Source organism: Peromyscus californicus, unplaced genomic scaffold, assembly GCF_007827085.1.
Source record: "Peromyscus californicus insignis strain IS unplaced genomic scaffold, ASM782708v3 Scaffold_20__1_contigs__length_68692818, whole genome shotgun sequence".
NCBI classification, from domain to species: domain Eukaryota; kingdom Metazoa; phylum Chordata; class Mammalia; order Rodentia; family Cricetidae; genus Peromyscus; species Peromyscus californicus.
Genome location: NW_026294503.1, coordinates 33,165,082 through 33,237,170, shown reverse-complemented (window position 1 = coordinate 33,237,170; position 72,089 = coordinate 33,165,082). Strand labels below are relative to the sequence as shown.

The following is a 72,089-nucleotide window of genomic DNA, read 5'->3' as shown; positions in this document are numbered from 1 at the left end:
AAAGCTCCTTCTATAAAACAGAACTCATATTTGGCATCATCAACTGGGCCCAGAACCCATGACTGCAAGGTCATGTACTCTAGGGAAAAACCCAATACTATCATCCTGCTAAATTGATATAGTAATGAACTACCTCCTAAGTTTTAACCTTTATACCCATAGATCAGCGCATCTCTCAATCCTCGTCAGGGAAGCTTCTTTTTGTCATAGATGTCAATTAACAGAGACCCACACCTGATCAAATTGCAGAGGATAAGGGACTGTGAAGCGCTCAGCTTTAAATGAGACATCTAATTCATCCACTTCTCTCCAAGGATCAGGGATCATGGGGAAGGGAGCAGAAAAATCCTAAGACCCAGATGTAGTAGACATCTGCAGTGTTTGTACAGTGTTTGTCGGACGTGACAGGGCTAGGGCACCCATGAACTCAAAGTGGCTGTGACTGCATGCACAAGACCTGAATAAGATCAAGCCAACAAAAAGTCCACATAGGTGGATAAGAACCTCAGGAATCCCCTTGTTCCTGTCTGGGGAGCTATGTAATTGATGACGGCTAGGGAAAGAAGAGCCAGTGTTATTCAGGAATGAAACCCTCGAGAGACTACCCAAGCTTCAGTAAAAGGTCTTATACTCAGACACATACAGAAAGCATTAAGTGGACTCAGTTGTTTGTTGTTGCTGTTTGTTTTGTTTTTTTGTTTTGTTTAAAAAGAGCATATGAAGTTGGGAGGGGAGATGGGGAAGATAGGGGAGGAATATGAGGAAAATAAATGGAAGTAGATTTAATAAAAATACAATATGTACATGTCTGAGTTTTTAAACAAAAAGATTATTTAAAATTAATATTTGGATATCCTTTTATTAATTTATTCAGTAAATACTTATAATAACCAATCACCACTCAGTGACCATAATCTCTTTTCTTTTTTGAGGGAAACAAGTCCATTTTTTTTCTCACTTGTATTATAGCTAAAAATTAGCAGGGATACAACAAAAAGCTTACTGGGTCATTGTTCACTGCTGCAGAACATATTATAATGAACAGCAGGACACCATCCAGATAGTAGGGAATGGGAAACTAAATAAAGGCTATTATATGTCTGATTATACAGTGTTCAGACATAATAGTGAGGTCTATTCAGAGACATGGTGAGTGAGAGTAGATTCCCTGCTTCGAACTCGGGCACACAAAAGCAGTAAGTCAAAAGTGTTTCGCGTCTCATTTCACCTGCATAAGTTTCATGCAGACATTTCTGAATGTCCTAGAACACCCCCAGTTTGTTCACCAGAAAGTCAGAATCTGAAGCTCACACACGGCATTCTCTTTCTGTTTGCCTGTCCCTTCTTTGGGCTCTTGAGACAGCCACTGCCTTTACTCACTCTACCGTGGGCCATTCCATGCCTATCTCAAAGTCTGGCCCAAGACAGCTGTCTCTGATATCTCAGATACAACATACTTCTGATACCAGAGATGAGCAAGGCCCAGAGTTCTAACTCCCCAATGCCTTTGGTACTTCCTTAACAAGAGGGGGAACAATTCCTCCCATCAACCCCCAATTCCTCTCATGAACCCCCTCACTGATAATCTAAAACATCTAGTTGCAATGTCCTATCTCTCTTACACTCAGAGTTAAGGGGGTGTAGCTGTCCTGAAAACTTGAAATAGCTTCTGCTATAGCCCCTCTGCTCTCACTAGCTTCTTCCTCTTCAATTGGCTCCCTTTTTGAATAGGAAAAAAAAAAGGAAAAAAATTAAAAGGAAAAGAAAAGATATGACCTTTCCTAGGTATGGTGGAAGAGAAACTTAATTACACATATGTGAGAGAGCATAGCCAGAAGCAAGGCAGGGACATCTGGGAGAGTCCAGAGTGGACATGGTCACACTGAGCTGGGCCATGTGGGAGAGGGGGAGGGGAAAGGAAAGGGAGAAGGGGAAAAGGGGAACCAGGTGCAGCAGCCAGGAAGCCAAAGGTCCTAAAAAGGGGCATGTAACCAAAATGTCTGGATTACATAGGGAAGAGCCTCTGGAGGAAGGGAAGCCCAACCCCTGGGCTGGAGAATTTAAGGTTAGAGGTCAGGTATGCAAGCCATAATCTATAACAGGTAGAGACTGAGGGATGCTGGGAGAACCTGGATGCCAGGTCCACTTTAATATGTTAAATAGGCACCTCAGCCCTTTGTCCAGGGTTTGAAACTTAACACTTTTACCAGGAAATGACACTTGTCAATAATTATCTGGAGCTTCCCCCTACTCATCTCTCAGTAACACCCTTAGCCTTGCCAGGTATTGCTGATCAAGTCTCTCCTAAAACACATAAAAAAAATATCCTATTAATTATACTCTGAAATTCTTTTAGAAAAGGCTGAAATGCCTTTAGGTATTTTGTGCAATTATCTTTAAGACATTACATAGATTAAATATGGATGATACGTTTTAGTAAATTTTCCAGTTTCTTATTTTTTTCTAATAATGGTCATAAATTAGGTTAGTAATAGGAGAAGGGCAACAAAAACGTCTGGAAGATAAAAGCCGTGTCAACTATGAATCATAAACTGTGCTATGTATGTCATTAGTCTTAGACATAAATCTATTTAATCTAATCCCTGTAATAAACCTGAAAAGCCACTTACAACCATTATAATTTTATGTGAGTAAACTGAGATTCAGTAGAATTCCCCAAGGCATATAGCAAATGATTTGAGCATCTATTGGTTCTCTGATCCCACTCTCTTTAACTGGAAACTTTATAATCTTTGAGTGAAATCTTCCTCCCTCCATGCCAACCATATGCTACCACAGCATTTGCTATTTGGCCCATAAAGCCACAGGTCCAATGTGATCATGTGGCTTGCATAGAACCCATCAGACACTTATTCTGAGTCACTTGAATTGCTAGGGAAAAAACTAAATTTTCATTAATAGCTAATGTGTTTCTAGAGCCAAAGTCCACAGTCCTTGAAAAGACCAGAGCCAGAAGACCATTTGAAATCCACTTCATGGGAAGAGGATATCGAATAGAGAGGCCTGGTAATATGTAGGTTGATTTCCTCTGGGAGTCAGTTCTCCAGTGGAATGGCCTCAATGAGGTCAGGCTGCTTTTTTAATGTTTCTAACACTTGGAACTCAAACAGCTGTATGGACTAATAGGTAGACAAAGAACTGGACCACAGAGAGACAGGGGGCATTGTGGTTGACACCATAGCCCCATCAGTGCTACCAGAGCTGCTCCTTAGGGTCTGGGCTTTTATGTTTGGACCTCCCATGTTTTATAAACATTGACTTTGGGACTATGTCCCTCACCTCACAGTTACCTTAGTTCTCCTATGCAGTATTCTGTTCTTTAGGTGTCCCACTCTTGGCTCCAGGTGGTGTTTGACTGGAAAGAGGTCTGAGCCTTGTGGGATGCTCTGCCATGCCTTAAACTCACAGATTCTTCCCACTAAAAGAACACAAACATCCCTGCTGGGGCCTGAAGACTGACCTTCAAAATTAAGAGGAACATCCCCTGCCTCTTTCTTTGTCCCTCGCTCCTCACCCTCATTTGCTCAGCCCTTGGAAGTTTCCAGATCAGTTGTCAGACATTCAGAACCTTCCCTTGGAGCATCACAGTGGTACAATAAAAGCATGTGAGCCAAGTGAGCAAACACAGGTTCAAGGGCAGGCTTTTCAGGTAGCCACTACTCTACTCCAAACAAATGGCTCACTTTAGAGCTGTTTTCCTCTTGCTGCTAAGAAAACATCGCCGGGCGGTGGTGGCGCACGCCTTTAATCCCAACACTCGGGAGGCAGAGCCAGGCGGATCTCTGTGAGTTCGAGGCCAGCCTGGTCTCCAAAGCGAGTTCCAGGAAAGGCGCAAAGCTACACAGAGAAACCCTGTCTCGAAAAACCAAAAAAAAAAAAAAAAAAAAAAAAAAAGAAAACATCAAGGACTCTGCCCTAGAAGACTCCTCTTCCTGCTGCTCTCTTGTTTCTGCCTGGACTATCAACAAATATTTGTTGAATGAATGAATATCTCTCTTTGACACCATATTTTATTACATAACAATTAACAGTGTGCAGCTCTGACAATCCCACCAAACATTATGTCTTTTAGGATGGTACTTATCAAGCTAAAGACCTACATTATGTGCATTCTTTCATTTCTGACTCTCCTATGGCATCTCATATAATAATGATAATAGCTAACATATTATAGGAGAAAACTAGGGTATTAAGGAGGAAAAAGAAAAAAACAACATTTCACAGTTGGAAATAACTCATTTAAATAAGCCTGCATCCCATAGCTGGCACATGGAAATTTGCAGAATCAATACTTGTGGACAGTGTTCTACAAGATAGATTCCTGCTCTGAACTACTTTTCCCTCATTTTCAGGGTTGCTTTGAGGTTTATCACACGAGAAAATACTCACATGATAGCCACACACACTAAGTGCCGAAGTAGTACTCCACTGCAAAATAAAAACATCATAGCAACTGATCAATAACTAAATTAAGTGCATTTTAAAAAATCTTGTTTCCATTTCCTTTTTGATTATTCATCTTATTTTCTCTCCACTCATTTCTGGCTATTGGAGGCTGAATGAAGATGGTTTTAGATGCATAAAATAGTCATTTTTTTTTGTTTATTGTCAATGTCAACATAGAAGGTATGAGGCAGCACTAGACACTTCTATGGTGAGAAGAGACATCAGAAGAGGACTGTGTTCATAGAAGTAGTGCAGTAGTTCCTCGGGGAAGCTCTGGAGGGCTGTGTGGCCATGTGGCAGCCTCTTGGAAATCAGAGCTACTAGTCAGGAGCAAGTGGTCAATACCCATGTTTCTGCAGAGTAGAACATATATACTCTGGGACTGGAGAGATGGCTCAGTGGATGAAGCACTTGGTGTGCAAATGTGGGGACTGGAGTTCAGATCCCCAGAAGTTACATAAATGCTGGGTGGGCATGGCAGTCTGCTTGTTGTTCCAGTGCTGAGAAGACAGAAATGATGACCACTAGAGCAAACTAGGTAGCTAGACCAGCTGCATGGGTAAGCTCAGAGACCCTGCATCAATGAATAAGGTGGAGCTTTTATGGGGAACCCACCAGATACAACCACTCAGACACAGTATAGAGCCAACTGAAAGTCTTTATTCCAGCTGGCTGGGACTACAGTCGGATATTTGAACCCAAGTGTGTAGCAGGAATCTTAAAGAGTCTTATTAATAAGATCAAACCTGAGGCCAGTTATTGGGGTGAATGCTGGAAGATCAGAGAAGCAGAATAAGCCACAGCTTCCTCACCTTGCTAGTTTCTCAGCTGATCCTGTTTCCTCAGACTGGAAACCTCTGTGTACTCATCCGGAATGAATCTCAGCTGAACTGCTGCTCGAAAGCCTGAAAGCTTAACCAGCCAAATGTTTCTAGTTCCTGGTCTTCACACCTTATATACCTTTCTGCTATCTGCCATCACTCCCTGGGATTAAAGACTCACTTCTTGGGATTAAAGGAGTGAGTTACCATGCCTGGCTGTTTCCAATGTGGCCTTGAACTCACAGAGATCCATGCCTCCAGAAGACTAGGATTAAAGGTGTGAGTGCCACGATTTTCTAGCCTCAGTATCTAGTGGCTGTTCCATTCTCTGACCCCAGATAAGTTTATTAGGGTACACAATATTTTGGGGAACACAATACCACCACACAAGTGTAGTGCTGAGTGTTTATGGTAAATTTTTTTAAGGCACATATCCCATCCTGATATCTCATTTAGCAGCTGCAGGGGAGCTTTTGAGCAAGCAAGCAGTTTAACAGAAGCTAAGATAAGTTAGTTGAGACCTCTTGATCTTAGGTTTCTAGAGTTGGGTAATTTTCCACAGGTTTCTACATCAAGGAGACCAAATTCTAGTTTAACCTAAAACAGCCTCAGCAAGACTACAAGATGGAGGAACTTCTACCCTGTATTTCCCTGTCACAAAGTTACATGTACATCCATACATGTGTGTAAAACGTTCCCAAATTCATGAGAACATACATACATACACATGCAAAAACAAAATTAAGGACATTTGTTCTGGAGCTGTATGCTCAGATGATGGTGAAATTTGAATAGTAAAACAGAATCAAAGCTGATCTGTCTTTTCGCCAAGGGAAGGCATTTACATACAGATGTGGACACCATCCTAGGGCAGATAGTAAAAGGGAACATTATTAGAGGGAGAGTGCTATGGGATGTCTTTCTGTATGCTGTGAATATGTGTGGCTCCCATTGGATAATAAAAAAAGCTGTTTTTGTCCTATGGCAGAAAAGCTAACAACGAGAAGGGAAATCCAAGCAGAGATACAGAGAGAAGAAGGGTGGAGTCAAAAGAATCACCAGCCACCACCAAAGGAGCAACAAGATGCCAGCAGACTAGTAACACCACTGCCAGGTAGCAACATGTAGATTAATAGGAATAGGTTAATTTAAGATGAAAGAGCTAGCTAACAAGAAGCTGAAGCCATGGGCCATACAGTTTGTAATTAATATAAGCCTCTGAGTAATTATTTTATAAGGGACTGCAGGACCAAGGGTGGGAGAGATTCTTCTGGACCTCGGGACCAGGCAGGACCAGAGAAACTCCTGTCTATAAGAGAGAAGCAGTAAAATGAGACAATGTATTGACTACAACATGCCTAGAATTCCACCTTCAATTCTGAGCACCTATGGAAGAGCCCAATGGGTGAGGAGTTAGTGGAATGTTAAAGCATTCCAAAACATGTAATAGGACAAACACTGAAAATCCAGCCAGTTAACATAAAGGAAATGGCCCAGGCATTTCTCTGTGTTTAAGTTATCTTAATAGCTGCTATAGTAAGAACACTGTATTTGTTCAACCTGTACCCAAGTGCAGGTTTAGAGTGAGTAGATAGAATAATGGGGGAAGAAAACTTCTTCAGTTAAAGGAGGACTTTTTTTTAATCTCATAGTTACCTAAGAATGAGTTGTGCTGATTCAAAAAGTCTGAGCTGGGGTGATGTTTCAATGGACATTCCATGAGCATAAGAGCTGGATCCCACACCCATGTAAAAAGCCAGGCATGCCAGCAGTTTGCATCTGTAATTCTAGTACTGGGTGGCAAAGATGAGAGGATCACTGGGGCTCACTGGTAAGCTAGCCCAGCCAATCAGCAAGCACTGAATTGGGGTTCCTGAAAGCTATCTCAAAAAATGGTGAAGAGTGATAGAGGAAGAAACTAGACCTCTGGCTTACACACACACACACACACACACACACACACACACACACACACACACACAAATGCACCCGCAATGATACAACACACATTCATGCATACACACACACATACACACACCACATATACACAAACACATACCGTGCAGAAAAAGACACAAGTATACCTGCACATACACACACACACACACACACACACACACACACACACACACACACACGAGTGCACCTGTACTGCCACACACACTCATATACCACATGAATTCACTTATGATGAGTTCTGTCAGGGGCATTCAAACATAACTCACACAGATATGCTGAAGGAATGAAGAACATTCAGACACTGCTTGATGATAAGATCCATAAGTTTCTTTTGTTAGTTAGTGTCTGTGACTATACAAAACTTACACAGTGGCAAATGCCCCCACATCCTGCATCCAGTGCAGAGATGACATTTTGTTGTTCAATGCCATGGGTATATTTGCTGCACTAACTTTTTGAACTCAGCTTTCTTAGCTATAGAAAAAAAGGAAGGATGTATTAGTCAATATGTAAATGAAGAAATGTAGTTGACAAAGACAACAGCCGAGGACCCGTGGACCTTAGAGAATAATGTTGTCAGCTCAGAACCCATCCTGACTGCAGGACTCACCAGCATTCTGTGTCATTTCCTCCATGTGATGGGACTTTTTCTTCCAAAAATTCTGTCTGGCCAGAATCTGATAGCTCCTAGCCAGCTGTCTGTCTCTGCATTGGACCTCTCAAATCCTGGATAGCAAATCTTGAAGATTTCCCTTTCCTCTAAGAATCCGTTATTCCAAATAAATTAGTAGACTAGGGAGTATGGGAAGGAGATGGGCTAAGGACACAGCCTTCCCTTTGCTATAGAGCGCTTTCCTCGGCTAGTCCTCCCTTGGGAGCTGCAATCACTGCCCTTTGAGATTCCTAAGGTTCCTTTCTCTTTCTTGTGGATTTTCCTCCAGAAATGGAGACCTTTCTTTACTTGTTATGCAAAGCCACTTTGCTCTTGCCAAGTTGCTAGCAGCCAGCAGTTATTCCTGGTCAGTGTGGAATATGAGGCTGGCAGAAACTAGACTCAATTTCTTTTTGATTTATCAATATTTCTGAAATCCTTCCTTCATCATAAAGACACTTCTCTACTTATCACGGTCTCACAAATAAATGCCTTGGCCTCCTCCAGCATGGTTATGTGAGGGTATTTGTTCGTGTGTGTGTGTGTGTGTGTGTGTGTGTGTGTGTGTGTGTGTGTGTGTTGCAAAGGTTTACTAACTAAGACTCTTCATGGAATGAGAAACTGCTTGCCAAAGACCAAAGGATTATTGCTAACTGAACTTGAACTGATAGCTGCTACTGAGATGCAAGGAGATTTATTTTGCAGGTAAGAAATAATCAAATGAGAAACATCTGGTGTCCACCTTTTGGGACATGAGTTTACAAAGAAGCCACTTTGCAGCTACCAGCACAGGCCTGAGCTACACATGGCCAGAGTCTCCACCCCACCTGGGCTGGAGCCCCTAACCTGCCAGCTGAGTTTTCATTGCAGCCTCTCGGCAGAAAACTCCCTAGGTTTTGGACTCCAAAGTCCCCAGGAGTCAGCCACTTTTGCACATTTTCTCTATGCAAGACAGCTGACTCCACAAGCACAAGCTCAGGCTCAGGCTCAGGCTCAGGTGTAAGTGCAAGACCAGGTCCAGGCTCAGGTTCCAAACACGCTGCAATTAGCCACTTTTGCATGTTCCCTTGTGCAGACAGCTGGGTCTTTTGCTGCTTTCCTCTCCCAGTGGGTTTTGGCTTTCTCTGGAACCCCTCTTCAGGCTGCTGCCACACTGTCATCTGAATGGTCAATGTCAGAAGATTTGATGAGTCAATTGGGATTTCTTAAAGGGAGAAATCAGTTAAAAGAGAGTTCTTTCCCCACATTAAAAAAATGGGGAACACTATTACAATGGAAGGAGTTTGGTTTCTTTTTGATAATATACTCAACAGCCTGAAAATGGAACAATTAAATGAGAGGATAATTAACTTACATGGGATTGATGTAATGTCAATTATAGACATCATCAGTTTGATCATTCTTATGTTATCTCTAAAAAAAGTTGATTTATATAAGTGCCAAGTTGGTTGATATGAATGCCAAGATACAAGCCTTAGAAAAACTTATTAAAACAGATCATAGGGACATTCAGACCCAGACAGAGGAATTTAAGAGAGGACCAATTTCAGCATTGCATTTTAAGGTTACAGAGAAACAATCCAAGGCTTTCAAACAGCCAACCTTAATTTATCTAGTAACCTTACCAGAACTGCCAAATGCTAGATATCCCCAAGACTGTGTAAGAGCTGAATGGATTCCTGTGCAAATGTTAGATTTTAAGAGATTCAAAGAAGTGATAGTCTCATATGGCATACGTTTAGCTATTGTGAAGCAGATGTTAAACTTGTGGTCAACTGGTAATAGAATTATCCCTCAAGACTGGAGAGATTTGGTTACAGCAGTCTTAGAGGCTAGTCTCCAATTATAATGAGGGACCTGGTGGAAGGATAAGGCTAAAACCATTGAACAACAAAGTAGGGCTACAGGTATGGAAATTTCCCAAAATCAGCTTCTTGGAGAGGACAATTATGCTGATATACAAAGATAATCTTTATATGATGACCACACCCTGACTTTATGCCACATGGCAGCCTTGAATGCTTAAAACAGAATTGAAGAAGAAAGAAAATTGAGTCATTTGCAAAAGTTATACAGGGTCCAAAAGAAACCTTCACTGAATTCTTACAAAGATTGACTTCAGCAATAAATAGAATGTTACCAAATTCAGAAGCTAGACAAATAATAATTGAATCTCTGGCTTTTGAAAATGCTAATGCACAATGCAAAAGGATAGTTAGGTTGTTAAAGGAGGAATGAATCTGATATACAATCAAGATTGAATCTCCTGATCATGATGATGCTTGGACAGGAGAGGTGATTTCCAGAGGTGTGAAGAAAAATTATAATTTTTTTATAATAAAATACCAAGTGTTTCAATTATGGCAAGAAAGGTCACTCAAGAAGGAACTGTAAACAAGGTGTTCCTAGAAACAATGTTTTTTCAAGGAATAATCCAAACAGAATGCCCCTCCCTTCTGAATTATGCAGAAGGTGTGGCAAAGGCAGACACTGGGCTAACAAATGTAGATCAACAAGGGACAGACAAGGTAATCCCCTGCCTTTGCCACCAGAAAACGCTCTGCAGGGTCTCTTGCAGGTCCCCATGTCAAATTCGGTTCAGTCCTTTCCTGTAATCATGGAAGAAACTTCTTCCCAAAGCAATTAAAGAATCTCATGCCTATTGTAAAATTATATATATCAATGATAGAACAGCTTTAGAAACTAAAACAAAAATTTCAAGAGAAATCATAAATCAAAATTGATAAAGATTAGATATGGAACCTCCTCAAAGTTAGGGTTGGGGCAGAGTTTTGTTATTGTCTTTTCAGGAAAATAAAAATAACCATCTTGAGGAATTTAAAGACCTTTGGAAAAATAAGCATCCAAAGAAGAAGGGAGAACTACCTGGAAAAAAATTACCAGGAAAAGAAATAATTTGACCTAATGCAATCTCTGAAGTCTCCAAAAAGATGATGGGATCCCACAATGATAATTCCTCATGGGCTACCATAATGCCATTAAGTTGACAAACACCACCTGAAGATCACCTTTGGACTATAAACTGCTCAGGACAATTTTGAGATGGTTAGTTGAGATGATCCAGCCTCACAGACTCCTCTAGCCATGACTTGAGACCAGCCCTGCACTTTCTCATTACCCTGAGACTGTACAACAAATGGTATAGCTGTCTCTTCCAGTACTGGACAATTAACCCAAATTTTTCTTTTCAGGATCCCCCTAAGGATGCCTTCATCCCCAGAGAGCAGGAAGCAAATTTAAGAATAAGATGCCCACATTCCCAAGAGGTGGAGTGTGGGTTTTGGTCTTTCAATAAGTTATGGATATTTGTCACTGTTTTGGTGGTTGATTACAAGTTAGTATTGGTAATGGTCAGGAAAAAGCTAAACAAAGGAGATTAGATTCAGGGTTCTTGTTTGAAAAAAAAGAAAAAAAGAGATATAGAAATGATAGGATAAAGGGAGAGATTATTAAATCTACTCTGAAAAGAAAAAAAGAAGAATATGGATATGATAAGATAAAAAGGTAGATTATTGAATCTACTTTCAAAAGCTAACTACTAGTTTTAACTATTTTACATTGGATTGGATTTTTACATATTGTATAAAATTGTGTATATTGATACAAAGTTGAAATTATTTTTGTTAGAACATACTGTACATACACTTCTAATCTTGTTCAAGGTATTGTACCTACACAGTTTATTCAACAATGTAATGCAAATTGCTAGTCCTTGAAAGTTATTATTACTAACTATTTAAGATAATAAGAAATGAAGGTTAGTAGTTAGTCACCTATTACAATGGAACTTGAAGTCATGTTAGGTATGTTTTCAAGTTCAAACAGAGATATATTTTATAGATAGTCTTCAAACACTTCAGAGGTCTGCAGAATATGGCATTTAAGATGTTTTGACAGCTTAGGTTCTTTTTTTTTTAGTGACAATAAGACATGACTGCTCCTGGCAGCATCAATCTACTTCAGAGAAGATGTTGGGCATTGAAGAAACTCCTTATGGAGTTTACTTTCCTTGTGGCAAAAGTTAGCCACTGCACAAGAAAGTGCCCTTGCCTCAACTGCTGACAGTATGCTGTCCAAATGGACAAGCAGGACACAAAAGAAAGGACTGCCAAACCTTGCCAAGACAAGGTAGGAAGGTAGAAAATCCTGCTTCACAGATGAGTCAGACATGCTAGGCCTTTAGGCTGAAGATGGATGCCCCAATGTCACAGAGGAACTTTGGGTGACTGTCCAGGCAGTCAGCTGTTTCTGTCATTTCTCTCATTTTTTGGAAGTCACTAGTTTGTTCTTCCTACTTACTTAGGTAATATTATTTCCTTCTTGGGTCTCTGAGGGAATTGAAGACTAGATAGTTATAGTTGTTTTCCTTGTTAACAAATTCAGAAAAGAAACTCACTAAAGAGGTGTAAAGGGTATAAGTTTGAAAGATATGGAAGAATAGTTTTGGGTTGGTAATACAAGTTAGGATAGAAAGTGAATTAGGTACAACACTTTGGACTCATCAAAATAAGATAAATAATGGAATATTTTCTCTGAATTTGTCAAATGTTAATGGACTTCACATTGTTAGTGTAATTCTTGAATGTATATATTGTATATAGATATTATACTTATTGTATATAGCTTTTCTTATATTAGTTATAACCTCCTTTTATTAATTTAGACAAAAAAGGGGGAATGTAGTAATAATTTATTGTACTCTAAAAAGCTTGCCTGAAGATCAGAAGACAGTACTAGCCACAGAATTAGCCAAAGAGGCCAGGCAGTGATGACACATGCCTTTAATCCTTGCACTCAGGAGGCAGAGATCCATTTGGATCTCTGTGAGTTCAAGGCCACCCTAGACTACACAAGATTATTCTAGTCTATAAAAAAAAAAAAACAGAACCAGGCAGTGGTGACATACATCCTTAATCCAAGCACTTGAGATTGCATGCCTTTGCTTCCAGTATTTGGGAAGCATACATGCCATTAATCCCAGCACTAGGAAGGTTGAGGCAGGAAGTGATATGGCTGGGTGGAGAAAGGAATATAAGGCAGGAGGAGACAGGAACTCGGAGCTTTTCAGCTGAGGCATTCAGTATGAGGATTCATGGAGACATGATCGGCTGAGGAGTTGGTGGGATGAAAAGTAGCTGTGGCTTGTTTCCTCTAATCTTCAGGTAAGCTTTATTACAGTACAACAAATTACCACCACAGTGAATGGCTCATGGAAGAATTGGGCAGACAGCAGGTAAATGGAAAGATACGCTTAAACTAGTAGAAACATCCAGAGGAGGAACCAAGAGGTTGAAGTGTTTGGGAACAGGCTCCTGCTGTAGAGCTGAGCACACTGAGGTTTGAAGAAGCTCAGGAGTATGAAAGGCAGAGAGGAGCTGATGGTCACATGAATAAGGATGGAGAACCTTCTGGCCTTCACAGAGACAGAGACGGCAAAGAGAGGTCCCAAACCTGGCACCTGGAGGGGCTTCTCATATAATAAGAAGAATTAGGTGGAGAAGTTGGGACTAACATGCAGTTGTACAATGGTCAAAGTGTTCACTCACATTCCAAAGAAACCAGATTCCTGTTTCCTCTGCCCTTGGAGAAGTTCTCAAAGAAGCTGCATCTGTATCAAACATCCTACACATTACTTAATCCTGGCTCAGTAGAACATCTGGACTAAAGGGATGGAATGTTGTAGGTCAGGTACCAAAATTACCCTTGGCTATCTTTAGCCTCTTTTAAGAGCCATTTGTAATCAACCTTTGTATCTGACCTTACATCCTCCAGGCTTTCCCTAAAACTCTTAAACCTGACATACCTGCCTGCCCACTTTCCACCAGCCCTCTAGCTCTAAGAATGTGATAAAGATAATATTTAAATAGCATAAGCTTCTCTGCCTTGCTGGATCCCACCTCTTTGTGACCCCACTTATGCATTCTGTAAACACATTGATTCCTGACTTTCCTTACTGAAGCTTCTCTTGTCATAAGACTTGTCTTTTAGGATAACTTGAATCTCTCTAATCCTGAGTCACAGTCACTGGTGTCCAGATCAGAAGAAGCTATGTTCACATAGCAGAGTTGGTCGATAAAAGCCAGGCTTCTCTCCATGTCTCTTGCCAGTGAATAGTTTTAAACATTAAAGCCATGTGCAACAGATGTCATGATGGTTCAGGCCCACAATCCCTGCATTTAGGAGGCTTGAGTGGGAGAATCACAAGTTCAAGGCACCCTGATCTTGAAGGTAAGTCCCAGGGAATCCTATGCTTCACAGTAAATGACTGCCTCAAATTTTGAACACAAAACAGAACTACTTCGATAGCAAAACATGAAATGCTTAAACATTTACCATCCAGCTTCCATAGCAAATGTAGAATGTCATGCAGATTTCTAAAGTAAAGGATTCCTAAGCACCTGAGCTGAAGTAATGGGAACTACCTTTTATTCGAGACAAAAATGTGTAAGGGCTGCAGAACAATGCAGGTGTGTTAGGAGGCGCTGTCAAGGGAGTGACTTGTTATCAGACCCACCCTTTAAAGTTAAGATTTCTGGACCTATGCTCTTGCAGAGGACCTAGATTTAGCTCCCAGCACTTATGTCAAGACTTGATGATCTCTTCTGACCTCCAGGGGCATCTTCACTCACCTGCAATATCCACACATAAGCATATATACATAATTTTTAAAATACAATAAATATTTTTTTAAAAAATATCTCTGTGCCTGTTATTAGGTCTTTGACTCCACAAGAATGTGGCAGGCTCAGATATCAATGTTTTATTGATGTACGCCAAAAGACTCCAATGGACAGATGAATGGAATGATGTTGTGTTTGGTAATCACTTAGGTTCTTCTTTGAGACTTTCTAGACATGGAGCAGAGGCAGCATGAAAGACCCTGGAGATGCAGAAATCGATTCATCAGACCCCAGACAAGTGACATGCTCTTAATTTGTAGTGCACTTTCCTAAGAGGCGTCACTCCACGCATTATCTGTGAAGGGAGTGACAGTGGCAGGTACTGTTCGTGATTTATTTGTGTCTAGTTCTCTGCTTGAACACACACATGAAAACATTGGGAGCTTTTTTGGTCCTGGGTAAGAGTAGATCCCTCTGTCACTCCAGCTGGCATCCTCCTCCTTCCCCAAGTACATCTGTGCCTTGCTACCTCTCCTCATCCAGGTCTCAGTCCTTTCTTCAGTCCTGCCTTTTTAATTCTTTTTTTTATAAGCACTGATGTTCATTGTTCCTTACTTGTTTCTTGGGCATTAAATCTCTTTAGAGTATCTGCCACTAGCATTGTGTCATATACTGATTATCTGTCAATACCTGGGTAGATTGGTCCAGGGATCCACAGCAGATGCTGAAATCCTCGGATAATGAAGTATCTCATACAAATTGGTGTAGTGCTCATATGTCACTGCTATGCACACTTTCTTGAAGACCTTAAATCATCTCTTGATTACTTATGCTGTCTACTACAATGCAATGCTATGCAATTGGTTATTACACTGTATGGTTTAAGGAATAATGATAAGGGGAAAGTGTATGCATTTCCAGCACAGACAAAGTTTTTCCCAGATATTTTGAGCATGCAATTGGTTGAGTCTAGGGATGTGGAACATCTAGACATGGAGGGATAACATTGATTTGCTGGTTAGCTTAATGTTTCTTTCCTTTTTAGAGTGTAGGTTGCATAAAATAAGAATCTTAACTATTTCCAAGCCTAGGACAATATGGGACACTTGAGACCCCATGAAGTAAGTATTAAAAGACAGTCATGAATAGATCTGACCAGTCCATGAAATATAGTGGGCTCTTGGGGACTACAGCCTTGTGCAGATTAGTACAAAAGTTCTGTGGAGAGATTTTGCTGCAGTGGTCTCTAGGTCAGACTTTGATTAGGCTCCTAGGTGTCAGTAAGATGATGGGACATCACTCTGGAGAAACCAGGGTGCCAGGGAACAGCTTGATCAGGCTTGACTCCCGTGCTGTAGAAAACAGACAAAATCCTTAGCACATCTCTTTAGAGAGGGTGTCTCATGAACTGGAGCAGAGATCCTGGATACTGAAAAGTGGGACTTGCACCCTTTTCCTTTGAGGAGGACATTAATATTTTCTAGCATGGAGGGTCATTGTATTGGCCTGCTCATTCTTTTATTAAAAACACCTGAGGCTGGATACCATAGGTGGCATACATCGCAGAAATCTACCTTTTGACTTTGTGGAGACTGGGAAGTCAAATAGAAGCTTCTGATGGGTTCTAGATCTGCCGATGGCCCAAATTCTGCTTCTAAAACCTGGGCACTTCCTACATTCTCTAGTACATTCTCCAGTGGGAATGAATGTGTCCTCATATGACAAAAGAAACAAAGAGTCTTTTTATGAAGGTGCTAAATTCATCTACAAGGGTGGGTCCTCATGGCCTAATCTCTGCCTAAAGCCCCACCTCCCAATACTGATGTACTGGGGATCCAGTTGCAACATAACCACCACAGAGGGCACAAACATTCAGACCACAGCACAGTGCTTCCGCCTTAGTCATCCTGAAAGTGGAGTGAGTGTTTTTCTGAGGAACTTGGAAGCAGCTCCCAGATTACACCCTACATGTTACTTGGCCTAAAATGCAGATGCAATGAAACTGCATGGAAGTTCCTCAGGAGAACGCAAAGTGAGTCACACAGACAGGCCAAATCCAATGTAGTAAGCATGGATGGAACAGTAAAATAGCTTGTGATAGCCTTCCTTAGCACCATCTATTTTAACACTGTAGGGAAAAGGACATGGAGATTTCCAGGCAACCCAGCTAGTAGCCATGCTTATGTACCTTAGCTTTATCTTCTAATTCTATGCCTTCTGAAAGCTTACTTTCACTGAACTCAGAGAACTACCCCCAGACAAATAGGACACGCAAGGTCTTGAGTCATCTGAATGCCTCAGTGTAGTAAGGAGAATTCCTAAGACAAGTACACATTCCCCATCTAGCCTGAAACTTCACCCAGACAGCATCTAATCTTTAGCTTACACTCCTTGCCACAATCCTCCACCCACTTTCCTCCACCCGAATATCCGTACCACACAGGACTGAGCACCATGATTAAATTTCCCAGGGAAATCCAGGGACTTTTGAATGCTGTTTTCTCCCTCTTATTATATTCTTCTCTGCTCAAGACCTAGTGTAAAATGATACCAGGCTGAGGTGTAGGGGCTGTGACAGAAAAGTTAAAGTCAAACTCAAGTTAATATTAAAAGGGGTGTCAGCCTGTCAGAACGGCTCAGATTTAAAAAAAAAAAAAAAAAGCTAATGACAGCCTATTTTGCATGTGGAGCCAGGGGAACACTCCTTCATTGCTGGGTGGAGTACAGACTTGTACAGCCACTTTGGAAGTTAGTGTGACGGTTTCTCAGAAAACTGGGAATCAATCTACCACAAGACCCAGCTATACTGCTCTTGGGCATAAGCCCAAAGGATGCTCAATCATACCACATGGACACTTGCTTAACTGTGTTCATAGTAGCTTTATTTGTAATAGCCAGAACCTGGAAACAACCTAGATGTCCTTCAGCTGAGGAATGGATAAAGAAAATGTGGTTCATTGACACAATGGAGTACTACTCAGTTGTTAAAAACAAGGGCAACAAAAAATTAAAGGTAATTGGATGGAACTAGAAAAAATCATCCTGAGTGAAATAACCCAGACCTAGAAAAACAAACATGACATTTACTAATTCATAAGTGGATATTAGCTGTAAAACAAAGGATAACTGTGCTACAGTCCACAGCCCCAGAGAGGATAGGTAACAAGGAGGTTTCGTAGGAGGATACCCAGATCTCCCTGGGAGGGTGAAATAGAAGAGATTTCCTGAGTGGACTGAGGGCAGGTGGGGGAAGGGAACAAGAGTGATCAGGCTGTGGGGAGTGGAGGAGGCATGGAGAGTCAGAAGGGGAGAGTACTGAAAGAGACTACTGGAAAGGGTGGAATTTGGGAGCTTGGTAAAAACCTGATACAAGAGAACCTCCCAGGAATCTACAAGGAAGACCCCAGCTTAGACTCCTATCAATAGCAGATATGTAACCTGAACTGGCCGTCTCCTGTGACCAGAATGGTACCCAGCCCAATTGTCATCGGAGAGGTATACTCCAGCAACTGATGGAAACAGACTCAGACCCACAGCCAAACATTAGGTGGAGTTCAGGGAATCCTGCAGAAAAGGAAGAGAAAGGATTGTAGGAGCCAGAGGAATCAAGGACACCACAAGAAAACTCACAGACTCAACTAACCTTGGCTCATAGGAGCTCACAGAGGCTGAACCGTCAACCAGAGAGCCTGCATGGGACTGACCTAGGCACCCTGCATATAGGTTAAAATTGTGTAGCTTGGTTCTCTTGTGGGACTCCTAACAGTGGGAACAGGAGCTGTCTCCAATTCTTTTACTGGCTTTTGGGACCCTACTCCTTATACTGGGTTGCCTTGCCCAGCCTTAATACATGGGAAGGTGCTCAGTTTTGCTGGAACTTGATATGCATGTGTTTTGTTGATAAGCATGGAAGACCTGATCTTTCCTAAACAGAAACAGAGGAGGAGTAGATTGGGAGGCGGAGAACAGAGGGAGAATGGGGAGGAAGGACTGAGAGGAGAGGAGGGAGGGGAAACTGCAGCCCAGATGTAAAAATCAATCAGTCAATCAATCAATCAATCAATCAATCAATTATAAATAAATAAATATTTTTTTTAAAAGAAAAGGACAAAATGGGGGCATATCAGAAACAAGAATTGTGATGCCATCACTTTCTCTGTCTACACAAAAACATCCATTTCCTCAAGGGTACTGACAGCAGGAAATTGTGTATTAAATGCAAACTGACATGTGTGGCCCCCATCTCATCAAGTAAACTAGAAATTATTCTTCCTCACAAGTTTGACTGCAGAGACCCTGGAGTCTCTTTGAAAGGCTGGAAATGCTTTCCTTTCCTGTTTATGTGTTTTAGTACTGAAACCCCAACTTTAAAACCTAGCTTTGTGACTTATAACCTGAGAAAATCATTTTCCCTGACTTAGCCTACTTCTCACATGTAAAATGAGAATGAATAATAATTACTTTATAAGACTGTAGAGCTTTAAAACAGTTCTGTAGATCATAAATCTTTGTGAATACAGTGCATTAAATGTGGAGGGTATGAATCACTGAATCAAGGTTCCTCCAATCCTACCTTTTGCCATTACCATATATATGCCAACCAGTCAGATAGATGGGGCAACAGAGCATCATGGAGCTGGAAAGGCATCTTAACCACATTCAGAGAACTGAGTGTCAATTTGCATGACAGAATTTGTTACTGAGTTAGTAGAATTTCCTTCCAGTGAAGCAAAAAGCAGAGAAAAGGAGACCAAACAAGACACAGAATGAACAAAGACAGATTGAGACAGGAAGACATGTAGACAGAGCTCAAATTACCCAAGGTTACAATCAGTCCCTAGGGAATAAATGATGTTTGTGGGATCAGCTGTAGGGGAACTTGAAGTAAGAAATTCAAAGCTAACTATGATGATTTGTGTCAATCAACTTGATTGATTTCAGAATCACCTAGGAGATTTGTAAAGCATACTTCCTAGTGTGTTTGTGAGGGAATCCCAGAGAGGACTAAAAAAGACAAGACCTGTGCCAAATGTAGATGACACCACCCTGATAGACTAGCATACCCGAGAGAGGTCTTTCTCTGCTACCTCATCTCTCTCCAACATGATGCTACCACTCTGTTCCACCATACCATTCATATATTGATAAGACAAAAAGAAAAACAAACTCTTGCTTTATTAAACATTTCCACAATTATTTTGTCTCATAGATGAGGAACGTACTGACACAGTGGCTGCACAGCCTCCCTCTAGGCTGAGAAAGTATTACAAGTCCCTAGTCAAGGACAATCAGAGATTAGTTTTTGTCAATGGTAAGGCATGTGCCTAATCTTCCTCCCTATGTATGCTTCACCTTTAAAAGCTGCGTTAAGTAATAGGGTTCATGGTCTTAGACATATGTCAGATAGGCCTCCCCCCTCCCACTTCTACAAGGCACACTGAGCAGAGTGGGCATCCTAATGTAGGGGTGGGTGTGGGGGTGGTCAAAAACTGATACCAAGTAGAGAACATTCACACCTGCTGGGCTTCTGGGCTTCTGGCTCCAAAGCAGAATTTTCCTTGTTGCTGTCACTCTGACCAGTGGACTCTGACACTCTTCCTTAACAGGCAAGTGTGTGTGGCCCTGGAGGAGAAGATGGGGGCAGAAGCATTGTTCTAGAGTTCCACTGAGGAAGGAGATGCATGGTCAGAAATTCTCTTCTTTTTTGCTCTTGGTGAAGACTTAAAAAAGGATAACAATGGCTCTCAGCTTAACTGCTTTCCATGTGTGAAATGGGCATAAGACTGGGACCTAACATTGTTGTGAGAGTCTAACATGATACAGCACACACCGTAAGCACTCAGAGAGCACCCACTACTAGCTCGCTGATGCAAGCATGGCTTGCTTCCTGAACTAGTATGGAGTGACTCTCAGTAGTTAGAGCAACATTCCAAAGCTTAGTGGAGCTCAGTGAGACAGGCGACCTGAAAGCATTCTCAGTGCATGTTATGTGTGGATTGGGGTAGAGATGGCTAGAACTTATGAACTACTTTCCAACAGTCTCTCTTTCTCCAAGAGATAGAAGAAGTAAGGTTTGAAATAGGTAGGGATTTCCAAAGTCAAGCCCAAAATGATAGATGTAGAAATAGACTACATATTTCTAGCCCAGACACCTAAATGTGCCACTGTTCCCCAAGCTTCCCACTTGACAGAGGAACCGCATAGAATGGAAGCTTTGTCCATAAAAAGAACCTTTCATTCTAGTACAGGACACTACTGGAAATGGATGCAAACTGACTCTTCAGGAACTGCCTGAGCCTTGTGCTTCTGTGGAGGTTACCTTGGGAATCAGTCACACTTTCTTATTTTATGGACTTCCTGACAAAACACTTATTTGCTCTGTGCTTTCAGAAAATCTTATTTTATTTCATTTTATACTGCAGGGATTCCAGTTTCTCTCGGAAGCCCTCAGCAACTCTGATGTTCCAGATAACACCCCAATTCTGCCGTGTTCGCTGAGTACCTACTGCTGCTGGGAAGGTCACCGGGCACTTCGAGCTCTCAGCACATCTAAGCCTAGGAAACACTCTGGTGGAGAGGTTTCTCTCTTTAAGGCGACTGAGAAATAACGATGTCTGTTCAAGGTTGTGAAACCAGTTGGAGAGCATCAAGAGTCCAATCCAGGTTAGACCAGCTCCAAAGACAGTTCTTCGTATTGCACAGAACTTCACCGTGGCATGTAGTTTCTGTTTTGTTCTGTTTTGCTTCGTTTCAAAGAGAAGAATAAAGCCCAGGTGTCAGAGGGAAATCAATGATTGAAGATCCTACTTCATAGAAGAAATCACACAACCATCTTTGATGGTCTGAAAGAAAATGGCCCCAAAGGGAGGGGCACTAATAGGAGGTATGGCTTTGTTGGAGTAGGAGTGCCCTTTATGGAGGAAGTATGTCACTGTGGAGGCAGGCTTTGATGTCTTATATATACTCAAGACACCGCCCAGTGTCTCAGTCTACTTACTGTTGCCTGCATATCAATATGTAGCAACTGCTTTTCCAGCACCATGTCTGTCTGCACACCACCATGCTCCCCACCATGATGATAATGGACTAGACCTCTGAAACTGTAAGCTGCCATCTCTATTAAATGTTTTCTTTTACAAGAGTTGCTGTGGTCATGGTGTGTCTTCACAGCAATAGAAACCCTAAGACACCATCTAACTGACAACTCAGTATCCTGAATGTGCTCTGAGGCTGGGGTGTTTTCTGAAGCCTGGATCTTCAATAGCCCCTTATATTACATAAAGTGCACCAATCTCTTGAAAATAACTTACTTGCATGCTTTAAGTTAATAAATATATTGCCTTGACCTCAGTAATTACAAAAATTTGAACTGTGTTCCTTTAAATTACTTATCACATGATTTGAAGACATCCTTCACAATCAGCCTTGTAGAATTTTACCCTCCATTGGTGATATGCTTTTATTCCCAAGAACATCAATGGTTACTTGAAGGACTTATGGACAAATATATAACAGCATGGACAGAGGTTGGTAGAAAAGCATGTTCCTTCACCTAGGTTGACTTAGTTATCCCAGTGCTCAGTGTTTACCACTGGGGAGAAGACACCTTAACGTTTTTATGGTTCTAATGTATGAATGGACTAGACAGGTTTTTTTCTATTTTATGAGAAGCAGACTAATTAAAATAAATTCCATTCATTTATGTTTTTATCCTAATTGAATCCTAATAAATCCCTATCAGAGATTTGTCTTCTCTGCAATTGACACCTTTTTGAGATTTGAATTTGTTTGCCAATGTGGTGGTTAGTTTTAATTGTCCACTTGACATACTCTAGAATCACCTGAGAAGAGAGTCTAAGGGAAGAACTGTTGAGATTAGATTGGTCTTTGAATAAATCTGTACAGCATGTTCTTAACTAAGTTCATGGCAGTGGGAAGATGTACCTCAAATGGAAGTGGTATCATTTCACAGACTGGATGCAAAGGACACACCTAGCATGTCAAGTGTGCATGCATCCATCTTCTCTCTTCTCTTGACTATAGGGATGTGACTTCAAGTCCCTCCCACCTTGACTTCCCAGCAGTAATGGACTATAATCTGGAATTGTGAAATAAAGTAAAGCCATTCTCACCTAAGCTGCTTTTGTTAGGATATTTTATCACAGCAACAGAAAGGAAAGCTGAACAGCAAAATCCTGCTAATTCTCAGCTTAGTCACTGAATGAATGAATGTCTAATATCATAACCCAAGAAGCAGTGCCATCAAAGTAAGGGAGGCTGTAGAAGCTTGCCCATGTGATAGCTTGCTCCAAAGTAAGAACATGGCCTTATACAGGGGAGAGGCCTGTGATGGCTAGAACTTATGAACTACTTTCCAACAGTCTCTCTTTCTCCTGGAGATAGAAGAAGTAAGGTTTGAAGTAGGTAGGGATTTCTATTGCTGTGAAGAGACACCATGACCACAGCAACTCTTGTAAAAGAAAACATTTAATAGAGATGGCAGCTTACAGTTTCAGAGGTCTAGTCCATTATCATCATGGTGGGGAGCATGGTGGTGTGCAGACAGACATGGTGCTGGAAAAGCAGTTGCTACATATTGATATGCAGGCAACAGTAAGTAGACTGAGACACTGGGCGGTGTCTTGAGTATATATAAGACATCAAAGCCTGCCTCCACAGGGCTCAACTTTTGGAGCAACATGCAGACAATGTCTTGTAAGGACCATCTTGCAGAGATCACACAAACTCATTTGTTGCCATTTCTCCCATGGCCAATATAGAGAGAGATGGGAACCCCAATACAAAAACAGTGAAAATATGATTCTGATTTTCCCTAGAACCTGTTTTTTAAGGTTCTTGTTTTCTCTCCCTAGCCCTATGGGCTCCCTTGTAGAAGGTTCAGCATCTCTTTCAATCAAGATCTCACCAAGAACAGAGAACTGTATGGATTGGTAATATTTGAGTAGAGTTTATTTACTACAAAAGGCTATTAGGAACTAGTGGCAGAATGAAGAAGAACCATGGGGACAACAAAGGACTCCAGTTTCTACAGTGCTGGAGTTTTCATTAATTCTAAGTCCAAGAAAATAAAAAGTTTTAGAAAGTAATCCCTGTAGAATAACGTTTTGAGAAAAACTAGTGTTCTCTGTTCAGAGACTTGGCCAGGCAGAAGACAGAATCAAATAACAATATACTCTAGCAAGAACAATCTACTCCCCAAGCCCTTCCTAGGGTCCTCCTATTGGTCAAACACCTTATGAAGCTGAAGTCTACTGGAACCTTTGAGTGGAATCTACTAGGGCAGTGAAGAATGGAGACTAGCCATGTGATGTCTAGAGGTCAGATGGAGGTACCCAGCCCAGGACCCAAAGAAAGACTGTAGAAAACATTTGTGAGTAATCTCTGTGTGCTAATCAATATTCTTTAAACTATTGTTTTTTTATTCTAGACAAGAATAATCAAAAATTAAATTTATACACCAACACATGCAATACAAAAGAATTCCAAATAACTAAAAGCAGATCTAATCAAAGATATTCAATTCTCCTGCAAGCAAAACTATAAAACATTGTTAAGATGAATTAATGAAAGTCTCAATATATGGAAAGTTGTTCACATTTATAACTTGAGTCATTATTACATTACTCATAATTAACCTAGTGCTACTAATTAACTTTAATGCTCTCCTCATAATTTGGCATGTTTTACATTTATTTGTCTGTGTGTATCTGTGTGGATGGGTGTGTTCCATAGCATCCATGTTGAAGTGAGAAGAAAACTTAAAGGAGCCTGTCCTCTCCTTTCATCGCGTGGATTCCAGCACTTAAACTCAGGTCTCCGGGCTTAGCATTGCATGACCCTTTCCCTGAGTCATCAAACCAGCCCTTCAAATTTCATTTCTTTATGGAAAAGGTAGTTCTTGAGTTCACATAGGAATCAAAAGTGTAAGAAGTCAAAGAAATTATCACACAGTTTCTTCTCCTCCTTCTCTCTGTCTCTTTCCCTTTTAGACAAAATCTCACTATATAATCAGGACTTGCCTCAAACTCAGGATCATCCTGCCTCAGTCATCTGAGTGCTAGAACTATAAGCATGTTCCACCAGCCCCAGCTTTAAAAGCTTCTTATGAAGCAAAACCAATTAAGACACTGTGGTGGCAGGTCAATGAAGGATAGACACACAGAGAGACCAGCGTGGACTCCAAAGATAAAACAAGTCATATGAGGACACTTCGTTAGGGTAGAGGTGACACTGAAGAGTAGTGAATAACAGACAGTCTTCTCAGGAAACAGTGCTGAGTCAGATGAAATTCATATGGGAAAAATGAGTTTGGACCCCTACTTTGTCCCTTACATAAAATCAATTTCATGAGGTTTTTAGATATAAATAGAATATCTTTTTGGAAAAAAAGATTCCAATTAACTCCAATGGATCATAGACCTTAATGTAAAATGAAGTTATAAAGTTTCTATGAGCCATAGAAAGAACCTGCCTGACCTTGGCTTTGGGGATGACATTTTAGGTAAACATCAAAGCTGTTTTTAAAAGGAAAATTTAACTTTCCAGTTACTATGAAAAGAAGGATGAGTTTGAATTCATTAAAATAAAAAGCTTCTACTCATTGAAAGACTCGAGTAAGAAATAAGAAATCACACATTTTCAATTTGCTCTCTAAATAGGTACCTCCTTACTCACTGTTACTGCAACTCTCGGGTCTCATCAGAGAGATCTCTTTGTACAAAGCATGACAGTTAATACAAAGAGACTACTCACTTGTCTCAGGAGACTGGCTAGATTTCCAGTACCAGGCATAATTTCCCTCCTGTTGCGTGGATCTGAAGTCCCATTAGACAGTGGTTGGTTAGCACCGACGTGTGAGTGCCCTTTACACCGCTATGTATCTTGCCATGCTGGTAATTGTCGTGGTTCACAGGTGTTGCGGCCAGCTGGGTAGGTCTGTTTAATTGCTTCCCTTCCTTGGCAGCTTGCAATGTATTTTCTTGAACCATGGAAGCTAGACTACAGGAAAGAGTCTTTTGGGTCAGATCCAGCTCAGTCATCCCAGGTCTGTGTCCTAAGTGTGTAATATCTTCAGTAACAAGAACCCATCTACAACCCTTGAGGAAACCCAGGGCTACCTTGAGAATCTCTATTGTTTGGAGAGCCATTTGGCCTACCCTGACCAACCCTTCAAAGGGAGGTTTATCATGCCTGATACTGGGGTTCTCGTTAATCTGTGGTTCTTGTGATTAGCATTGCCAGCCCAAGAGCTTAACTTCCTTTAGTGTGTGTGTGTATGTGTGTGTGTGTGTGTGTAAATATAAAATAATATGATTCCTTGAGGCTTGAGTCGTGGTGTCATTTGTATCCTTGTCTCTTATTCTTCTGTATTATCGACCTCCTTCCTTCTTTCCGCCTCATTCCATTTCTCATTTCATGTCACCTGCACCCTGCTATTCCCCTCCTAAGCACTGCTATATTCCCTTTATAATGTTCTGGTTCCTGCAGTTTCTCCATGTTATATGCTCACTCACATCTGTGGATTTGGAGCTGGGAACAGCAGATGAGAGAACATGCAGCGTTTGTCTTTCTAGGTCTGGGTTACATCACTCAAAAATAACCCTTTAGGAGGCAGAAAGATTATAAAAAGCCAGAATGCCAGGAAGTCTGCTGTGAAACAGTCTCCCTCAAAATAGCTGCACAAACAAGGCCAGAACAATGGTAATATCAGTGGACATGTTAACAAGGCACAGGGAAAATTTCCCAGGGTCCCACCCCTAGACAAAGAACTATAGGCAATTATCATTCCTGGGAGTTGAATTAGCCTCTTCTAGGAATGAGAACCCTTGTTGGTTATCCAATTCAGAGTGGTCATTTCTGAACCATATACACACAAACAGCAAAAATTATATATATTTGTGCATACAAGTGTGTGCACATGTGTGTACATTTGTGAGTGTGTGTAGGTATTAATGTAAATAATATAATCAACAAAAAAGAATCCATCATCTTCAGGGTAGCTCATGGGAGAGGTTTAAGGTTAGGAGGCTGGGAGAGACTGAAGAAAGGAGGGGAAAGAAGTTTATTCTACTTCAAGTAAGAACATAATTTTCAATTGAGATTCCTCTTCACAGATGACTTTAGCTTGATGTAAAACTATGCAGCACACTCTGGGAAAGCAAAATATTGTGGGCACTTTGGCCAGCAGTTTGTCAGTTTATTACAAAGCTTAAGCAGAATATTTCCATGTGCCATAGAAGTTGGAGTCCTAGTATTTACTCAGCAGATTTGAAAACACATTATGTCCACACAAAAGGCCACAATAAAGGTTTGCAGAAGTTTGATTCATGATCCACAAAACAAACAAACAAGCAAAAAACTGGAAACAAATCAGAAGTTCTCTATCAGGTAAATGAATGAACAAACTATGTCATACAGTCTCCCTGTTTATCTTCCTGAGTAAGGTCTCTGTTAAAAAGTCTTTAATAGGGCCAGTGAAATGGCTCAGTCATTGGAGTGCTTGCTGCTGAGGCTGATGACCTAAGTTCAGTTCTTGGGACCCACAAGGAGAGAACTGATTTCTACAGGTTGATGACGTACACACTGTGACACACACCCACATGTGCACACACAAAGAGACATGTACATATATAAATAAGACACACATAAATGATGAATGTAATTTTGAAACTCCTCACTAAATCTAACTCTAGTTCAAAGAAAAAAGTTATTTAGCAGGTGAAGTGCATGATGGTTAATTTTGATTGCCAACTTCCTGTGATTGAGATTAATACAGTATACCTCCGAATATGTCTGTGATGCTATTTCTTCATAATGTTAGATCATAGATTCCCCAGGAGATGCACCTCCAGCTCCTGGGGAATCCACACCCATGTGTGCATACACACACAAATAAAATTTAAAATAATTGAATAAAAAGAGAGAAGTGGTTAATAAATTGAATTGGGGGAGACATAGAAAATCCTTACAATGATCTTATGATCATGATCTTACTGACTGTTCATGTTTGAAGCTGATATTGAGGTCAAGGTACTAGTGGTTATTTGTTTTATCTGTTCTGAATTGTTCTAACAAACAAACAGACAAACAAACAAAACAAGAATAACCAGATTCATAGGACCTCTTATACCTGACATGAATGCATTTACCAGACCCGGAAAATGATGATAGATACAATGGCACAGGAGGAGCAAACAAATGACCAGAGAGAAGTAGTTAAGAAGCTGAAAAATGTCTCAATGGCTAAGAGCCCTTGCTACCATTGTAGAGAACTAGAGTTCAGTCCCCAGCATCCACATCAGATGGTTCCAGCTGCCTGCACCTCCAGCTCCTGGGGGTTCAACGCCCTCTTCTGGCCTCTGAGGGAATCCACACCCATGTGTGCATACACACACAAATAAAATTTAAAATAATTGAATAAAAAGAGAGAAGTGGTTAATAAATTGAATTGGGGGAGACATAGAAAATCCTTATCATCTGTGTAACCTCTTCATGTAGTCTTTGTTATAAAAAGAAGCATGCTGGAGAAGCCCAAGCTTGAGCTGGGAAACCCGGTCATAGAGCTTCTCTGTGAAGATCATAGCTCAGGAAACGCTACTGTGGCCAAGACAAATGTTCAAGTGTAATGAGTGTGGGGTATGAACCACTAGTTCAATAGTCTACTTAAAACTTAGATTTTGATAATGACAAATAAAAGTACTATTTGTGTCAAGGGGAATAGAAGGTAAGAGTTGGGACTATAGCAAAATTTCTAACTTCTCTTCATCATATGACCACCTTAGGTGAATAAAAATGGACATAGGCTGAAGAAAGATATTTCCAATAACTGTTGTTCACGAAGTAGTACAGAGTAACACAAACACACACATACACACACACACACACACACACACACACACACACACACACACACACTATAAATCAGTGGACAATTCAATTGGGAAAATAAGAGCAGCAAGGAAAACATGATCCGTGGTCAATGAACACGAGAATGCGTTCAATATTATCAGTCACCAGGGAAATGCAAATTAAACTCATTGACCAGAATGGCTGAATTTTAAATGGCTGAAAATATCAATAATAGGTAATGTTGAAATCCACAATTCTACTAGAAGGTTTATAAATTGATGAAAATTTTAAATGTTTTTAGTTTTTGTAATTATAATATAATTACATCATTTCCCCCTTCCCTTTCCTCCTTCCAAACCATCCCATTTTCTTTAAAATCTGTGGCCTCTTCTCTTCAATTGTTGTATAACACACACACACACACACACACACACACACACACACACACACACACACACACAATGTATATACACATAAATACAGCCTGCTCAGTCTGTAAAATGGTACTTGCAGGTATGTCTTCAGGGATCACCATTCGGTATTAGATAACCAATTGGTGTGCTCTTCCCTAGGGAAGGCTGTCTCCTGCTCTCAGCTTTCCATAGTTGTCTGTAGGAATGTTTTTTGAAAACCTATAGGCAGCACCTGCTGGAGCTCCACATGTATCTACTCACATGCCCAATAGTTAAGAGAGTTTTGACTAAGTCTGTACTCAGCTGTGCTCATGTATATAAGCGTCGAAGACATAGACAAAGGCTCAGAGCAGCAGACCTGGGAGCAGACTGAGGCATGTGACAAGTCCAGAGTGCAAGGAAGTTCTCACTCTCAGTGTCATGATGTAAGTGCTGACCTTAAATTCTGCCCAGCATTCAAAGTTAGTTCCTCAAATTTTGCAGACTGTCTTTACAAAAAGTATCTGAGATTTAATCCCACATGCATGAATTGGGGTTGCTTTGAGCCAGGACTAACAACTGCAGAATTTCAAAGCCCCACTCCCCTGCCTCCAGACAGGACATAGTCTTAGGTGACATTTATGCTCAGCCTGAGCTGGGTTTCCCCTGAATTCACAGTCATCTTTAGCTTCTCTCTGGCCCCAGAATTCTCCCCATATCCAGCTTCCCTTCCCTTTTATGTTTTTTTTTTTTTTGCAAGAATACCATTTAGTAAGTCACATGTAAAAGTCCCCACCTCAAGCTCTGCTTCTAAGAAAGTGCCCACAAGAAGTTCCCAAGGCAGAAGTAAGAGAGAGGACTAGGCTTGTCTCTGGGGAACAGTGAGGGGGAAGCAGAGGTCAGCCTGAGAGGGGCCTGTGGCCCTCCACAGTTTCCCTGTTTCTGAACTTTGATAGAAGATAAGTCATTCTGCACTGAATTCAGATATTAGCCAAGCTCAATGAAGAAAAAACCAGAAAAGGTTTGGATAAAACAGGCCATTACTAGGTATTCTACAGGGACCACTTTGATGGCTTCCTCCTCACCACGGCACCCTGCTTGCAGCGGGCCGGGGCAGAACCCTTGGTGTTTCTTGTTGGCGCTCTTTTTTTTTTTTTTTTGGTTTTTCGAGACAGGGTTTCTCTGTGTAGCTTTGCGCCTCTCCTGGAACTCACTTGGTAGCCCAGGCTGGCCTCGAACTCACAGAGATCCGCCTGGCTCTGCCTCCCGAGTGCTGGGATTAAAGGCGTGCACCACCACCGCCCGGCTTCTTGTTGGCGCTCTTATCTTTTCACTCGATAATGTTTATACCAGTGTTTAGACTTCAGTTGCTAAATTCATCTCTCCCAGTTGCTTCAATCAAATTGCAAATTAAATGAAGTTTAGCGACCAGGAGATTTGTGCTTAGGAAGGATTCTTGAAATAATGGAACTTTTGTAAAAGAAAAAGAAAAAAAAAAAAACAGTGAGACAACCAAAAGGACAAAAAGAAACATTTGAGAGCCACGTGGACACTTGTAAATTCCCATTATTCACAGCTCTGAAGTCGTTCTCTCCTTTGAAGGCGAAATGTCAGGTGCTTAGGAGAGGATGGGAGGAGAATACTTGACATTTTTGCACGCCTTTAAATCACTACAATTTTGTTTCGGTACTGTGACTAATATCTCTCTCTCCACAGTGATACCACAGCTGAAAGAGCATGGCCTTTAGACTTGAATAGAGTATGTTTGTTTCTGGACACAGTTTTCCCTGCTATGTGCCTGTGGGCTTCCTCCATTTGTGACCCATGCTAAGGTCTATGAGGGACATTTCTCATCCGAACCACACAGCACAAAAAGTGATGGGCTATGGCATTCACACACACACTCATCATTAGGGTTTTTAATTCATCCCCCTCCCTCTGTATTCCTCTCCTTCCCTCCCCACTAGTTGACTTCTTTACCCCAAATAACCCTCCCTTTTGCTTTAATGTTACATGAAATACATTGCTCTGGCTTCCGCTGCCTCTTAACTGCCATCAAATCATACAGGATGATAAACGGGATTCCTACCCCCCAAAGGACTCACCGTTTCAATGAGACTCACAACTGTGAGGCCTGACAGCTGTGGGCTTCGTCTTAAGGCTATGTCAGTCAGTCTCTTCATCTGCCTTTTCTTCTGGATAGGGCTTCTGATTCTTCCTCCCACCGAGTTCCTTTGACTTGGACTATGTCCGGCTTGGCTTCTTTTTGTTGTAATACACATCTTTCCCCCTGTATTTTCCAGTTGTCTATCATTGTCCTTGTGAATTCCTGAAGCCTTTCTTGTCTTGGATATGTATGCTATCCTTTCGCTGAATCTTCTTAACAAGGCCCCATGGAGGCAGTGCCTATTCCTCCATCTTACCTGGAGTCTGGAACTTAGTTTTCATAGATGGATACAGATTATATCAAAATAACCCCCATACTGAAAGATGGTGTCACAAGGTGGCAAGAGTTAAGCCAACAATGACCTCTGTCTTGGAACTGAGTGGAGGAAAGCTCTTGATGATAGATGCAGAGACTTCAATACAGGCCTTTCTACCAAGGATACATTTGCACTGGGCCCTGAGTAGTGATGAAAACTGGTCTCGGGGAAACTGTACAGATGACGTGAGGAGAACTGCAATGCTCAAGATCAAGTGTTGAGAAGGGCCCAGTTTTCAGTAAGGGATATGGACAGGCGTGAATGATGAATCTTAGCTGCTGCTCCACTGTTTGGGTTTCTACCTAAAATAATAATAGAGCACCATAAGAGGTTCTGGATAATGGAGTGTCACGAACTTATTTTAAATATCATTGTACTACGTGGCATTACAAGGCTATGAGAACAAGGGCATGAGGGCCTGGTAGGATTCTGATCTAGACAGAAAGATGATATTTAGGCTAGAGATGTAGCCTATTGTTTGAGTGCTTCATGCAGGAGACTCTCAATTCAATCTTCAGCATGTATGTATATATGTGTATATATATATATGTATATATAGATATAGATTTATAGAGAGCAAATAACAAGAAAGAAAGAGGAAATGACTTAATTATAGGGATGACTGAAAGCAGAGGAATTTGAGCATTAGTTTTCAATAGAGTCAGAAATTTGTTGATGAATTAGGTTATGGGTGTGAATACATAAGTGGACAGTGGAAATGATTTTTATAGTTTTATCTTAAGTGACAGGAAGGGCCACATTCTTTAAACAATGCTATAAAACAATGTGTGCAGCCTGCCTGTAATGCCACATTGGGGTTGTGACTAAGACCAAAGTCAAGGTGACTTAAGCATAATAATAATAATAATGCTTCACACATTGGGTGTGGAGGGTCAGACTGGCATACCCATAAATCCATCCAGTCCTCCCCTATTCCTGATTGTTTCATTTGACACTGGGCTCTTTCTGCCTCCAAAGAGCAATGACTGTAAGCCACCCCAAGCCTAAGTCCTACAACTGTATCTTAAAGAAGAAAGAACTGACACTACCCCCCCCACACACACACACACACTTACAGGTAACAAGTGCTACACGCTGTAGAATGAGCATACTTCTAGAGTCATGTGTCCATTCAGGGTCTAGATTCTGCAACCAAGGGAAAAGGACAAAGTGATTAACTTACCTAGAGTCAGTGACTCACTCTCATGAAGTCACCTGTCTACATTATGGAACACCATAATTCCTCTCTTCCCTGTTCATGTATGTTCATTAACAGGTATATCAGTGTTCACTCTCTTAAATCTAGGATGTTCCTGTGACTTTTTATAACCAACAGAGTGCCATGGAAGTGACTTATAGTCTAAGCGTTCAGAACTCTTCTCCCCCATTTCTGTGCTCAAAGCAGTAAGCCACCATGTAAAATAACTTGGATTTGACAGTCAATTACAAGACCGCACAAGCAAAAAGCAAGAAGTCCTAGATATTTTTCTTCTTTCCTGAGGTTTGGCATATTGGAGGGAAGCCATGTTGGATGTTCTAGGAATTGCCTAAATCCTACAGCCGCACCCTCAAAAACAGAGAAACCCTCTCACTTCCAGAAGTTAAATGCTAGGTGCTGCAAATAGATTTGCTTGAGTCTTGAGCCCATCTGTTGTCCAATACCTGTAACCAAAGGACAGAGACATGGTAATTATCCAAGAACTGATTACAGAATGAAATGCAAAATGAAAATACAGAGCTCCTTCATTTAAAACAATAAAATTAAAAAGTGTTATAAAATGCATTAACATGTAAAATTTTGGTATTTCACATTACTTTACAGAAAATTAAAATTCTAAATTATTGGCTAGGATCTTATCATGTCTAGTCACTACTTTACTCATTGCTGTGAACAAATATGTGAAAAGCTACAACTTTAGGGAGGAAGGATTTGTCTTGGTTCAGGTTTCAGAGGCTTCTGTCCATCCAGGCAGGGAGGGGTGGCAGAGGAGAGCAGCTCATAACATGACAGTGAGGGTGGGGACCAGAGAGACAAAGGCAGAGATAAAGGATGTATGAGACGATGAGTGTGTGGTGATATTTTATTTGTGCTGAAATGTAGTATTTTATTTGTATGTTAATAAATAAAGTTGCCTGGAGATCGGAGGTCAAATAGGCATAAACAGAAGTCAGGGGGTGGTAGCACACGCCTTTAATCTGATCACATGGCAGACAGAGTCTCTGTGTGGTCAAGGACACAGCCAAGCGTGGTGACACAAGTCTTTAATCCCAGTCCCAACTGTAGAGACCTGGAGGTCTGTATAGACAGGCAGTGACAAGGAAGTCATGTGGCTGGGCTTACAGCCAATGAGAAGGCAGAACAGGAAGACAATAAAAGGACAGGTTAGGCAGGAAGAAGCTCTCTCTGTGTGGAAGCTACTGCTGGTGGTAAGCTAAGGCAAGTCATGGCTATTCGCTCTGATCTCTTCGGCTGTTACCTCTGTATTTGGCTCTGTGTTTCTTATTTAATAAGACTGTTTAGAAATTCAACTACATGAGTGTCTGCCTTTTCCACCTCCCATCTTCCTTTCACTTTTATTCCATCTGGGCGCCAGCCTATCAGATGGTGCTGCCCACATACAGGGTGGGTTTTAGCTCCTCAATTATTGCCCACATGTCAATTACCTCTGCAAAGACTCTCACAGATACACTCAGAAGAATGCTATTAGGCAACTCTCACCCCAATCTAATTGACAAGGTTATCCATCACACCAGACATCAGCCTATGGAGCAGAACTACCCAAGAGAACCTAGACAGCCTGGAGATTAATAGATAAAACATAAATCGATGGTTATTACACTCAGCCCCTGAGGTGGGGTACAGGTTACGAGTGCCTGCCTCGTGATTGATAAGAACGCTCCATATTTACCCTGTGTCCTCTTATGAAAAGCACTGCCAAATGCAGCTATTTGGCCCCATGGCATCATTGTTTACTGGGTGTATGGGTGGAAGAGCTTTGTTAGAATTCTTGGGTCTCTGGATCACTAGAAACTGCACTTACGGAGTTACTTTCAAGGAATCAAGCTTCAGATACATTATCTGTACCCAGGCTCCAGACTTCACTAGGCAACAAGATTTTGAACTTAAAGCCTCAGCTTGATGCCAGGATTGCTTGAGATTTTCAGAGCCTGGGCAGAAAAAGCTAAAGGCACTTTGCGCTTGCATATGTAAGGAATGTGAATATTCGTGATCAGGGGGTAATGTGTAGGAGATTATCTATACAGAGGTTTGCCAACATTTCTTTCTCTTCATTAGCTATGCACAATGCTTCTCCTATATTCTCTCTTTTTGAATCTGAGCTCAGTGTGATGCATTTGCCCATTACAATTTGATGATAGTGACAAGGTACCACTCTGGTGACCAGGGCTCAAGAGACCGTGCATCCTCCTTCTTATTGTCTTAGAGGCATCAGGCACCTCCCAGCCCCAGATACTCCTCAGCAGAGTGCATCCATATATCCACAGCAGAAGAGAGGAGCTAGATTCAGGCAAACACCAATAATGAAATGGAATAAATTATTGCTTTAAGCTACAAACTTTTGGGATCATCTCTTATGCAGCCATTGATAAGAAAAACCCATTGTAACTAATGAAGGCAGATTCTGATTGACAACCTCAATATGAACACGTGGAACCAGGAGGAGAATGAATAAACCTGAAGAAATGAAATAGAAGTACTCATTACTATGCTCTATCTCTTTATCTCTTGGTTGCCCTCTATGCTCCTGGGCAGTTCTTCCCATAATATATCAAACATTCCTTCCTTTGCAAAGGGAACCATCCTTTATATTAGTGGCATGGACCCATTTCGTACCCACAGAGACTATGAGAAAATGTTCTAGTTACCTCTCTCAGTTCACACCTACATATCCTGGCGGGACTCCTGGGTTCTCATTAGGAGTATTTTGCGTGGTCTATTAACTTATAGAATTCATAACGAACTCATTGTGGCACACAATAGACAATAGTGAGAAGACACGGGCAAGGAACAAAGCCGAGGTGCCTCCTCCTTTGGCAGGGAGAAAAAAAATGCCTTGTGCATATGGCTTTCCTGGGGGCAATACCCTTGTGCTTAGTTGTCTGAGCAGGTCAGGGAGATTCTTCCTCAGTCCACCTGGCCTGGCCATTGTGCTGTGTGAAGGACTTCCCTTGTTCCTTGTTAACCAACTTGAAGAGGCCCTGTGAGGGATACCCCGACAGGCCCTCAGCCATCACTTGGCAACCTGTCTGAGTTGTCTGAGGACTTGTACAACCAGGGACCAAGGTCTGCCAGCACTAGTTCTTCATGCACACAAGTCCGAAATCTCAGGCACCAGCTAGTTGATTCGACTTCTAGAAACCTTAGTGGCTAGTGCTTTGGTCAGAGTCCACCAGCGTGGACAGACCCTTGGAGTGTTGTTGTTTATTATGGGGTCTCAGAGCTCTGGCCCTTCCTAGACCCCTCAACTCCATGACTTCCATGGGGGCAGGGGATGCCGGTTCAGAAGGGACCAGAGCTCAACTGGCCTTCCATCTGGCTCTAACACAGTGTGCATCCAGAGGGCTTCTCAGGAATAAGATGAGAGGTCCAGTGGGAACCCAGAGAAAAAGCAGCTGCGGACATATCCAGATCCAGCAGCTTTGCTAATGGTGACAGTCATCTCTATGTTTCTGCCTTTCTTGTGCCTGTTTCCATGAGATGGATTCACTCTTCATTGAACTATCTGCAATAGTAATAGAATAGATACCTCTGTACATCCCATGTCTACAGTTTTTTTTTTCCCCTGTGGCAGGTTCTCACTGTGTAATCCTGACAATTCTGGAACTTGCTATGTGGACCAGGCTGGCCTGAGACTCACAGAGATCCACCTGCCTCTGCCTCCCAAGTGCTGGGATTAAAGATATGTGCCACTAAGACTGACTTTAGTTTCTTCTTTTTACTAAACTAAGTGAACCGGATCCTGTAGGCACCCTCTGCCGTCTCACCTCTAATCCTGTAACAGACACTTAGAAACCACTTTTGCTAAAATGCATTGATTACTCACTTGGGCTCATAAGTTAACTAAGCGCTATGAATGTCTGGTGCTTCTGACTTTGGATTCCTGCTTGACCTCACCTAGGCACGATTAGCACTGAGAAGGATCTGTCTCCCCGTCTACCTTGTCATCATTCAAGGTTGGAGGAACAAAACCAAGTCATCATCTTAAACCCAGTCACCTCTGAGTCCAGACACAGCAAATCCTTCAGGATAGGCCATCCACAAAATGAGAACAATTACCTGTGATGAGAAGACTATGCTCTAGAGCAGATCATCTTGGAGGAACCAGGTTAATCCCTGTGGGCAAATGGCATCTGTGTACAAATTAACAATTTATCAGTTCACCTAGAGGGCCCAGAGCTGAGCCATTGATAGGAAGGACTACATCTTTGCTAGGACTGCTAAATTAAATGCATCTCTTGCTCTCTGTTCCAACTCATCCCCTATTTAAATCTATAGCTCATCTCACTACACATGATGAGCTCAGGTTTCCAGATCCTTTTATTGGCCTCTCTTCCCAGCACAGTGATTATATCTCCTTTCTCTGCTTTTCAACCTTTTATTAGCATATTGGTGTGGGTGTTCAATTCCAGCTTGTTGAAGTTGCCAGGGCTGGGTCAACTGCTCTAAAACTCCTGCTACATCTCACTGTATTCGGTATTTGTAGATGAATGGATCCTCTCCAGACTTCTGCTCCAAAGGCAACCGTTGCCTGTGGTCATTTCCAATGCCAGGGAATTTCTTGGTGGAGACCATCTTTTCTTCTCAGAGCCTGGGACAAGTTCCAAAGACAACAGTGATGTCAGCTCCCTGTGGCAGCCACAGTGAAGTCAGCGCAGGCAGCCCCACCCTTCCTCAGTGGGGCTTCCAACTTGAAAGGTCCCGAAGAAGCTGTGGCTAGGAGCTACTTTGTTCTTAGAAATATTTTCCCCATGGGTATTTTTTTAATCATACATGTTTGGGGGAAACGTGTAATAGAAACATCATTCATGAAGAGTGTTAGGTCAAAGGAACCTTAGAGTATCTTTCTCGACATGTCAATCGAGTAACTTGACAACTAACCAAGTTTCAGGCCAGAAAGGGAGGAGACAAGAGCCTGGGTCTGGGGTGAGGAGTTTATGACCATTTCCTGGGGTTTCCCCCGCTTCTTACCATCATTCTTTTTGTGTCTAAGGCTGCCTCTCTAAGTTCCGGGGGACATGATGTACTTTATTGTTCATCTCCAGCAGCAGAGCGGAGCTCCCTCCAACCCAAGTCTCACAGCCTTCTGCGGTGAAGGACTCAGTAGATTCTGGAAGAAGGCATGGAGGCACAGCCTTACTTTGCAGGAGTCCCCTCAGTTTGCATGGACAGTGTATGGGAAGGCAATTATTCTTGGTAGCTGTTAGCCATTAGAAATCATCAACCCTTGCCTTACATGGATATTATAGCTGTGGAGGGATTTATTAATCCCATGCTTCTTGCTTTTACTCTTTGGTTCAATGTTTCCCTCAGTTAAAGGAAGTAGTTGCCAGATTGGTTGGGGTTGTTAATATTTAGTCAGAACAGATGAGGAAAATCCCAAGCTAAGGAATAAGAGCAAAGAGGAGCTGTACCAGCCAGAGAGGCAGGGAAAACAGAGTGAATGAGGAGCAGAGAAGGGGAAGAGAGAGGAGGTGCTTACAAAAGATGCTGCAGGGTCTGGCATGAGAGAGACAAGCAGACTATGAAGGAAAGGGGACTCAAAGCAAAAAGACTGTGAAAGGCTGATGGACGTGTATTGAAATTGGAGGCCTGTGCAGGTTCCAAGAGACACTAGAGAAACTTGGTGACATTTGGTGGCTGCACCGAGCTTCTTAAACTGACTTTACACAGGAACCTGACCACACTGGGACACCAGTTAGACTCAATTCACAATCCAATTTATCTCTCTTTTCTGTAGAAAATAAGACCTTAAAAAGTAAAATTTAATTGTCAATTAATGTTTAGGGAGATGTATTTCTCTTATGTCCGATCCATCAATATTCATTCAATTTGAGTAGTGGAGAAGAAAAAAAAATATGACCATGACATAATTTGGGGGGAAGATTTACTTACTTATTTATTTTATTGAAAATAGATTCTTCTCTCACATATTACATCCCAACCACAGTTTCCCCTCCTCCCATGCCTCCTACCCACCCCCATCTCCCCTAGCCCCCACCCACTGCCCCTCCATTTTCCTCCAGAAAAGAGCAGGCCTCCAAGCAACAACAACCGAGCACAACAAAACAAAATACAATAAGACAAGGCAAAAGCCCTCACATCGAAGTTGGACGAGGCAACCCAGCAGGAGGGGGAAAAAGTCACAAGAGCAGGCAAAAGAGTCATAGAAACAGCCTCTCCCACTCTGACAAGTCCCACAAAAACGCCAGGCTAACAGCCCTAACGTGTACACAGAGGACCCGGTGCAGACGCATGCAGACATTGGTTGGCCGCTTCCTCAGGTTCTGCACCACCCTTGCCCCAACGCATCTTTCAAGCAGAGTAGATTGTAGGTCAAAGGATTTGTGGCTGGGTTGATGTCCAGGCTTCTCTTTCCATAGCCTGTAGAGTACCTTCTTGCACCAAAGAGACTAGAATGTAGGGGTGAAGGCTCCATGCAGGCACCAGCTTGACCTCTTTCTGTGTTCAATGAGCTGTGTTGATACTGTCCTTGGCAATGGGGCCCCCACTGCAAGATATAATTTTTTCTTTTAGATTTTCAAGACAAGGTTTCTCTGTGTAACAGTCCTAGCTGTCCTGGAACTTACTTTGTAGACCCAGCTGGCCTCAAATTTACAGAGATTCAACTGCCTCTGCCTCCCTAGTACTAGGATTAAATGTACCACCATAGCCCATAATAAATAACATAAATTTTTAAAATCTTCATTAGAATCAAACTGTCCACAAGCACAGTTGAAGATGGGGGAGATTACTGGGAGGAGCCTTAGCCAAGCAGACATTTTGTGAGTGATTGAGTCAGAGTTCAAATCTAGATCCGTGATTGTGGTTCTAACTCCATTCCAAGTACATGGAGGCAAGTGTCGTGAACTGGGAGCGGAAGAGCGCTAATGAGGGGTCAGGAACCACTATCCTTCTGTGTATAGTTTCCTTTTGTCTCCATGGACCATGACAGTGAACATTCCATGCAGAGAGCTAGACAAATGACCATTCATTGAATGTTTGAATGAGAAAGTGAGTAAGACAAAGAACCTAGAAATCAAAAGGAGAAACAGAGAATGTGAAGGGGAAGAAAAGACAGACAGAAAAGGGAATGATGGTAGGGAGAGATGGGAAGGAGAGACTCAAGGAGAATCAGAGAAGAGAGAGAGGAGGAGGAGGGGAGAAAGACACAGGGATGGAGGCATCAGAGAAGGACAGGGCAGGAGCAATCAGGTGGAAAGCTTCAGGACATGTGCCAAGGGAGGGAGCTGAGGGAGAGTTCCAGCCAATGGGAAAACAAGTGACAAGAACAGTGGTCCCTGTCCTGCAGCCAGGGCAGTCAACTCAGGCTGGCTTCAGTGTAAAGATGGTATACAATGGGTTCACAGATAGGAGTCCCTCATCACAATGGCATGGAGTTAGTCATGTAAATGTTGGAGAATATACTAAATATGACCGATGTCCTCCAGTCTAAGTATAATGGTCCTTCTATGCTGCACATTCACTGCAGAGGCACCTCTATACCATTGTCCCCTGTGACCCCCCTGGCCACTCTCTTCACTTCCTCTGCCCAAGCTCAATTAAGCCTACAAATTCCATTTCCCCAGTGTCACTTCCCACCGGCCCTGGTCCTTCTTCATGCAGTCTCCTCCACACAAGATGGAGAAGTTACACTTCAGAGACCAAAGAGGGGGGCACCTGGTGACCATAAAAGGGAGAGCCTGCAGCTACCACTGAAAAGCAAAGGCTGTGATCAACTCAGGACAGATCTGTCACACATCAGCACAAAGAGCATTCTGGAGGTGGGACAGAGGTTCTTTCCATCTGAGTTCCTTCAGAAGAGGTTATGAAATCAGCTTAGTGCTGAGGATTGGCAAGGCCAATGCTAAATGCAGGTTGCCTGTGACAACAAAGTGGTCCTGAATGCATGAGTGAAGAGCTAGCCTCTAAATGAAATCTGTGTGGAGGTACTGATGGGAGAGACAGAGGAGGGCAAGCCCACCACAGCCTGTCCAAGTTCTGAAGGCAAGCTCCCCACACAAGACCACTAGAGAGGTTCATTATTCCAAGGCTACTCAACAAACCAATAACCTCCACTTATACTGATGTGTGCCTGAAAGATGCCTTATTTCAGATATTCATTCATTCATTCATTATTCATCAATGGTTCTGTAAGTCCTGTTAGGCACTTCATGAGGAATGGTGAAAACAGACCCATAGAAAAAGCTTTTACTCAGGAAGACAGGGGCTAGATGAAGGGGCAACCCAATTTCTAAGTATGAAGTATTCTACTATATGGTATATTATTAATAATATTATATAATATATTATTTTATGAAGCAATTATATTAAGTAATATGTTATTATATACTATATTACTATAAAAATAGTATATCATATTATTGTATAGTATATTGCTCCATAATATATTATCATATTAAATATTATATTCTATATTACATAATGCATTAAATATGCTATGCCATACTGAACTGCACTGTATTGCATTATATTCCTTTATTTATTCATCACATATTTATGTGTCATGTGTTCTTCTAAGCTTTTTTTTTATATTGCAGGTTGTTCTAGAGAGTTTTATGTCAATTTGTCATCACCTAAAGTCATCTGAGAGGAGGGAACCTCAATTAAGAAATGCCTCCATATAATCAAGCTGTATACAAGCCTGGAAGGCATTTTCTTAGTTAATGATTGATGGGGGAGTGCCCAGCCCATTGTGGGTGACACCATCCTTGAACTGGAGGTCCTGGGTTCTGTTGGAAAGCAGGCTGGGGAAGAGAGGGAGCAAGCAGTAAGCGGTCCCCTTTCATTGCCTGTGCATCAGCTCCTGCCTCCAGGTTCCTACGCTGCCTGAGTTCCTTTCTGACTCCCTTCAAGGGTGACTACAATGTGGAAGTGGAAACCCAAAAAAAAACCTTTCCTCCCCACCTTACTTTGATCATGGTGTTTCACCACAGCAACAGTAAACCTAATTAGGACCCAGGTCCTTGGTGTACATATTAGGGCTTAGGGTTTTGTATTTTTAGAGGATTCCTGTGTGTGTGAACACCTGTGTCTCTGCATCTATGTGGCATTTCCTGGACCTTTTCTTTGTCTTTTTCCTTCTTTGGTCTTTCTGTCCTATTCTGATTTGTTTGTTTCTGCTTTATCTTATTTTATTTTTAGTCCCCAAATGACTCTTTGTTTTCTAAGGAAAGACAGAAGCCTCACAATGCCAGGCTCTTGATCATAGACTTCCCAGCTTCCAAATCTGTAGGGAAACCAACTCCCATTCCCTATAAGTCACCCAGCCTGCTATTCTACTTCAGGGACACAAAGCAAGGGTCCACAGCAAATAAGTGGTCATAGCAACTCTTCAATCTTCGTGACCTGATTCTCTAGTTACCACTAACTGGCTCCGAATCTAGTGTCCCCTCCCACCATATGCTGTGTGAAGCAGTCGGGTGGGTTCTTCTCTCAGAGCCTCAGACAGAATGTAGGCCTGACTGGATGATTGTCAGTGTCAAAAGATCATAGCCTGAAGTACTGTGTAAACTGTGAACTGATAAGCATATGAATGGCATTGTCAATGTCAAGCTTATCAGTGGGGTTCAGAGTGCAAATGCCTCATTGGAGGGAGAAGAGTTCAGTGACAGTTGTCACAAGAGGCTCTATGAAAACTTTGGGAGCTAAATGAGGACTGGTAGTGGCAGGTGTCTCACTACACCATGTGAGGGAAATTCCAGCATTATTCAGAACATTCTTTTTTATTTTTATTTTTATTTTTGTCCTTGCAAAAATCCTTGGCTTATCCAAGGGCCAGTGGAAATTTATTTTTTTTCAGCCTTTTCCATCATTCCTCAAGGGGCTTTTCCTTGCGAAATGCCTGACATGACACCAGCGGGGGAACCTGGGAGAAGAGGCTCCCACCTAGAGGGGCAGCCCAAAGATTTAAATACACACTGGAAGGGAGGGAAGGATGTAGGTAAGAATGGCAAAAAGACAGCATGAAGGATATGGCTTCTTAGGGAAAGACCAAAGGTTTTCTGCAGAAAGCTGTGTCAGAGGGTGGGGGCCTGGATTCTGAGTGGGGAGGGGCAAAGAGTCCCATAACCCCAAGTGGCCCCCACACTCCCCAGAGAAGTAGGTCTGGCCCCCTCAGGCTCTGAGGAATGGAGGGAGAACAAGCCAGACGTGCTGCATCAAGCAAAGAGAAGGGCTACTGGCAGAGAGAGGGTTAAGGCTGGAGTCCGGCCTTTGGCAAGGTGGGCCTTCTGCCTCCACCTTTCTCAGGGATAAAGGGGCTCTGTGGGCAGGTAGAACATGGGCCTGGCTCTGGCAGGGCAGGGGAGGCAGATGCAGTCTCCCTCTGCACTTGAGACACTGCCCGCCACCTACCCTAGTTGTGCTCAAGACCCAGCAGCAGCTGAGTGTGGGAGCGGTAGAGGGAGGCAAGGGTAAGGAAAAGGTGGGCTCTGACAGACCCCTCCCCTGTCCTGAGGACCGATACAAGACCCTGGATCTGAGGCTCTGGATCCCCTGGCCACTGCCTGCAACCAGAGGCAGGGAGGCCCTCAGCTATTGGGAAGGAAGAAAGGAAAAGAGAAACCCACTGCAGCATGCATGGGGGTGAGCGACAGACACCGGAGCCCTCATTGCAAAGAAAGGTGCATAGTGGGCATCTTTTCAAGGTACCTAGAGGCAGCAGCAGAGCAGTCCCGTGTCCACCCAAGCCACAATCCTGCATGTCCTCCATGAGTGCCCTGACAGGACTGGGACTCAGAACAGAAGGCAGATGGGCCAGAGGAAGATGGGGAGCCCAGGACACCCCAAAGCCACAGACTCAAATGCCCTAGGAGAGGAAGGCACTTCCTGACCCCTCCAGGGGCATCATCTGGAGAAGGTATCCCTTCCCGAAGTGCCTCTCCTAGCAACAGCCACCACTAGCTGGCTTCACAGGGGTGCTGTCGATCTTCAGATGGGGCCGTTCACCCCCAGAAGCTGTTCCTGGCCCCATCTGCTTTTTGATCTCTGCAGTCATCGTCATGAATGCTTGCTCAACATTGGTGACATTCTTGGCACCCATCTCCAGGAAGAGGACACCCAGAGCGTCTGCAAATTCCTTGGCTGTGGTGTTGTCCACGACCTTCTTGGTGGTGAGATCACTTTTGGTGCCTACCAGGAGTTTATTGACGTTCTCACTGGCATAGCGATCTGTCTCCACTGTTTCACGTTAGCGTAGGATTCCTGGTCAGTGACGTCATACACCACGATGATGCCATGAGCGCCCCTCCTTCCCCCCCCCCCAGTAGCTGGAAGTGATGGTCCGGAACCGTACCTGACCAGCCGTGTCCCAAATATGAAGTTTGGCTCAATGGTTCGAATCTTGAAGTCCACCCCAATAGTGCTGATATAGCTCTCTGTGTACGTGTCATTAGCAAACCACAGGAGCAGGCAGACTTGCCCATGCCCGAGTCGCCAATCAAAAGCAGCTTGAACAGGCAGTCATACTCAGGGTTCATGGCGGCAGCGGTTGCCCACTGGGTCGCTCCCAGTTGGCTCTGCTGCACCTCCCCAAACATTCTTGTTCTTATAAATGGGATCAGCATTATGGCCCATACTATACTGCCTATTGGAATGGAAAATTCCCAAAGTAGAACTCAAAATGCTTAATAGCGTGCCCTGTAGCCCTTCATTCACCCCTCATTTCTACATGGCTGCAGCCTGAGTCTGGATGTCCCCAAGGACCCATACATTAAAGGTTTGCTCTCTGGCTTGCCACTATTGAAAAGTAGTTAAATGTTTCAGAACTGGGGGCTACTGGGAGTCCTTCGCATCCTTGAGAGGAGTTGTGGGGTTTCAATCTCACTCTACCTTTTGCATTCTGTTGCTTTGTTCCACTCACACTTCGGCCACAGGGGAGACTTCCTTCCACACAGGCTCACAGTGACAGACAGCTGATCCTGGACTGATGTTTCTGAAACCATGAACCCAAATGAACCTTTTCTCTTTAGAAGTTAATTTTATCACAGATTTAATTCACTCACAGGAAGCTAGCACATATACCTTTCCTTCTTTCTGTGGGTTGTGGAGGAAGCTGGATCCTTTAATATCTGTCATTGCAAACTGAACACAAAACAAGAAGACCCTTGGGCCTACTTGTTGCCTGAATTATCTTTAATCTGTCACTGAATGAACTTCTCACTGACAAGGATCAAGTAGGTGTTCATACAAGGTTGGGAGGGGGCAGGCAGGAATAACAATAAAACACAACTGAAGGACCCATCTCGGTGCGGCAGCATGTAAGTATATATAAACTTAACAATATAAACACAAGAAAACATGGCTCTTTGTCCATCATAGGGTAGTGGTGGTGACATGTCTCATAATTGCTGTTCAAGTCCAACCATGTCTTCAGTGCATGCTTGTCAAAGCATACCAAAAATTGGGTATCTAGCCTGGTACAGGCATTCATTCCTTCATTCAGAAGCAGGCCTTCAGCATGACTCTTCTCTGATCCACTGCTAAGAGTCCACTACACGCAGTTACATTCAGTCTTCCAACTGCTACTGAGAGTGAGAGCCATCCTTGTCTGGGTATTGCATATCAGAAAACGGAGGGCCACAGGTGCAAACACAGCATCCAAAGTCCCTGCCTGAAGATTCAAACCCAGGCCACCAATTACTGATTCTCTGCTTTGTTTGATTCCTGTTCTGTGCTGAAAATCAAACAGCTGCCACTCTGTATGGTCTGTGAATTGAAACATGCAAAATTGTTGAGGCTCTTATCCTATGGTCTCCCAGAGAAACCTATGTGAAATCAAAATGAAATTGTTAATATTATTGACTTTCCCAGGGTCTGTAAGTTCCTTGTAATCCAGGGACCAGGCCTTATTCAGCTTTCTACCTTAGTGCCTTTTTCCTGACTGTCAGTTGAAAAACACAAGTTAATAATTAAATATAGAGGTTGGATTTGGTATAGCCGGTCAAAAGTACTAAACATACAAAAATCTAGACTCTAGGCACAGGAAACTAGAAAAGGGTGACCCAGGACCTTTTGAATGATTAACACTCCTCCATCTTTTGTAATTTCATTATATAAATCTAATATAAATGAATTAATAATATAGTAACAGTAGAATTATTTTATCATGCTATTTTACATCCATGGTGATGTGTGTCTCACTTTTTGTCTAACTACTAGAATCCATCCCAAGGTACCTCCATGTGCTAAAATATAGAAGCATTGCCTTTGACACGGCTCTTGGGGGCTCTGTCAAGTCTGAGACACATCTCCCATGTTGTGAGAGGTATGCCAAAGGAAAGAAATAATTATGCTTGGAAGCAAAGGAAGGCTGCATGTCTTATTAATAGCTGAGATAAATTGTGTATACCATTGCAGTTCAGTTGATAATGATTCGTCAAACTTTGTTACTAACATCTTAAAAAGCTGATATGAGTCATGGAGAGCTATTTTGCACAAGATTTGTCACCTTGATCAGAAGGGGAAATGAATTACTAAATATAAAATGCCATTCTGCTGTGATTCATCGCTCTTTCAAGCTGACAGATGTCATAAAGAAATGCAATCTTTTCTCTCTCTCTAAAAAACGCAGTAAAGGGTTAGTTCCTTCATCCCTTATCAGCTGAGGAGGGATCAGAGGATTGCCTGAGAGTGAAGTACAAGGAATCACTGTGTCATCTCTGCTTCCTGACAATGTTCACTTTGGGAAAGAGGCCATAATCTACATGCACAGTTTCCAAGAAAATGACAGCTCCCAGATGTCATTATCCTCACCTTAGGATGCTACGAATGGCTGTTTCCTTCCCACAAGACACAACAACTATATTAGAAAACTGGAACATATCGCAATCTCTGTCCACCTGACAGTGAACTTCTTACACAATCACAGCATATACAGATTACCTTCTATTTACCTAAGAGTTCTGATTGACTTTGTGCAAATCTCAAGGTATCCCTCAAGATCTCTTGGGTGAGAGATGTAGAGGTATGAATGTGAAGCTCAAAAAGTGGCGAGCAATTAGTCAGAAAACCAGAATATGAAGATTCATTCTTAGTGTGTGCACTCTGGGCAAACAGTGAGCAGAATGCATTGAGAAACTTACTGCTCCAAGGGAGTTATAGCCCCAGGAGTCTCTGGTGACAAAGAAACTGGTAACTAGGTATTTATGACAGGTGCATCATAATCCAGGACCAGGTATAAAGTTTTAGCTTTTCTACTTACTAATAGCCCAGCCTAGACATTAAACTATTGCAAGGCTCTGATGTGTGTGTGTGTGTGTGTGTGTGTGTGTGTGTGTGTGTGTGTGTGTGTGTGTGTGTGTGTTTCATTCATGGTATTTTTCCTAAAAGATTCTTTTACCTTGTTCATTCAACAGAAAAGAACTCAGTATGTCCTATTTAACATTATCACTATGAATAAAAAATATGCAAAGAATTTTGCATGATGCTATTTCATTAGAAAATACTACAGTAAAGTTTGTATAAATGGCACCAAAACCCCTTAAGGACTGTGCCCTCCAGTTCAAACTGCCCTCCATGTACATGTTTTCTCAACCACATAGTTTCTACCATGAGAAACTGGAGCATTAGATCCATAAAGACATTAACTGGGGAACAAACCTTCCAGGACTTTCCATTTGCCGGTCTCTGTTTATGAACATCTTAGTCTCTGTGACATCACTCTCCTGGGTAGATTCACAACTCCGGCATCCTTTTCCTCCTCCTGCATTTGTCTGTCTCACTCACCCCCAAGGGGTCCTCTATCCATCACTGTGATTCTGCTAAATCTCTTGCTAGGTGATGGGAGAGTATCTCTTGTTCCTTGACCACTGGCATGCCACTGAGCCCCATGCCTGTATCTCCTGACTAACCTTCTCTTTAGCTTCATTCTGCTTTATACATACCTTCTGCCAGGCTTCCCTAACTGAATTTTCCATAAGCTTTTCACTGTGTTCTTCCCATCACCTCTAACATTGTCATCTAATGCAGGTAACCTGAAGGCCATCTCTATGCATTTCTCAACTTCACCTGCCACATCCTCACCTGTCAGTTACATAATCCCATCTTGCCCCCTAAATATTTCTTTAATAATCCTAGTTCATCGCTTCTCTTACAAAAACTCAAAATGAGTATATTTACCTCCTAACCAGCCTTCTGCATATCATTTTTCCTTCCGACATCCAGCCTCCCATCCTATCTATTTTCTACTCAGAAACCACAGTGATCTTTCTAACAGGAAAGCGTGATCGAGTCACCATCCCTACTTTAAGCCTCATGGAGACTCTCATGGCCTATGGCCACATTTCCCTCATCTTGTGCTGCCAAAAGCCCAGAATGAAGCTGCCTGGGGCGGACACAGATGGCTGTGGAGAATGCCACTGGCTAGCCACTGTCCTTCTCACCAAGCATTGAATAAATTGGTATGGCAAGAGCCTATTTATTTTTTTAGCCTTGTTATTTTCAAACTTCCCCAGTCCAGTGCTATAGTTGCAATATCTCAGAAGCCTCTGTCCTGTGGATTAATTTGTTTCTGGCAGGATTTCAGTGGTCTCTGTGAGTCATGCTTGTCTTCTCAGCTCACCTTATACCAATTCCTGCTCAACACTGCAGGCCAAGAGAATGATCAGCAGGAACTGCTGTCCACTGGCCTCTTCCTCAACCCATCAGCTAGCACTGTGAGAACCTGACTGTTCTACAAGAGCCAGATAGAGCAGTGAGTGGGAAATGGTGGCGTTGGAGGCAAACATGGAGGTCAAACTGGAATGGCTATTGTGGGCAACTTACTAGACCTTTCCAGGTTCTCATTTCCTCGGTTGTGAAAATGGTTGCAATAAATCCTATCTCCTGGATTTGTTATGAGGATTAAATTGTTGTTGTGAGGCTATGCATATATGTGTATGTATGTATGTATGTATGCATGTATGTATGTATGTATGCATGTATGTATCCATTTAAGCATCTATTCTCTGACTAAGATGTCTGCATATCCTCAGGTAATGTTACAACTCAGTAGGTAGACCTCCAGGAGAAAGAGAAATGCCCTCAACCCTTTTGGGGTAATGGGTTCCTTGGGTAGGTGTAACATAAAAGTCATCAGGCAGATTAGTAAGAGGAAAGTACATGTTCTGTTAATTTTTGTCTACATTTGTGCACTGGTAACACTTGGATAGCTTTAGAGGTACCAAAATACATTAGTGTCTCACTGAGGAAAGCGTTCAAAGACTTTTTGGCATAACTTGACCAAGTGTGAGTCCAAGTTTGAATTCTCCTCTTCTCTCCCTATGTCTTCCATCTGTCTGTAGCTTACAGTTTCTAGCCTATCTGTATTCTGTTTGTTGTATGAGTCTGAATCTATGCCTACCTGAACGCTGTCTTGGGAGCATTTCCCTAAAAGGGCTTTGCTCTCTTTTACTGAACAGCACAGAAAGTGTCACATGGGGAAGGAATGAGGAATGTTTTACAGAAATCTTTAACTGGGTTTTAGAGGGTATAAAACTTTACTGACTCCAACGGACCCTAACTGACCCAGATAACAATCCGTACTGCAAACATCACTGCAAAGAGACGATATCACATTGCTTTAAACATTCATGAATGTTTGTTTTATAAGGCCATTTTTTTTACCTGTTTGCTGTTTACAGAAATTATTACAACATACACACAAACACATACACACCTCTCTCTGCGTCAGGCGCTCTCTGGGTCAGGGGTATGCAAGAGTATATATCTTCAAACTGAAGCTATGAATTAGCTTAGGTTGTAAAAGCCAACTGCTTGGGAAATCCAAGACAAGTAAGTAACTGGTTGTCACATTGTTCTCTTAAAGGCCGGTTTAAACACACAGGCTGAGTACACAGTAGGATATCAGTCCTCTGTTTTAAGTGACTCAAGGTATATTGTTAACTCAGTGGTGAGGTCCAACAAAAGTCCCAGTCCCTTTGAATATAAGAGATATTTTCATATTAGTTGTATGTCCACACATATCTCGACAGGACAGTGAACTCTGAAGGAATGGCTAGATGATGTGATGCCTTCCAGACCAAGACTGATGGAGGAAATGGCATGACAAAAATACCCATGGAGTGAGACTGTAAATTTTAAAGAGTCACAGGAGAAGTGGCTTAGAGGTTGAGAGCACCTGCTGATCTCCCAGAGGACCAGAGTTAGATTCCTAGCACCCATGTCAGGAAGCTCATAACCACCTGCAACTCCAGCTCCAAGGGATCGATCCGGTCTCCATGGGCACCTGAATACATGTAGTTTGAAAGAAAATGGCTCCCAAAGAGAGTGGCACTGTTAGGAGATGTGGCTTTGTTAGAGTAGGTGTGGCCTTGTTGGAGGAAGAGTGTGTCAGTGTGGGGTTGGGCTTTGAGGTCTCCTATGCTCAAGCTGCACCCAGTGTGGAAAACAGTTCACTTCCTATTGCTTGTGGATCAAAATGTAGAACTCTCATATACTTCTCCGGCATCATGTTTGTCTGCATGCCACCATGTCCCACAATGAAGATAATGGACTAAACCTCTGGACTGTAAGCTAGCCCCAATTAAATGTTTTCCTGTATAAGAGTTGCCATGGTTATAGTGTCTCTTCACAGTAATAGAAACCCTAAGACAGGTGGTATATACACATATCCATAAATAAAATTTTAAAAATGAAATTCTAAAGAATCACTAAGATTACAGGATATGAAGCTGCTTGAAGTTAAGGCTAAATAAGAGAATATATTTATTCAGGTTCATCACAGACCTAATTATCACTCTCTGGGGATGAAAGTGAATTTCTTGCCATGGAATAGGGAAAGCAAAAATATCTTGCATAGGAGCCTTGGCTGCTGTTCTTGGAAAGGAGAAATAGACAGAATGCATTCCTCTTCCAAAGACACAGTTCTTTGAGTACTTTATAGCTTGAAATAATCAATAAGACAACTTGCTGTGCTTTGAGACGGTAATCCTTAACTCTTTTAAAAGGGACAGGGATGTAAATTTAAAGTAAACACAGCCCACCTGGAAGCCTTACCTACTGATTTTTGCATCTTCCCACCTACCCTAGGAACATAATCCCTAATGTTGCAATGGGACTGCAAGAGCCCAGCTTCTAGTGTGCTCAAGTCTCCCTCTTTAGACATCCCAAAGACGATCCCTTGTACAGTCCCAGATCCTGCTCAGTTGTCCCAAGACACCTTTTCCCATAAGCACAAAGGCTTCTCCTGAGGTACGCTATGCTGAGCCTCCCTGCCCCGTCCAATTACATGACTTTGGGAGCTTATGGTAGGAGTCACTGGACTCCATAACCTCCACCTGCCCCCTTCATCAGTGTGTGAATTTGACCTGGCTTCAGTCTTTGGTCATCCATGGGGTGAATTCAGCTTTAAAACAAGTCATCTAACCACTACCTGCCAGGCTGTTCCCCAAGTCAATATTTTAAGGGTACAGAACATATAAGTGGATGACCTTAAAGTCATGTTAGGGTTTAATTTATAGATTATTTTTAAATAGTATCGAAACATTTGGGAATGAGAGAGTTGAAAGGGGAGAAAAAAAGGGAGGAGAGGAGAGGAGAAGAGAGGATTGCATGCCATAGTAAAATTGTATGCTATATTTAGTAATGTTTTATGTAATTTTCCATGTATCTATATTGGGATACAATATGATTTATATTTTTACTGCAGGTTATAGGACAAGGTAATTTAAAAAGCATTACCCTGAGTCCTTAAACAAAACATGTTAGAATCTCATTGACAAATTATTCATCTCTCTTCTTCCTAACACATCAAGCTATTTTATTTTATTTGGAGGTATTATTTTTCTTCTCTTTTCCCTTCCTTCCTTCCTTTCTTCCTTCCTTCCTTCCTTCCTTCCTTCCTCTCTCTCTCTCTCTCTCTCTCTCTCTCTCTCTTTCTTCCTTTCTGAAACAGAGTTTCTCTCCATAGCTTCAGCTGTCCTGGACATCACTCTGTAGACCAGAATGGCCTGGAACTCACAGGGATCCCACTGTCTCTGCCTCCCGAGCCCTGGGATTAAAGGTGTGAACCACCAAGCATGACAGAACACATCAGGCTGTTTCAGCCATTTTCTCCTGGCTGTGACAAAGCACCTGAGAGAAACAATATGAGGAAGGAACAGCTCATTTTGGGACACAGTGTCAGAGGTTCCAGTGCATGGTTACTTGACCCCCTGCTCCAGGGTCCGCTGCAATGCAACGTGTGCCAAGAGTGTATGTCAGAAGGACTCCTTCATGGCAGATAGGAAGAAAAGGATATGCAGGAAGGAACTCCTGGAAGATGCAGCCCCACAAGAATGGAGCCCCAGTGACCTACTTTTTCCAACTAAAACACACTTCTTAACTTTGACCATATCCACTAATCCATCAAGGGGTTAATCCTCTTGTCAGGTCAGAGCCTTTATGACCTTATCATCTCTGGAGATTCCCTCAAACACAAACCCAGAGGTGTGTGTCACTAATCCCCTAGGTATGAGGTCACTGAGTCAAGTTGACAACTAAGATTAAACATCCCAGGATCCCTTAAAAAACAATTAAAGGGCTCTCTGGCATGTTTGCTCACAGAAACATTTAAATAGCTATTTAACATTACCTTTAGGAACATGGAGATGAGTTTGGGTCATAGGCTCTGCTGAAATATTGGATCAATCTGTCCTTATATGATAAAGCCATGTGTGTTATGGATATGCCCTGTTGTATAATAATAGGAGTTTCTTACCATAGAGAGACTTTCAGTAGTAGAGAGTGATAGAAAAAAGACATTCTGGTGGCCTTGGGGTACACCAAGACAGCCTCTCCCCACAGGCAGCACATTTATACATTTGTTTCTTAGACAATAATAGATGAGGGGCCTAGGGTAAGGCTCAGGGGGTAAGAACTGTTCCTGTGAAAGCATGGAAATCTGAGTTTGGATCCCCAATACCTGTATAAAAAGTTGAGTGTGACCTCAAGAGTCTGTAATCCCAGAACTGGAGAGTGAAGACAGGTGTATCCTGGGAGTTTGCTGGCCAGCCAAAATGGCAAGAGATTTTGTCTCAAGGCAATAAGGCAGAGAGTACTGGAGGAAGACATCTAATATTAGCATCATGCATGTACATGTGCATGCATCCACACAATGCCTTACAGGCAACACATACATGTGTATTCACACACACACACACACACACACACACACACACACACACACACACACGAATCTACTTTTCTCTTGCTCATCTAAAGCCTTCCATCCCTCAGCATATACTCACCCAGATGAATTTCATCCACCCCACTCTCAAACATTTTATTTTTCTTTAGATTCAATAGTTTTTATAGAATTTTCAGTTGCAGGGTTCTTTATTCCAAAGGTAATCTTCAATAGGACCCCAGCACATAAACCAGAAATGTAATAAACCACTCCTGGGAGCATTTAAATCTCTATTTTAAGTTGGAAAAAAATAATAACAACAGCTTTGTAAAGAATCCCTGAGGTGCATGTGCAGAGATTTCTTTGAAAAGTGAGTCCAGGATAAACTAGTGTAAGCTGGACGATGTCCACCTCAGGAACACGGAACAGGAGGAGACTGCATGAACAATGTTTGATAGCTACAAAGCTCTGTATTGACATGTGACTTTGCGTCTTCCTTCTCTAGCTATGATGCAAACTTTCAAGCAGTGGACAATCTCCAAAGCTGACATCCATTTTGAATCACACAGTAGGCTGGAGCTGACTTACTAAAGTTTCCCAGATCAAGGCTGGATTGAGATGAAACTCTGAAGTAGAGCCAGTGTGGAGAGCCTTAATATTGGGTCAAAGCATCTCCCTTAGTTTGGATCAGCAGCCCACTAACATCAAACAGACAAATTACCCACTCAGAGTAGAAATAGATTCCAACTGGACAGGTGAGTAGGAGCCTCCTGCAGGACCCCTGGAAGGTCCCGTGGCAGCATCCTGGGGATGTAGAAGTAGAGTGAAGAAAAGAGAGATTCCCTCTTGTGTTGTAGAGACTCCTGGATCCTACTATTCAACCTCTTTAGTTTGTTCCAGAGAGAAATACAGACTAGTTCCACACACACACCTGTTGATTCACTTACCCATTTGGTAGACTATTTTTAGAAAGAGAAGGTGGACACAGACTATGGGTAGCTGTGTGACTCTGAGTCAACATGGACATTTCTGAACTCAGTCTCTCTTCTGTAGCTGAGGGTATGTCATGGCATCTCTGGGCACCAGCCAAGCATCTATGCTCAGGTCATCTGTCCTGGGCCTCTTGAAACTATTCATCACACTCTAATGAAGACTACATGGACTTCTGTGGCAATATGGAGTGTACTTTGAGCAAAGGATGCACATTATTAAAATTGGATTGAAGAAGATGAAGCTGGAAACATCAAGTAAGAGGAAGAAAGAATGGAGGAGGATGTAGATGGTGTGATGGTTGACTTTGTCAATGTGGCTTGACCTAGAATTACCTAGGAAGTCTCAATGAAGGGTTATCTATATTGGGTTGGTCTTTAGATATATCTGTGGGTGATTGTCTTAATTAAGTTAATTGTTGTAGAAAGATCCAGCCCACTGTGGGAGGCACTATTCCCTTTGAAGAGGTTTCTAAACTTTGTAAGAGTGAAGAAATCAAGTCAAGCACTGAGGCTGGTCGCAGAACTCTGGTGATGGGGTAGTAGTCATAAGTTAAAACCCATCCTGGCTGACATCGACGCTGTTCTTATACTCACACCTAGAAATGGACTACTGCCCCATCTCATATTGGCAAATAAAGAAACCATAGCAGAGAAGAATTGAATGCATTACCCAAGAGGCAAAAGTCTAAGCTCATTGTTTGTAACGTTACTGCACAGAGGTTAGGATCCAGATCTTGTCCCCTGTGGTAAACTGCAGCAGATTCCATAGACAGGTAGAAGGAACCTGGGGTTAGGGAAGCTTCCAGGCTCCCTTTCTTCTGGAGGACAGGCATGTATCCCATGACTGAAGGCATCTGACAGCACAGATCTGTTTGCTACATTGGATGTTTTACCCCTGCATTTAAAAAAAAATTCCTGTAGCAGTTATTGGGGCTATCCACTTTAAGCAACAGCCAGGATGGGTGGGGGTGTTCCTGCTCAAAGCAGCCCATACCCTGTAGGCCCTGGAATATTGCCTTCCTTAAAGCTCTAACCCCAGCTACTTCTTCAAATACTGAGTCTTACACAACTTCTAGAACCACAGAACAAAGCCAGAAACTAGCAGGAGGAAGATGATGTGGGTAGAGCTCTAGACCAGACTCTAATGCTTAAAAACACATGTGTACACACTACACATGTGCATGGAGGTGCATCATCCTATTGTAAATTCATGAGGGAAAATGGAGGTGCGACATTTGCATATTCTTTCAAAAATTATTTTCTACTAATGTAGAGTTAGTAGGGGTCAGGGTCTTACGTAGTGATACATTCTAGGTGAATAAAGACACTAAAGTGAGCTATATAAACATATAATGTCATCGTGGCTGACATCCTATCACCTTTGCCATATTCTTTGGTTCAGAAGTAGGTCACAAGCTTCCACCACATGCACAGGACATGAGCACCAGGACAGAGGTTGGGTCCACCTTAATGTTTTCCCATAGCAGAAACAAAGGAGCTATGTATATTAGGGTTTTAAGAATCAGAAAATAAGGGAAAGTTTAAAGGGAGGAAGGAAAGACAGAGATGGAGACACAGAACAACTGGAGAGACAGAGACAGAGATTCTGATTTTCCATAAGAAATTTTCTCATTTGACTCTGCGAGCTGAAAAGTCTTAGGATTCCAGTCAACCATCTACAGGTCTGAGGAAGTAGATAGTGTAGGTCTGCCCAGGGGCCAGCTGACCCAGGGAGAATGGTGATCTCAGTTCATGTGCAAAGGCGGGAAAGACCAGTGCCCTACATCAAGGCTACCCATCAGAAGTAGTTTGCACTTGCTCTCAGGATGGTCTGTCTTTGTTCTCTTAGTTCATAAACTGACTGAATGGGGCATATCTACATGGGGGAAAGAGATCTCTGCCTCAATCTACCAACTCAAATGTTTATTTATTTTTTTCTTTTTCAATCCCAAACCATCCCCATAGATATACCTAGAATAACATGTGGTTAAATATCTGGGTGCCCTATGACCCAGTCAATTGGAAAGGAGTTAACCATTACAATGAGGTTTTCCAAGTGGAAGGGCAACTTGTAAACAATACGGACTGAGCTTGAACTAGGGTGAAGCATGTGAGTCAGCCAGGACACCTTTAAAGAGACACCCACTCCTAAGTGCAGGAGTAGCCCTTGGTAAAAAGAACTCGTTTACATTGTATACTATAGCATCACACACCATTTATAGTGTCTCCAAGGATCTTAACAGTGTGATAGAAGGGAAGGGGTGTGTGTGTGTGTGTGTGTGTGTGTGTGTGTGTGTGTGTGTGTATGAGTGTGTATGTGTGTGTGTGTGTGAGTGTGTGTGTGTGTGTGTGTGTGTGTGTGTGTGTGTACATGTATGTAACACAATCTTAGGAGAACATAAGAACCAGATTCTTATGTCTCTGACTCCCAGACAGGACTGCTAAGAGACATCCTACCCTTTCAGACTACAATGACAGGAAGGGCAAACTTGATGTCTAGTGACTGATACGAACAACACTTGCCTGAAGAGTTAAGAGAGACAGCTCTGGGCATTAGTGTTAAAACTGTACTATTAAGACATCCTTACAGAAAGGAAAGACTTTCCATCTCCAGTAATGGATGTTGGGAAAAATGGACCATCATCTGGAAAACCTAGAGGAAATTATTGATGATTTAATGGTGATGATGTGCAGGTATTTTCTAACTAAAACATTCCCTTCTGTAGGAAGGAAAGAGGATAATAAAACTCAAGGAAACTTACAAGGTTTAGGAAGCTTCCGAAACTCACAAGATCCAGGAGGCTCTTTCCCAAGGTTACAAAAGCAGCAGCAATTGCTGAAGAAAAAAAAGATTGTCCCTTCAGATCAACCTAGCTGTCTGAAAGTTGTGCAAAGAGATCTCAGGATGCAGTTTTCATGCATTATTGTTCATGATGTAGAGGACATTTTGGTAATCAGCTGCTTTTAAATACCCATGCTCTTGTAAGTGATCCAAATAGGCTCACTGGTTGACGAATTTGCATGAAATTGTTTTCTTGGTCTGCCATTGGTTCTCTGCCTGGGATGGGGATAAACAGACATTTGTTCAGCTCTCCCAGGATAATTTGTATAAGTAACAATAAGAAACAAACAAAAGCAGACATCTGTTTCTGGTCACTTAATACGGCAACCTGAGTTCTGTATACAAGAAAATTAACATTAATAATGAAAGTTAGTTTAGAATTTAAAATATCCCAGGGATTTACTACTCATTGACTCTTTTAGAAAAAGAAAAATTGGCAGAAGGATGAATAAGCATGGAAAAAACAATTGCAAGCACAGAAGTGGACAAGCAATATTGTAAAACATTGATGGTTGATGGTAAGAAATTAATAATGATCAGTGACGTGCTTTAGAGGGAGTAGAGCTGAAATTAATAACGAGGAGGGTTCTGAGGTATTTAATTAGTAAAGTGCCTGAGATAATTTGTACATCATGAGAATGATTGAGATAAAGGACAAATCTGGAATTTGTTTTGAAAAATGATTGACAGAGTATGACTATTGGAAATAAAGGTTAGCAACAGAAAAGAGAAATTCTTGTGCTGTATTGACAGCATGTAGGTGGCACACTTGCTCTGGGAAGCCTCCTTCAGACACTCACTGTCCAGATCAACAATAAGGGAAAGTCTTTCATATGGATGTGCTTGTTTAATGTATTCTTATAGAAATCTTGATTTGTTTGTGTGACATTACTGAGACATCCCAGCATACTCCCACCCAAACAGGTGGAGCATCTAAATTTCAGGCAAGATAATAAGGGGTGGAGAATGGTGATGCTCAGGCACCTCCTGATGGTTATGGGAGAATTTTCGTGATGAGAATCCCAAGTCCACTTTTCTCAGCAACATGATTTGGTAGACATGAGGGATTGACATGAAGGGCTGCAAATAGCTGGGCTGTAGCACACAGACAGTATTGACTACCAGAAAACAAGAGATGGCCTGATCCAGACACATGGAAGGCAGGGGATCTTGAGGAACATCCAAGCATGCAGCAGGTCCAGTGAGCAGATAAAGATTCAAGTCCCTTTGTCTTAAAAACAATCAATTGCCATCTTTTCTATAGAATCAACACTCTACGAGGTGAAAGAGGTCTCTTCTAGTCATGACCAACAGCTACGGTACATCTCTCATTTGCTTTTATTTCTCTCAGTGTAGGTTAAGTTCTTGGAGGGCATGTGCTGGGTCATATTTATTCCCTGTTTTTTAATGCATTCATCGAGCTAATGTAAATGGAAGGAAAGTGAGTTAACAAAGATACAATCTAAAGAGCATATAATTACTAACAAGTAAAAGTCATCATCTCATTAAGACCTTATCTAGAAATATCAAAAATTCTAAATAAGAGGAGATGAGAGTTGAATGAACACATGTTATTGAGGACAAACATTTATCAAGTACCTATTTTGTGCTGACACTCTGTAGCCCTCTCCCAAACATCACCTCACTAACTCTGGATAATACACGGGGAGCATGGCTGTCTTCATCTTCTAAATGAGAGCCCAGTGGTTCATCAATGCAAAGGAACCTGCAGAAGTGACCTAAGGGAAGGGGTGAGGCCAGGTGAAAAGCCAGCTGCCTCTGCCCCTGTAGTGCCCTCCTGGCTTTCTCATGCAGCACAGGACTGGCATGGCTTCTCTGCTCTCCTCCACTTGATTTCCCCTCTGTTTCTTGGGCTGCAGTGGCTGAACCGTACTCCACATGCCCATTTCCAATTATAGCCTGCAAGTCAGTGCTTTGGAAAATATAATTTACTTTGTTTTTCCAGGGAGACCAAACAGAAACCACAACTGTGTATTTAAATACTCATTAACCTTTCATAGTCCCCCTTTCCCTCTCCATCCTCTCCCTCTCTTTTCCCCATCCTCATCTTCTTCCTCTTTCCTGCTTCCCCTCTCCTCCCTCTTTCTTTCCCACTGGCAACTCATAATGTCTACATTTAAACATCTCACTAGGACCCATATGAGGGTAAGATTAAGAAAAAAGTAGGGGATTGCTGAGTGGAACACTTTTAGGTGACATATCCTAAATTTTTTTTTATATTGCTTTTCCTCTTAAGTTCAACACTGATCATACCTGGCTGGTTCTTGATTCAATGTCACTATTTGACCTCATCACTTGGAGGTCTACAGCACCAAGTTATGTGGCTGTCTGCATTTATACTCCACCTCCTTTAAGGAAAGAGGGTCACCATGAACTTGAATACTAAGGTGTTTTTCTTTCTGGATCAGAAAGTCTAAGTTCTTCCCATGATGCACTTGGGCTGGTCTGTTTCACAGAAGGCTTGATCAGTGTTCCATTGATGTCATTGCCAGTGACCACATTACTTTCCATTTTCTGACCATCAACGTTTAAAGGGTGTGAGATTTGAAGGCAGATTTTTGGATGAACTTCACGCCTGTACATATATGAACTTAATGGTCATTCTATTAATGATGTTGTGTGTCAGCAACATCACTTTTTCACATTGCCTCCCATCAGCCACTCAGCCACCCCTCATTTCTCAACTCTCCCATCTTCATAGTTCTCTCCTCCACTTTGAGGCCCTGTTCTCCATTGAAATTATTGCATTGCCCACTTGGCTGTGGAATAGTGATGTCACCTTGACCTCAAAGTGTTCTAAGGATACATACATGTGTATCTCACACCAATCAGAATGCTCTATGCAAAAAGCATTGTCCTTTCCTGGACCCTGTTATGGGCATAGCTTTGTGCACGTTGAGTTTATGATCTGGAGGAAATATTTAAATTGAGATATCATCAGATATCTGTTACAAAGTTTCAGAAAGAAAGGAAAGAAGGCTACTGTGGTGGGTAGAGAAAAACGGGACTTCTGAAAAAAAAGGGGGGGCGTGGTAAATGGAATCCAATGCACTAGAGAAGTCCATAGAGAAAGTAAGGGATGCGTTGTTGGGATTGCAAGAACAAGGTCAATGTTGTAATTGACAGGTGCCTTTCCATGGATAGGAGGGCAAATTTCACCACCAAATTGCAATGACTTCAAGGGAACAGAGGAAGAGAAAGATGTTCAGATAGAGCCCATCACGGTGCCTGAAACACAGCAGGCTCTCAGGAGATGACTGCTTGTCATGGTTAGTTTGAATTGTCAACTTGACACAACCCAGAGCCACCTGGGTGTCAGTGAAGAGTTTTCTAGATTAGGCTGGTCTGTGGACATGTTTGTGGAGGATTGTCTTAATTGCTTTAATAGATGTGGGAAGACCTAGCCTGAGAATGGGCAGCACCATTCCCTAGTTTGGGACCTCTGTGTAAGAGTAGAGAAAGTTAGCTGAGTACTGTGCACTCATTTATCTGTTCCTGGCCATGGATGTGATATGACTAGGTGCTTCAAGGTACTGCCTTCACTCCCCTGCTAAAATGGACTGCAACCTGGAACTGTAAAACAAAATGAACCCTTTACTCCCAAAGTTGCTCTTTGTCAGGGTAATTTATTGGAGCAACAGAAATGAAATTAGAAAAATACAAATGAAGGAAAAATAACAGGGTGGGGACAGAGACCTTGAGAAATTGTCCTAGGGATATTCTCATTATCCAGAATCATTCTAAGAGCATAAGAATACAAATAAAAAGTACAGTATGAGTTTTAAATGCATACAATTAAGCGATCAATTACATTAAGGTATCAGAATATATGAAAGTGAGACTGTGTGTTTCATTCACAATCAAAGGAGTTATATTTTCTTGTTGTTTGTAGCATTCCAGTTCTGAGTTCCATGTCAAAAATCTGTTTGGCTAATGAAAGGGAAGGAGACCCATCTGTGTTATTAATTTACATTCATCAAATTCCCTAGTGACTAATTCATTTAGTGCATATCGATTGAGGTCTGCTTTACCACACGTCAATCAGAATATCCCTTCACCAGGTAGCAGAGTAGCTAGGATATGTAATTATTAAGAAGACCAGAATGTGTACAGTATCATCAGAGCATCTGATGTCTCGAAACAGACCTGCATCATCATCCACTATAACTAGTCTTACAGTGGCTGTGGACTTGGAGGGAGGGACATCTTAGTGACAGTAGACTTGGAATCATGGCTGACTGTTGGCTCCAATTTTTTTCCCACAAAAACTGACCATATGAGTTGACCAGATATTGGTCACTAAGTGTAACACGAATCTTAAAAGGTCTTATTAATAAAAACAAACCCAGTGCCAGGTATTGGGGTTAAAGCTGGAAGATCAGAGAAGCAGAACAAGCCACAGCTTTTTCACCTCGCTAATTCCTCAGCCGATCCTGTTTCTTCAAACTGGAAGCCTCTGTGTCCTCATCCGAATGGATCTCAGCTGAACTGCTGCTGAAAGCCTAAAAGCTTAACCAGGCCTACTCCCTGGTCCTCATGCCTTATATACCTTTTTGCTTCCTGCCATCACTTCCTGGGATTAAAGGCGTGTGTCACTATGCCTGGCTGTTTCCAGCATGTCTTTGAACTCACAGAGAGCCAGACGTATCTCTGCCTCTGGAATGCTAGGATTAAAGGCGTGTGTGCCACCAATTTCTGGCTTCTATATCTAGTGGCTGTAATGTTCTCTGAACCCAGATAAGTTTATTAGTGTTCACAATATATTAGGGAACACAATATCACCACAACTAGGCAGTTGCCCATCCCCTTTGGATATCACTAGAGAAATCAAAAGTCATTCTTGTAGGGATTTCTTTGCAATGTAAATGTAATGTCATGTCCAACAGTCAGTGCCAGTGAATCGTGAGGACAATTGCCACCATCCTCCAGTGTCTGGTAGCAGTAAAGTAAATGCCTCTTGAAGAAATGAACACACAGTGTGTTTTGCATATTGTGTCACTGGGAGAGAGGCAGGTGGCCACTTTGGAGCCCTAGCTGCTCTCCCTGGCCTCATTCCTCCTCACCTGGCTCCACATATACCTGAATACCTTTCTCCAACCGTGTTGTTTGTCCAGCTGCCCAAATCACATGGAAAGCACACCAATGATGCGCATATGTGCATACATCCACATATGCATGAGAGCGTGTGTTGGACCAAACGAATATGTTGACTCAAGTTTCATTCCAGAACTATATAACCCAAACTGCTTTTGCCCTCGTATTGAAAGTTAATAAATAAGAATCGCCATAATAATAGCTACAGTTAAAACAACCATTGGAGTGGGTTTGCTATCCCATTATGAGGATGAGAAAGATGAATTCTAAAGGCTAGGTATCTTGCCTGAGGAGTTATTTTTAAAAGCCCAGACCACATTTTGGGCAATTTGATGCCATTTCTTGTATAAATACTCAATACATCTAACACTCACTTCCTTTGAAACTAAGAGAATGCTCATCTTACAGGTTCCATTGGATCCTGCCAATCCTTGCTGTGTGGAATTTTGTTTCTTTCCCTTGCTGCCTTGCTGCCAAGCACCAGGCCTTGCAGAGCCATTGGTATTTACACAGTGAGTTAGACGAGGTCCAGTAGGTGGTGCTAGAGAGCAAGCGCTCTAGCCAGTGGCTGTGGTGAGGCTGTGGACAAGGGGAAGCTGACACCTTGGTGTTAACAGTTCTCCTGGACTAGGCCAGTCCCACAAGTGTCCAAAGCACACATTACTTCTGCAGTTGAGGCTTGAGGTTCAGGAAGATGTACTGACCCTCCCAGTCTCAAGGAGCAAGGCCAGACTGGAGTTTACTGCTGGAACTAACATCCTAAAAAACTCCCCTCTTTTAAGGGACTCGGGAGAGTGGATAGATCTTGTTGATGGATTCCTTTCTTGTTAGGAAAAGAAAGTAGGAGAGACAGTTATGATGGATGGTAGAGGGGGGCTGGAATGGGAGAATCAAGTGGGGAGGGGGAGGAGAGAGGCAGACAAGAGAGGAATGGGAGAGACCGGGGCCATTTGAGGGGTAGTATGGAAACCTATTACAGTAGAAGCTTCCTAAAATATTCACATATATACAAGTGATCTAAATGAAATCTTCAAATAATGGGAGAGGTAGAGCCCCAACTGGACATCTCTTGTCACCAAATGAAGCTCCCAGTACTCAGACTAGGTTATAACTAATTGAATTGTTGACTAAAGGGGCTCCATGGGAATACTCAAATAACTGAGGCTGTTGCCAGGACTATAGGTTGCTCTCTCCAAACTGACAACAAGGCCCCATTGCTGAAGACAACACCTGCACAGCTCATTAAACATGGAGACGTTGAGCTTATGCCTACACAGAGCCTTCATCCATATGTGCTAGCATCTTTGGTACAGGAAGGTACTCTGCACACTACCAAAAGAGAAACAGAAACAGCCCCAGCCACAAAGACTTTGATCGTCAATGGTGTTCTGCCAGCAAGATATGCTAGTGCAATGGTGGCACACAGCTTGTGGGAGTAATAACCAATATCTGATGACTGAATGAGATGGAACCCATACCCAACCCTGCTCGGGTGACCAAGAACCTGAGACTAGATAGACCAGGGACCTAGTGTAAAACCAAATACTGATGTTCGAAAGAGAGAGAGAGAGAAGAAAGAAAAAAGGAAGGAAGGAAGGAAGGAAGGAAGGAAGGAAGGAAAGAAAGAAAGAAAGAAAGAAGGTAAAAAAGTAGGAATAAAATGACTCCTAATGACATTCTGCTATACTCATAAATAAGTGCCTCGCTTAGCCATCATCAGAGAAGCTTCCTCCTGCAGTAGATGGAAATAAATACAGACCCACAGCAAGACATTATGCAGAGGGTGAGAAACTTTGGAACATTCAGCCCTAAAAGATTGATGTCATCATCAAATACCTCCCCTTGAGGCTCGGGGAACCCTGCAGAAGAAGAGGGCAGAAAGAGTGTAGGAACCAGAGAGGAGGGAGGACACCAAGACCCTCCAAATCAGCATGAGCAAAGCTCATATGAACTCACAGATACTGAGGCAGCATGCACAGGGCCTGCATGGATCTGCACCAGGTCCTTTGCATACATATTATAGCTTCCATTTTAGTGATCTTATGGGATTCCTGAGTGTGAGAATGAGTAGGTATCCATTTCTTGTGCCTTCTCTTGAGGTCCTTCCCTTCTGTTTATTTTGCTCTGATGTGTTAGTTTTTATTTTATATTAACATTTTATTATATTAATGATGTTATACCATTATCCCTTAGAAGCCTGTTTGTTTTCTAATGAGAGACAGAACGGGGTGGGAGGGGAGGTGGGAAGGAACTGGATTCAAGGAAGGCAAAACCACAACCAGGATATATTATATAAGAAAAAAATCTATTGTCAATAAGTGGGAGGAAGAGTTCCCCTCTTTCATGCCTTCTTCCTTTCCTTTTATTTAGGCAAAGCTTACTTTGTGTTCAGAAGCTGAGATGAATAAGATTCCTGACCTCAAAGCAATGCTGGACAGAAGGAGACAGAGAATGGGAGGACATGTTTGCTCAGGGCAGATCAGTGAAATATGAAGAAAAGGAAAGGCCCAGAGCACAAGTGTTTCAGGTGGGAAGGAAGGATAGGTTCTGATCCAGCGTCTCTCTGTGATCCCTCCCTAGACTAGCACTAGTAATCATGCCTGCAGAACCGGACATGGCATCTCTCACCTAAGGCAATCTTACAAGGCCTCCCCTAAGTACACCAGGCCCAGTGCCTTCCTCATGTGAGCTGGAGCAGCTCTGGTCCTCACATAAACAGAGGCGATGGGTCTGACCAAACACACCCAGTACACTAATCAAATGTAATGCTCAAGTGAAGTGGTCCAACTGCCTATTCATGTGCATTTGATATCTCCCTGGATAGAAGAGAGAATTACAGACCCTCTGAAAAAAATATCTTAATGTACAAAGCATTGCATCTGAGGGTCACATGGGTAGAAGAGAACAACCTGGTCAGATTGTGTTTAACTTCCAAGTGGTACAACATAGTTTACTAGTGATGGAAAGGTCCCTCCTCCTCCAAAAGAAGCAAGAACAGGGAGGAAAAAAAAACTGAACCATCCCCACTTGCCTTTTCTCCATGCATGATGTACTTAGAGTCTTAGCTCTTCTCTCGGGGCAGTGGCTGTCAGCAGCTATCAGCTAACGCTGGGCTTGTGTGTATCAATGATGTGCCCCTATTTCCATATCAAGAGCTGTGCCATCACTGTAGTCATTGGGCATGGGCAAACCACCTCTTCAGTCATAATGTCCCATAAAATGCTCAAGGGCCAGGACACCAAAAATGGTCTACTCTATACTTCTGTTACCTGAAAGAAAGTACTCACTTGGGACCAAGTGACCATGTGGCCAACTCCTGGGAATTCCAAGAGGCTAGTTTTCTGACCTTCTCATATAAACTTAGTTGTTACTAGTAGGTGAACTTTTTTTTTAAATAAAAGTATAGCTGAGCATGCTAGAATGTGCCTGTAAACCCAGCCCAGGAAGGCTAAGGGAAGAGAAATGGAGTCCACAGCCAGTGGAAACTGGGTAGTAAGACTGGTTGAAACAAACAAACAGATACAATCCATTAGGTAGGGTAGATGGATCTCTGTGAGTTCGAGGTCAGCCTGGTCTACAATAGTAAGTTTCAGGACAGCCAGAGCTACATCGTGAGAACCTGTCTGTGGTGGTTTGAATAGGAATGGCCCCCATAGACTCATGTGTTTAAATTCTTGGTCCACAGGGAGTGGCACTATTAGGAGGTGTGGCCTTGTTGGAGGAAGTGCATCAATGGGGGTGGGCTTTGAAGTTTCAGAAGTCATTCTTTCTGCTGCCTGTGGATCCTGATGTAGAACTCTCAGCTACCTCTCCAACACCATGTCTGCCTGCGTGCCATCATGCTTCCTGCCATGCTAAAAATGGACTAAACCTCTGAACTGTAAGCCAGCTCAATTAAATGTTTTCCTTTATAAGAGTTTCTCTGGCCATGGTGTCTCTTCACAGCAATAAAACCTTAACTAAGACACTGTCCTAAATAGCAAAAAGGAAAAAGACAAAGAACATATACAGGCAATCGTTTCCCCTAAGTGCACCCTACAAAGAAGTTCTGCAACCTCTTGTCATGGTGCATAGAAGTTTGGGGTGAACAGGGAGGTGGTGAAGAAAATTCTGAAAGGAGTTTTCATTAAACTCAACTTGGCACCTCGAGAGCTGGAGGTGGTTTTGTTTGACCTGGGATAGTAAAGTTATTGCAAGAGTGTGTGCTCTGGACACATAGGGGTCCAGTGCCAACAGGAAGCTGGTAGGGATGGGGGATGTGTTGATTTTCTCCCTCGTGATGCCATTGTCTTTGTCTTTTGAGTGTCTCAAATTGCCTGTACACCAGGTCTGCTAAAAAAACAGTGGTTGTTCAAGCTCCCCAGTGCTGTTAATGAAATCTGGGCACCTCTGGTCTCTGGGCTTACTTCCAGGCTATGTGATTTGACACATTTCTTGAGCTTGTCTCCTGTGCTCTGACCATGCTCAGGCAACTGTGCCTGTGGGGTCCTTGGCCAGAAGTGGGATTGCCTCAGTAAGGAGACAGAAGTACCCCGATCTTACTGGGGTATCAAGTCTGTGAAGACAGAGAAAGTCACAGCTCTGGGTGAGCCCAGAGCACTGTCCACTTAAACTCGGCATCTGAAGACATAACTTAGGACACATTTCCTCCTTTTGGTTTACACCATATTCCATCTCAACCAGGAGAAGCTCTCTTGAGGCTGTTTCTGAAAGATGCACATATACGTTGTCCAGGTAATACCATGCACTTCTCATTCCATCCAGGTGAGAAAGAATGACTACTTTGAACCCCACAATGAAGGGCAGGTCTGAGAACAGTGGCTTGTGCAGAACACCTGGTTTTTGGCACTGCACCATTCTGAGACAACAATGAATCCCTATTCTGTTGCCATAAGAAAGGTGAAGAAAAAGAAACATTTTCTGTGGCAACTGCCCGATATGAACTGTATCTACTTTCTCAGAACCTGGAAAGTGGTAGTGGTAATACATGGGTGGGTATGTCCCTATGTGTCTATGTGTCTGTGGTGTGTGTGTGTGTGTGTGTGTGTGTGTGTGTGTGTGTGTGTGTGTGTGTAATAGATTTTAGATAACTTAACTCAAACCTAGACATACTAGGGAAGAGGGAATCTCAATTGAGGGATTTCCTCCATCCAGTTGATGTGTTTGCGGATCATTTCCTTGGTTGCTAATCTGATGTAGGAGTACCCATCTCACTGTGAGTAGTGCCATCCCTGGGCAGGTGGGCCTGAGTGGATAGTATAAGAAAGGTAGCTGAATGTGCCAGTAAGTAATGTTCCTTCACGACCTCTGTTTAGTTCTTTCCTTCAGGTTCCTGCCTTGAGCTCTGTGGTGGATTCCCTCTACTGTGGACTCTAACCTGTGAGTTGAAAGAAATATTCTCTTTCCCAAGTTGCTTTTAGTCGTGGTGTTTTATCACAGCAACAAAAATGCAACTCTGTGTGTGTGTGTGTGTGTGTGTGTGTGTGTGTGTGTGTGTGTGCGCACGTGCACATGAACGTCTGTGCATATAGGTGCATATGTCTGTGTAGATGTATGTGTACATGTATGTGTACATATGTCCCTCAGTCTGATCTTTCCATCATTCTCATGTGCCACACTTACCTGTTTCTTGGTTGCCTCCTTCGCCCGTCTGTGAAACTTAAGCTTTATGAGCACAGAGTTCTCCCACTTCATTAACAGTTGTCTCTACAAAGCCTGGAAACAGAGGCTCAATGAATGAGTGGGTACACAGGTCAAAGGGAGGGTTGGGGACCTAGAAAGTGGATGAGAACATAGGAAGAGGTGGCCAGGAATGCCTGGAGTGAGGCAAGCCAAAAATTACATGTGCATTATGGCAGGGATGTGAAATAGCAGCCATCCAGGTCACTTCCCAGCATGAACTTCTGGGCTTGCTGGGGATGAAGTGGGGATGAAGGAGCAAGAGAATGTTGATGTCCGTCCGTGTCTGGGGGAAGTGAAGACGACAGATCCTGGGGGTTATCAGGATGTGGCGTCTAAGGTCAGAGGCCAGTGCACAGGGAAGAACCGTACGGAGAAGAGAATGAGTCCCCCACGCCCAGAGTCTGCAGCAGCCACACTGTCCAGCATGAGGCGCTAAGTGGAGAAAGAAAGGCCAGGAGCATGGGGGCTGGGAGCAGTCCAAAGCACGTGGGGGCTTTCTTACTCTGCTGGCTAGCCATGCTGCCCTGGCTTCTAGGCCTGAGCCACTTTTAACCCAGAACCCATTCCATCTCCCCTCCTTTCCAGGCTTGTAACCATCAGGAGCTCAGTGGAGCAATGGCCATGTCAGCCCTACTGGGCCCCTCAATCTCAGCTTTCTGGGGTCCTACCATTGTGTCTTACTTGGGCTTTCTTCCTAACTCACATGTATTCTCTGGAAAGCTCAGAACATAGTCTGCCACAGGTCACCTCCCCAGAGGTGTAACTTGACATGAGAGTGACCCTCCACCCCTCCAGATCTGGTGGTACCTGGCTGAGTGCCGGCTCTTCCCTAGTCACCACTGATGAGTCTGCGGGTTATTTTTTTAATTTTTAAAAATGTATTCTTCTCTCATATATTATATCCCAACCACAGTTTCTCCTCCCTCCTCCCCTCTCAGTCCCTCCTCTCCACCATTTCTCTCCCTCCATCCACTCCTCCTCCGTTTCCCTCTGGAACAGAGCAGGTCTCCCAGGGATATTAACCAAACATGGCATATCGAACTGCAATAAGACTAGGTACCCTCCCTTCATAGTAAGGCTGGATGAGGCAATGCAGTAAGAGGAAAAGGATCCCAAAAGCAGGCAAAACTTTCAGAAATACCTCCACCCACTCCCACTGTTAAGAGTTCCACAAGAATACCAAGCTACACAATGATAACATATATGCAGAGGTCCTAGGTCAGACCCATGCAGGCTCCCTGATGGTTGGTTCAGTCTCTGGGAGCCCCTGGGAGCCCAGATTAGTTGATTCTGTGGGTTTTCTTATCATGTCCTTGACCCTTCTGGCTCCTACAATCCTTCCTCCCCTTCTTCCGCAGGAGTCTCTGAGATCTGCCTAGTGATTGGCTGTGGGTCTCTATATCTGTTTCCATTGGTTGCTGAGTGAAGCCTCTCTGATGATGATTACGCTAGGCTCCCATCTACAGTGAAATGATTCCTAATGGTATTCTCCTCTACTCACAGACAGGAGCCTCTGAATCCTAATGGAGGTACTGAGTGGTGGCTTCTACAACGCTGGGAAATGAAAGATGCCGAGGTGAGTGGGCTCTGCACTAGTTCTGGCCCTGTTGTCCACAAGATTGCAAAGTGCTGGTGAAGCCCAGGACCAGGGGAACAACCTCAGCCCTGACTCTCCCTGAGCACACACCTTGAGCCACTCACCACTTATTCCTGAGCATTTTCCCTGCCAAGTTCCCAACAGGCTAACTGTGAAGGTTCAAGTGCTGCAAGTGTTAATTACCCTATCATTGTCAAGAACCTCATATCTCCTGGTCCCCTCGTCCACCTAGAACACCATACCAGGATTCTAGAACTCACCAGAACCACAAGAAGACAGAAGCAAGCACACTCTCCCTAGTCCTCAACACATATCCTTTCATCCCTGTTGAACTTCGGTCACGATGAGATGTGACTTTCCAAGCCTTCTGCAAAGGAGTGATGTGGGGAACAGTTTATATTGGTTATTTCTGCAGAATCTCCTGTTCTCTCCTTCAATCACCATAACAACCTACATCCTATGAAAAGAGGGGAGTACTCGCTGCAGCCGGAATGGGGAGCCAACAAAAGAAGCCTGACAGAAGTCAGTTCTTCAGGGATCACTTAGCTTCTCACGGACACCTGGTCCCCTGGTGTCATCAATGCCTTTTTCTGATCCCCAGGTGCTCATGGTACCTGTATACTGAGGACATCAGTTCAACGCGCACATCCTTCTTAAAATCGTAGAGCTACAGACTGATTAGCTATCAAATTCCTGCAACAGCCATAGATCAAATAGAGAAAGGTTTGAAATGCAGGCTCTAAGCCAAGAGGATGGTAGACTTTGGAATCTCAAGTTCAACAAGGAGCCCTTGGCCTGGGGAGATGAAAGCTATCATGGGGGAAAGAATGGAGGCTTCTATGTGCATAAATATTGTGAACTGTCTGTCTTCTTTTCATTCTAGAATGCCAGCATACACATTTACCACGTCAGCGGCTGCATATTGTTCTCTGAGATGCTTCCGTGTGCTCTACTCAAATAACAGCAGCAGGCCTACATAGCAGCCAATATAACAATTCACAAACAAAAGCAGTCCCTAACCAAGGGACAAGGGGGAATGGGTTGACCCTCTCAAAGAGTCTGAGACTTTAGGCTGGCCAACCTAGCACCCCTTAGTTTACGAATGTGCTACCTGCAGAGTTCAACTAGAGCCTAGAGGACAGCTCTCGACTCCTATAAGCTCAACCATGTGGCAGCCCTGGTAATAGCCTGTGGGTGTACTGCCACAGCTTAAGCAGAGCACACAGTATGCTAGTAAGAAAAGATGATGGACAGTTCACAATGGTGCAGAAGGAACAGTGGACACTCAGAGCCTAGGGTTATGTTTTCCCACCTTCTTTTGGTAATATCGTCAGAGAAATCAGGACTCTCTGGACATGTGCCAGAGCTTTGTTTTGATGTACCTTGTAATACATATCGAAGGTACTGTACCAGATGAACAGCAGACACTGGCATTCTAAGGCATTGATGAAACACATGTGCTCCTGAGGATGGTAGAAAAGCCAGAACTATCCTAGGGTCTTAGAAACAGAGGGGGTAGTTCCTGTCTGAAGCTCGTAGTCTCAACCAGGACCACAGAATGTTCAGTGTCCTGGAGCATGTCAAGAATCATCTATAGAGCTGAAGAGGCATTGGTTCACCTTGCATCCCCCTCCAGAAATATGGAAGGCACAGTTGCTGGTGGGTTAGGGGTTTGGGGGTTTGGGGGTTCTTATTAGAGCATGTGCTACATATAGCACACTGCTTTGACTCAGATGAGGTGACACAGCAAACTCCAGGCTTTGACAGGCGAGCAAGGCCACAAAGTTATTGTGGTAGCTGTAGGCTTTGATGAGAGGAGCCATGCCTCATGGGGGGTGTGATTCAATGGAGCTTTAGCTGTTGGAGGTATAGGCAACAGGGGAAGATGTCATGTGGAGCTAGAAGCAAGCTCCAGGGTGCATTCTTGATAAAGCCTTGACTTTTGTAAAAGACCATGTTATCTATGATAGAGAAGTGCATGGCTTTTAAATCAACTCTCTTAGAGAAATGAGGGTAGTCTATTATCTAGACTGTACTCATTGTCTTACATTTCAAGAAAGTGATTGAAAAATCATTCAGGGCTAAGTTTGGTACCTATTTTTCCTGTGAAATCTGAACAGCCAGGTGCCAATCCCTTGTTTTAACAGAGAAGGGGAAGTGGTGAGGTGTGTGTGTGTGTGTGTGTGTGTGTGTGTGTGTGTGTGTGTGTGTGTGTGTGTATCTCTGTGAGTGTGCGTGTGTGTCTGTGTGTGTGTGTCTGTGTGTGCAGGTGCACATGTTTGTGCAGATGTACAGATGCCAAAGGTCAACCTTCAGTGCTGTTCCTCAGGTACCAGCTACTTTGTTCTTGTTTTGTTTGGGGTTTGGTTTTGATTTTAGACAGTCTGCCAAGCCTTCCCAGGGAGAAGGGCACAATGAGGTTGGTCATATTGCTTCCGAGCATGGCCCAGCCTCTGTACTGCTCCTCACAGTCCAACTGATACATCTGTCCAGTGTAATGATCACTGAGAAACACCCACGTGGTCTCAGATCCCAGTGAGCTCTTTCCTCATGCCTGGGTTAACTCCCCCTAGACTAGTCAGCTCTCTAGCACTGCAAGACACAACTGAGATCATCGAATTGGACAAGAAGACTATTTGATATTTCAGAAGTTTCTGTCCATGATCAGTTAGTTGGTATTGGAGGTCCCAAGCCTGTGGCCAGTCAGCACATCAAGGCAAGGAGTGAGCTGGGTATCAAAACCACAAGTAGAGGAGAAGAGCAATGTTCAAGGGTCCCCCTCCCCTTGAGAGCATCACTCCCATGACCTGAAGTCATCCCACTTACCCTCATCTTGGAGGTTCTGCAACCTCTCACTAGTGGCATCTCAGGAACAAGCTTTTAAACCAATCACCATTGGGGATTTAACATCAAAAGATTAGTAACACTTGTTTCATGATTCTTTAATCTGTCTCTATACACCAGGCTGGAGTCATCCAATCTCTGCACTATCTTAGTGGTCAAGTTTTTCCCAGGAGTCACACTAGCCCTGACTAATCCCTCTATAGTGACAAGCTATTCTAATTATTTACCCAGGAACCTTGGTGCTGCAGGTCCAATGAGGCAAAAAACGACTTTCCCTGTTTCCTCACTTCAACTCCATAAACTCAGTCAACATCCTTATCCTGCTCCATAGTGAGAACCTGCTTTCGAGAAACCAGTCACCTCTTTAT

General features: G+C 42.7%; 1 long non-coding RNA gene and 1 pseudogene across 1 annotated transcript; both read right to left on the bottom strand.

The window, feature by feature from the left end:
* Positions 1–38,560: 38,560 nt before the first annotated feature.
* LOC128116246 (uncharacterized) lies at positions 38,561–69,238 on the bottom strand. The gene is made up of 3 exons (XR_008220420.1): positions 69,138–69,238; positions 67,221–67,313; positions 38,561–39,032 (listed from the first exon to the last, which is right to left on the bottom strand). It is a non-coding gene; the product is annotated as an uncharacterized LOC128116246 (long non-coding RNA).
* LOC128116245 (ras-related protein Rab-1B-like) lies at positions 43,428–44,022 on the bottom strand (annotated as a pseudogene).
* Positions 69,239–72,089: the final 2,851 nt, after the last annotated feature.